The sequence below is a fragment of the Salvelinus alpinus genome, chromosome 19, assembly GCF_045679555.1.
Source record: "Salvelinus alpinus chromosome 19, SLU_Salpinus.1, whole genome shotgun sequence".
NCBI lineage: Eukaryota > Metazoa > Chordata > Actinopteri > Salmoniformes > Salmonidae > Salvelinus > Salvelinus alpinus.
The window spans coordinates 9,449,752-9,521,840 of record NC_092104.1 but is presented as its reverse complement, the minus strand read 5'-3'; the positions used below and the strand labels follow the sequence as shown (position 1 = coordinate 9,521,840).

The window sequence follows — 72,089 nt, the reverse complement described above, 5'->3', positions numbered from 1 at the left end:
GGGAGAGAGCGAGGGGGAGAGAGCGAGAGACGTCGAGAGAGAGAGGGAGGGGGAGAGAGTGGGAGAGAGACAGCGAGAGAGAGAGAGAGAGAGGGAGGGGGAGAGAGCGGGAGAGAGAGAGGTGGAGAGCGAGAGAGGGAGGGGGAGAGAGAGAGAGCGAGAGAGGGAGAGAGAGAGAGAGCGGGAGAGAGGGGGAGAGAGCGGGAGAGAGACAGCGAGAGAGAGAGAGAGAGAGAGGGGCGGGGGGGGGGAGTGGGAGAGAGAGGTTAATTTATGGGTTCAAATATTAACACATTACTTTTGCACTTGAACAAGTCTTTTATACCTCCAAGATTTACCAATATTTAACAACTCATATCTAATATTGCAAATTTGAGTTGAAGTTCTTGCTCAAGGGCCTGCATTACTGCATTAAAACAACTGCCAAACGGTCTGGAGCTGGACTTTAGCCACAGTCAATCCGTTATTGTACAACAAACACAGACACACCCTAACGCAAACACCGGCGAACAAACACACATGCACACACAGACACACACAGACACACACAGACACAGACACGCACACACACACGTTCGGGCAACAATACTCTTCACCTTGACACATTTACCAGTGGAACAGATAGTTACTAGCGCCCCATCAGAGCCAGAGGGACTAATGCATAGTTGGCTAAAACTGGAAACCTACTGTACAGTATTATTCATGAGATTGCAGGGATGGAGCACTATACCCATGGCTGCTGTGGACTCAAACACACAAGCACAATAATGACACACAAACAGCTTGAGGCAGCGGAAAAGTGAATGCGGAGATGGTAGATTTACATTCAGTCAGTCATATCCAGAGCAATTCACAGGAGCAATTAAGTGCCTTGCTCAAGGGCACTGACAGATGTGTCACCTAGTGGGCACGAGGATTTGAACCAGCAACCTTTTGATTAGTGCTCTTAACCACTCGGCTGCCCTCTGAAGACACACAATATCCACTTCTCAATCTGACCAAACAGTGTTGTGTTGAGGAAGTGGTTTTACGGGAAAGGACTTCTACTTTAATTCTAACCTGATTGAATACACCTTGAAGAGAAATAGACAAGCAGAAAAACAACCCTGAAAACAACTCAATGAAATAAGAAATGGAGTCAACGGTATTCTTTGATACAGAGAGGTGGAAAAGAAGAACACAACAAGTGAAATCAGGAACTTGTGCAATGAGAAAGAGAACATAGAACGGGAACTTGAGGAGGACAGTGACCGTGAAGGCACAGACATTTCTGTCACTTATTCTGCTAAAAGGGGAAATGAACCCCTACATAGCTGTGTCATAACCCTTAACTTCAAAAATCAAAACAAAAATTCTAATTGCATTGGTCACATACACATGGTTAGCAGATGTTAATGCGAGTGTTGCAAAATGCTTGTGCTTCTAGTTCCGACCGTGCAGTAATATCAAACAAGTAATATAACAATTCCACAACAACTACCTTATACACACAAGTGTAAAGGAATGAATAAGAATATGTACATTAAAATATATGGATGAGAGATGGCTGAACGGCATGGCAAGATGCAGTAGATGGTATAGAGTACAGTATATACATATGAGATGAGTAGTGTATGTAAACAATATATAAAGTGGCATTGTTTAAAGTGACAAGTGATACATTTATTACATCCAATTTTTTATTATTAAAGTGGCTAGAGATTGAGTCAGTATAATGGCAGCAGCCACTCAATGTTAGTGATGGCTGTTTAACAGTTTGATGGCCTTGAGATAGAAGCTGTTTTTCAGTCTCTCGGTCCCAGGTTTGATGCACCTGTACTGACCTCGCCTTCTGGATGATAGCGGGGTGAACAGGCAGTGGCTTGGGTGGTTGTTGTCCTTGATCATCTTTTTGGCCTTCCTGTGACATCGGGTGGTGTAGGTGTCCTGGAGGGCAGGTAGTTTGCCCCCGGTGATGCGTTGTGCAGACCTCACTACCCTCTGGAGAGCCTTACGGTAGTGGGCGGAGCAGTTGCCGTACCAGGCGGTGATACAGCCTGACAGGATGCTCTCGATTGTGCATCTTTAAAAGTTTGTGAGTGTTTTTAGTGACAAGCCGAATTTCTTGTGGGGCCCCAGTGTGAGGATCAGCGAGGTGGAGATGTTGTTTCCTACCCTCACCACCTGGGGGCGGCCCGTCAGGAAGTCCAGGACCCAGTTGCAGCGGGGTCGAGACCCAGGGTCCACGACGGGGCTGGTTTTATTTTTGTAGTCCGTGATTGACTGTAGACCCAGCCACATACCTCTCGTGTCTGAGCCGTTGAATTGCAACTCTACTTTGTTTCTATACTGACGCTTAGCTTGTTTGATTGCCTTGCGGAGGGAATAGCTACACTGTTTGTATTCGGTCATGTTTCCGGCCGCCTTGCCCTGGTTAAAAGCAGTCGTTCACGCTTTCAGTTTTGCGCGAATTCTGCCATCAATCCATAGTTTCTGGTTGGGGAAGGTTTTAATAGTTGCTGTGGGTAAAACATACATAACTGTCATACCAGTGACACATCAGATAATAATCAATAATGACAACTGATGTCAGTTTATGGACAATAGTCATAAAAACAGTCATGACACAAACTTATCTGGCTGAGCTAACAGGCTAACAGTAGGACAGCTGGCTGACAGTGGGACAGCTGGCTAACAGTGGGACAGCTGGCCAACAGGGGGACAGCTGGCCAACAGGGGGACAGCTGGCCAACAGGAGGACAGCTGGCCAACAGGAGGACAGCTGGCCAACAGGAGGACAGCTGGCCAACAGGGGGACAGCTGGCCAACAGTGGGACAGCTGGCCAACAGTGGGACAGCTGGCCAACAGTAGGACAGCTGGCTAACAGTAGGTCAGCTGGCCAACAGTAGGACAGCTGGCCAACAGTAGGACAGCTGGCCAACAGTAGGACAGCTGGCCAACAGTAGGACAGCTGGCCAACAGTAGGACAGCTGGCCAACAGTAGGACAGCTGGCCAACAGGAGGACAGCTGGCTAACAGGAGGACAGCTGGCTAACAGGAGGACAGCTGGCTAACAGGAGGACAGCTGGCTAACAGTAGGACAGCTGGCTAACAGTAGGACAGCTGGCTAACAGTAGGACAGCTGGCTAACAGTAGGACAGCTGGGTAACAGTAGGACAGCAGGCTAACAGTAGGACAGCTGGCCAACAGTAGGACAGCTGGCCAACAGTAGGACAGCTGGCTAACAGTAGGACAGCTGGCTAACAGGAGGACAGCTGGCCAACAGGAGGACAGCTGGCCAACAGGAGGACAGCTGGCCAACAGGGGGACAGCTGGCCAACAGGGGGACAGCTGGCCAACAGTGGGACAGCTGGCCAACAGTGGGACAGCTGGCCAACAGTAGGACAGCTGGCTAACAGTAGGTCAGCTGGCCAACAGTAGGACAGCTGGCCAACAGTAGGACAGCTGGCCAACAGTAGGACAGCTGGCCAACAGTAGGACAGCTGGCCAACAGTAGGACAGCTGGCCAACAGTAGGACAGCTGGCCAACAGGAGGACAGCTGGCTAACAGGAGGACAGCTGGCTAACAGGAGGACAGCTGGCTAACAGGAGGACAGCTGGCTAACAGTAGGACAGCTGGCTAACAGTAGGACAGCTGGCTAACAGTAGGACAGCTGGCTAACAGTAGGACAGCTGGGTAACAGTAGGACAGCAGGCTAACAGTAGGACAGCTGGCCAACAGTAGGACAGCTGGCCAACAGTAGGACAGCTGGCTAACAGTAGGACAGCTGGCTAACAGTAGGACAGCTGGCTAACAGTAGGACAGCTGGCCAACAGTAGGACAGCTGGCTAACAGTGGGACAGCTGGCTAACAGTGGGACAGCTGGCCAACAGTGGGACAGCTGGCTAACAGTAGGACAGCTGGCTAACAGTAGGACAGCTGGCTAACAGTAGGACAGCTGGCTAACAGTGGGCTAGCAGTTATTGGTTGAGCTACATGACTGACAAGTCAGAACTGACATCAGCTGACATGACTGTTTATGACATAGGCTAGTCTATAGTTATGGAATTATCATAACGGTGCAATAAACGGATTCCCATATTCCAAAAACGTATATATTAAAAAAATGTGGGGCACAATAGTCAGCCAGTCAGTCAGCCAAAGTCACAAGTGACTGGTGAGGAGTTGGGAGGATGTTGAGATGTCTCAGGAAGTTGAGAGGGATTATGATACAAGTTGCAAACCAGGAGGGCTTAAAATTAACACCTGCCACCTGCAGGTTAAATGTATATTTCACCAGACACGTTGGTGGGTGGTCGGGGCTCCACAGTAATAAAATTAGTCAAGTATGATCAAATTTATAGTAAAATAAATGGTGCAGTAGCTGATTCCAAAGTATTTCTGCCGTTTTGTTTCACAGTAAATGAACAGCTGGTGAATTAACTATGAATCCTATACAGCCTATTCCACCTCACGCTGCAACACTGCCAGGCTGGGAGCTGTGCGCATGTGAAGAGCTGAGTTAAAAATTCATTTTCAGAAGCGCTGCTTACAGACATAAAAGTTGGTCTAATTCACTTGAAACGAAAGTCTACTGAAGTGAGACTTTGTTCTTGTGATTCTTGGCTATTTACATTGTTTTGTTCACAAGCTATGTTATTTTTCACTGTTTTGAGTTTCAACTGTTAGAGAAGACAAGGCTGCTACTGGTCAGACTCTCAATCTCACAGGCACAAACACGTCTGAGTCGCGGTACAAAGGTAACTTCTGAGTGGCTGGTAGATTTTTAAATCTACCTGCCACAGTGGCTGGAGGACCAAAACGTACATTTTAGGCCCTGCGAAACCAGGGCAGTATTTCCCACACAACATCTAATACACATCCTCATCATTACCTCCTCAGCCATCTTGAAACTTCTCTCAAATAGATAATGACTGTTTACCAGTGTCATCACTGACAAAGGACCAGGGAGTCTGTGACTTAGCATGGAAACACACACACAGCACAGAATACAAAGACAGACATAGGCCTAGATACAGGTTCTACCACACGCACTTACTCCATCTCTCACAAAACCACACACACACACACACACACGCACCCACACACATTTCTGTAGTCATCTGCCTGGGAGGCTTGGGTCAGTATGAACGCTAGGTTAGGCTACTCCTGTAGTGTTATGTTGATAGGAGACTTGCCTGCCTACATCCCTTCTAGGTTGGGGGTCAGTTCAACTGTTCCAACCTGCTTTTCCAGCCCCAGCAGCCTACCGACAGGTCCTGGTCACAACCTAGTAGTCTGACTCTGAAATCCTCTCAAAGACTTCATTACAGTTCTGGAAGAATATCTAGGGTAAGCCTAGCTACAACGCTATTCTGTTCCACTTGAAGCATCATAAAATCACAACTGAGTTAGTGCAAGAGACGACAAATAATTTTTCTGCGGCTTCTCGACACCGACTGACATCATTAGATTACAATCTAAAGTGTTGACACTCACACACACTGAGGATGTGAGTGGATTGTGACTGCACTGTCAGCACTCCTCTGGTGACAAGACAGGAAGTGTTATAAAGACAGAGACAGAGAGCGAGAGTCTACTGTTTACTGATGATCGGGTGCTTCTGTCACCAACCAAGGAGGGCCTACAGCAGGACCTAGATCTTCCGCACAGATTCTGTCAGACCTGGGCCCTGACAGTAAATCTCAGTAAGACCAAAATAATAAGGTCCAGTTGCCAGGACCACGAATTCTATCTAGACACCGTTGCCCTAGAGCACACAAAAAACAATACCTACCTCGGCCTAAACATCAGCGCCACAGGTAACTTCCACAAAGCTGTGAACGATCTGAGAGACAAGGCAAGAAGGGCATTCTATACCATCAAAAGGATCATAAAAAAACTCAACATACCAATTAGGATCTGGCTAAAAATACTTGAATCAGTCATAGAGCCCATTGCCCTTTATGGTTGTGAGGTCTGGGGTCCGCTCACCAACCAAGAATTCACAAAATGGGACAAACACCAAATTGAGACTCTGCATGCAGAATTCTGCAAAAATATCCTCCGTGTACAACGTAAAACACCAAATAATGCATGCAGAGCAGAATTAGGCCGACACCCGCTAATTATCAAAACGCAGAAAAGAGCTGTTAAATTCTACAACCACCTAAAAGGAAGCGATTCCCAAACCTTCCATAACAAAGGCATCACCTACAGAGAGATGAACCTGGAGAAGAGTCCCCTAAGCAAGCTGGTCCTGGGGCTCTGTTCACAAATACAAACAGACCCCACTGAGCCCCGGGACAGCAACACAATTAGACCCAACCAAATCATGAGAAAAAAAAAAGATCATTACTTGACACATTGGAAAGAATTAACAAAAAAAACAGAGCAAACTAGAATGCTATTTGTCCCTAAACAGAGAGTACACAGTGGCAGAATACCTGACCACTGTGACTGACCCAAAATTAGGGAAAGCTTTGACTATGTACAGACTCAGTGAGCATAGCCTTGCTATTGAGAGAGGCCTCCGTAGGCAACCTTGGCTCTCAAGAGAAGACAGGCTATGTGCACACTGCCCACAGAATGAGGTGGAAACTGAGCTGCACTTCCTCACCTCCTGACAAATGTATGACCATATTGTAGACACATATTTCCCTCAGATTACACAGATCCACAAAGAATTAGAAAACAAATCCAATTTTGATAAACTCCCATATTCCCATATCTACTGGGTGAAATACCACAGTGTGCCATCACAGCAGCAAGATTTGTGACCTGTTGCCACAAGAAAGTGAAGAACAAACACCATTGTAAATACAACGCATATTTAGGTTTATTTATTTTCCCTTTGGTACTTTACCCATTTGCACATCCACACAACACTGTATATAGCCATAATATGACATTTGAAATGTCTCTATTCTTTTTAAACTATTGTGAATGTAATGTTTACTGTTAATTTGTTATTGTTTATTTCACTTTTGTTTATTATCCATTTCACTTGCTTGGGCAATGTAAACATCTGTTTTCCATACAAATAAAGCCCATAGTGAGTGAGTGAGTGAGTGAGTGATTCATTTCAAAATACCTTTGTTGGCCCAATAGTTAAGGGCTTGACATTAACTTTTTATTTGCCACTTCGCCTTTGGACAAGGACTGTTATTTTACTTTGTAAGATGCAAGGAACCAATTTACAAAATAAAATGCATGACTATCTTTTTCACCATAGAGATTTAGACTAAAATGTCTCGAAATACAACACCGCCCCTTTAAGGCTCTCCTGGAGGATGGTTGGCCACCCAACACTACAATTACAACCAAATACTTTTTATGTCTTTGTAAAATAATTAAGGGCATCCCATCATCCCTGGGACTGTGTACGTTTCAAAACAGACTATGGGGCGGCAGATCCGAAATTCATACAACCATTACAAACATAAACATTTTTTTTTCAAAAAGTAAAGCAATGAGGCTGATGCAAAAGATGAGCTTAAACTGTTGATAACATTTGATTTCTTCATATTATAAGTTCAACAATGTGCACATGCCTGTAGGCTACTGCGAATGTTACAAAATAAAATGAGCAGGAAAACACTGTTGTGAAAAGCGCACCACACACGGGAGTGGTTTCATGTTAGAGATGAAAATACCTTAGAAATGAAGTAAGGGGAGATCTAAAGATGCAACAACTAGGGTTACAGTAACTAAGGTTACAGTAACTAGGGTTACAGTAACTAGGGTTACTATAATGACCAGAATTATGCCTTTGGCTGCTGGACAATAAAAGAACGTTGATTTGAAAACCAATAGAACATGAGAAAAATGCTGGTTTCAAGTCTTTATAAAAGTCTTTATAAAATAATTACCTCAACATTTATATGGCTGTGTTTTGGCTAAGCTACTTTGAAACAAGGGAAGAAATGCTTAAAAAAATGTTATAAAACATCTAGGTTTTAAACATTTATGTCTATGGTTAGGCCTAAATAGTTTTTAAAAAATGCTGACCGCCTCTGCTTAGATTCAAGGTGGGTGATGTGCGGTGTGCAACAGGCACTGTCCTTCACTCTCCGGTCAGGTGGCCAATTGAGAGGGAGACAGACAGACATGGTGAGACAGACATGGGGAGACAGAGAGAGGGAGACAGACAGACATGGGGAGACAGAGAGAGGGAGACAGAGAGACAGACAGACATAGGGAGACAGACAGACATGGGGAGACAGACAGACATGGGGAGACAGAGAGAGGGAGACAGACAGACATGGGGAGACAGAGAGAGGGAGACAAAGAGAGAGGGAGACAGAGAGACAGACAGAGAGAGGGAGACAGACAGACATGGGGAGACAGAGAGAGGGAGACAGACAGACATGGGGAGACAGAGAGAGGGAGACAGACAGACATGGGGAGACAGAGAGAGGGAGACAGACAGACATGGGGAGACAGAGAGAGGGAGACAGACAGACATGGGGAGACAGAGAGAGGGAGACAAAGAGAGAGGGAGACAGAGAGAGGGAGACAGACAGACATGGGGAGACAGAGAGAGGGAGACAGACAGACATGGGGAGACAGAGAGAGGGAGACAGACAGACATGGGGAGACAGAGAGAGGGAGACAAAGAGAGAGGGAGACAGAGAGACAGACAGACATAGGGAGACAGACAGACAGACAGACATGGGGAGACAGACAGAGGGAGACAGACAGACATGGGGAGACAGAGGGAGAGAGACAAAGAGAGAGAGGGAGACAAAGAGAGAGAGACAGACAGACATGGGGAGACAGACAGACATGGGGAGACAGACAGACATGGGGAGACAGAGAGAGGGACAGACAGAGGGAGACAGAGAGAGGGAGACAGACAGACATGGGGAGACAGAGGGAGAGAGACAAAGAGAGAGAGGGAGACAAAGAGAGAGAGACAGACAGACATGGGGAGACAGACAGACATGGGGAGACAGACAGACATGGGGAGACAGAGGGAGGGAGACCGAGGGACATGGGGAGACAGAGAGGGAAGTTAAATTCCTGCTGTATGCAGACTATCTAATTCTGTTGTCACACACAAAAGTGGGTCTACAACATAATCTAAATATCCTACATCAGTACTGTCAGACATGGTCCCTGACAGTAAACTTCAACAAGATAAAAAAACATTTTCCAAAAACAGATCAAAATCCCAAGACTTAAAAAACAATTTCACAGTTAGGAACAAAAGACAGAACACACTAAAGTCTATTTATATCTGGGCTTAAAATAAGTTCCACCGGTAATTAATGTTTGGCTGTCAATGAACTAAAAGAGAAAGCAAGATGGGCTTTTTACGCTATAATTATTTTTTTTTAAATCAAATTAACATTGCAAATAGAACCTGGCTCAAAATATTCCAATCTATAATTGAACAAATTAATTGCCCTATATGGAAGTGAAGTGTGGGGTCCGCAAACTAATAAAGATATATATTTTTTAAATGGGACAAACATCCAACTGAAATACTGCATGCAGAATTCTACAAAAGCATTATTGGAGTACAGAGAAAAGCTCCAAATAACACATGCAGGGCAGAATTAGGCCAATAACCATGACTAATATATAGGCCAATAACCATGACTAATATATAGGCCAATAACCATGACTAATATATAGGCCAATAACCATGACTAATATATAGGCCAATAACCATATGACTAATATATAGGCCAATAACCATATGACTAATATATAGGCCAATAACCATGACTAATATATAGGCCAATAACCATATGACTAATATATAGGCCAATAACCATATGACTAATATATAGGCCAATAACCATATGACTAATATATAGGCCAATAACCATATGACTAATATATAGGCCAATAACCATATGACTAATATATAGGCCAATAACCATATGACTAATATATAGGCCAATAACCATATGACTAATATATAGGCCAATAACCATATGACTAATATATAGGCCAATAACCATATGACTAATATATAGGCCAATAACCATGACTAATATATAGGCCAATAACCATGACTAATATATAGACCAATAACCATATGACTAATATATAGGCCAATAACCATGACTAATATATAGGCCAATAACCATGACTAATATATAGGCCAATAACCATGACTAATATATAGGCCAATAACCATGACTAATATATAGGCCAATAACCATGACTAATATATAGGCCAATAACCATATGACTAATATATAGGCCAATAACCATGACTAATATATAGGCCAATAACCATATGACTAATATATAGGCCAATAACCATGACTAATATATAGGCCAATAACCGTGACTAATATGAGAGGGACCTAGCGGGGGCCCTCTCTCTCAGCCGGCTGGCTCCGCTAGGGCCCTCTCTCTCAGCCGGCTGGCTCCGCTAGGGCCCTCTCTCTCAGCCGGCTGCCTCCGCTAGGGCCCTCTCTCTCAGCCGGCTGGCTCCGCTAGGGCCCTCTCTCTCAGCCGGCTGGCTCCGCTAGGGCCCTCTCTCTCAGCCGGCTAGCTCCGCTAGGGCCCTCTCTCTCAGCCGGCTAGCTCCGCTAGGGCCCTCTCTCTCAGCCGGCTGGCTCCGCTAGGGCCCTCTCTCTCAGCCGGCTGGCTCCGCTAGGGCACTCTCTCCAACGCTCTTAGCTAACAGCCAGCGCTCTTAGCTGACAGCCAGCGCTCTTAGCTGACAGCCAACGCTCTTAGCTAACAGCCAGCGCTCTTAGCTAACAGCCAGCGCTCTTAGCTAACAGCCAGCGCTCTTAGCTAACAGCCAGCGCTCTTAGCTAACAGCCAGCGCTCTTAGCTAACAGCCAGCGCTCTTAGCTAACAGCCAGCGCTCTTAGCTAACAGCCAGCGCTCTTAGCTAACAGCCAGCGCTCTTAGCTAACAGCCAACGCTCTTAGCTAACAGCCAACGCTCTTAGCTAACAGCCAACGCTCTTAGCTAACAGCCAACGCTCTTAGCTAACAGCCAGCGCTCTTAGCTAACAGCCAGCGCTCTTAGTTAACAGCCAGCGCTCTTAGCTAACAGCCAACGCTCTTAGCTAACAGCCAACGCTCTTAGCTAACAGCCAACGCTCTTAGCTAACAGCCAACGCTCTTAGCTAACAGCCAACGCTCTTAGCTAACAGCCAACGCTCTTAGCTAACAGCCAGCGCAGAAAGGAGGAGTGAATAGAAACCCACTGACCTGTGACTAGTCTTATCAGTATGAGAGTTGGGAAACCTCAGACAGTTATAAAGGTGTGTGTACGTCAAAGTGTCCAACACTCAGTAGCCAGCTGGACATCACCTGCTGTTCCTGAATCTAACCCTAGTAAGTTGAGGGGGAGGGGTTCCCTGCACAGGTGGGGCGTGTTGGGGACAAGGGTCAGAGGGCCATGAGTAAACATGAGACAATGGGGCAACCATTTAAGATATGAGAAGAATCTATTTCACTTGCTTTGGCAATGTAAACATATGTTTCCCATGCCAATAAAGCCCCTTGAATTGAATTGAGAGAGAAGGAAGGGGTGGAGGGCAGACATCGAAGAAGAGGGAAGGGAGGTGGGGGGCAGACTGAGTGAAGGAGAGGGCAGACTGAGGAAAGGGCGAGGGGCAGAATGAGGGAAGGGGGGGCAGACAGTGAAGAATTACACCAACAAAATAACAAAAAAATGGATAAGCATGCTTTGTAATGTTTCTTTAACAATAAATGTATTACCAGTAAGTAATGTGGTGTATTGTTTAATTACATTTTTGAGACCCGAGTCTTTTAACCAAAATATCACAGATGAGACAAAAATGTTCACCTGTCCCTTTAAGGGCGGGAGGTTACCTTGGTAACGTGACTCAGACGTGTTTGTGCCTGTGAGATTGAGAGTCTGACCAGTAGCAGCCTTTTCTTCTCTAACAGTTGAAACTCAAACAGTGAAAAATAACATAGCTTGTGAACAAAACAATGTAAATAGCCAAGAAACACAAGAACAAAGTCTCACTTCAGTAGACTTTAGTTTCAAGTGAATTAGACCAACTTTTATGCCTGTAAGCAGCGCTTCTGAAAATGAATCTTTAACTCAGCTCTTCACGTGCGCACAGCTCCCAGCCTGGCAGTGTTGCAGCGTGAGGTGGAATAGGCTGTATAGGATTCATAGTTAATTCACCAGCTGTTCATTTACTGTGAAACAAAACGGCAGAAATACTTTGAAATAAGCTACTGCAGCATTTATTTTACTATAAATGTGATCATACTTGACAATTTTTTATCACAAATGCTAGTGAAATGCTCAACACTGTGGAGCCCTGACCACCCACCAACGTGGCTGGTGAAATAGACATCTTAACTACCAATGCCAACATCTACCCGCAGGTGGCAGGTGTTCATTTGACAGAGTTTCCCAACTGTCGCCTGCCTAGGCTATATCCCTGTGCTCAAAATCAAAAAAAGGTAGGCATAAAGTTATTGTTTTCAAATATGTATCATTGGCACTGGAAGCTCAAATAAATATGTATCATTGGCACTGGAAGCTAAAATAAACACTAAATAGGCACTTTTGAACTACACATGTCACAATTCCAGACATAACAACGCACAACAGTCTATTTTCTGGGAATTTATCTTCACTTTACCAGCATTGCTTCGCATAGACGCATTTTTTTTAACTTGCTTTCTAATTTGAAGAGCATGACGCCGTTGACGATGTTCACGTGTGCCCAAGAACACGTGTGCCCAAGAACGCCTAATTGACTACCAACCTGTAACACTCACATTTGTAGCCATGAAGTGCTTTGAAAGGCTGGTCATGGCTCACATCAACACCATTGTCCCAGAAACCCTAGACCCACTCCAACTTGCATACCGCCCCAACAGATCCACAGATGACGCAATCTGTGGATCTCAACTCAACACTACCCTTTCAACACTACCCATTCAACACTACCCATTCCCACCTGGACAAATGGAACACCTACGTGAAAATGCTGTTCATTGACTTAAGCTCAGCGTTCAAGACCATAGTGCCCTCAAAGGTCATCACTAAGCTCAGGACCCTGGGACTAAACACCTCCCTCTGCAATTGGATCATGGACTTCCTGACGGGCCGCACCCAGGTGGTAAGGGTAGGTAACAACACGTCTGCCACGCTGATCCTCAACATGGGGGCCCCCTCAGGGGTGCGTGCTCAGTCCCCTCCCGTACTCCCTGTTCACCCATGACTGCGTGGCCAAGCACGACTCCAACACCATCATGACACAACAGTGATCACCGACAACGATGAGACGGCCAATAGGGAGGTGGTCAGAGAACTGTCAGTGTGGTGCCAGGATAACAACCTCTCCGTCAATGTGAATAATTACAAAGGAGATGATTGTGGACTACAGAAAAAGGAGGATCGAGCACGCCCCCATTCTCATCAACAGGGCTGAAGTGAAGCAGGTTGAGAGCTTCAAGTTCCTTGTCTTCCACATCCCCAACAAACTAACATGGTCCAAATACACCAAGACAGTCGTGAAGAGGGCACGACAACGCCAATTCCCCCTGAATAGACTGAAAAGATTTGGCAACAGAGAGCATCCTGATCAGTTGCATCACTGCCTGGTATGACAAATGCTCGGCCTCCGACCGCAAGGCACTTCCGAGGGTAGTAGCTTCCTGCCATCCAGGACCTCTATACCAGGTGGTGTCAGAGGAAGGCCCCAAAAAATTGCCTAATACAACTGCCACCCCAGTCATAGACTGTTCTCCCTGCTACCGCACGGCAAGCAAAACCGGAGCGCCAAGTCTAGGTCCAAAAGGCTTCTCAACAGCTTCTACCCCCAAGCAGCTAAACAAATGGCTAACCGGACTATTTACATTGCCTCAAACAAAAGAGATCTCGGAGACCTAAGATTAAGAATTGTTGACTTGCATTAAGCAAGAAAGGGTTACAAAAGTATCTCTAAAAGCCTTAATGTTCATCAGTCCTCAGTAAGACAAATTGTCTGTAAATGGAGAAAGTTCAGCACTGTTGCTACGTCCTGCAAAGATGACTGCAAGAGCACAGCGCAGAATTCTCAATGAGGTTAAGAAGAATCCTAGAGTGTCAGCTAAAGACTTACAGAAATCTCTGGAACATGCTAACATCTCTGTTGACGAGCCTAGGATACGTAAAATACTAAACAAGAACGGTGTTCATGGGAGGACACCACAGAAGAACCCACTGCTGTCAATTTTCTTTTACAAAAGAGCACCTGGATGTTCCACAGCGCTACTGGCAAAATATTATGTGGACAGATGAAACTACATTTGAGTTGTTTGGAAGGAACACAACACTATGTGTGGAGAACAAAAGACACAGCACACCAACATCAAAACCTCATCCCAACTGTAAAGTATGGTGGAGGGAGCATCATGGTTTGGGGCTGCTTTGCTGCCTCAGGGCCTGGACAGCTTGCTATCATTGATGGAAAAATGAATTCCCAAGTTTATCAAGACATTTTTCAGGAGAATGTTAGGTTATCTGTCCGCCAATTGAAGCTCAACAGAAGTTGGGTGATGCAACAGGACAACGACACAAAACACAGAAGTAAATCAACAACAGAATGGCTTCAACAGAAGAAAATACGCCCGGTCAGAGTCCTGACCTCTATCCGATTGAGATGCGAGCAGTTCACAGACATTCCAAGAATATTGCTGAACTAAAACAATTTTGCGAAGACGAACGGTCCAAAATTCCTCCTGACCGTTGTGCAGGTCTGATCCACAACTACAGAAAACGTTTGGTTGAGGTTATTGCTGCCAAAGGAGGGTCAACCAGTTATTAAATCCAAGGGTTCACACACTTTTCCCACCCTGCACTGTGAATGTTTACACGGTGTGTTCAATAAAGACATTAAAACGTATTGTTGTTTGTGTGTTATTAGTTTAAGCACACTATGTTTGTCTATTGTTGTGACCTAGATAAAGATCAGATCAAATATTATGACCAATTTATGCAGAAATCCAGGTAATTCCAAAGGGTTCACATATTTTTTCCTGCCACTGTGTGTATTTTTTAAAATGTATTTTACTTCAACATATTTTAGTAAATACTTTAACACTTTTTTCTTGATACTGCATTGTTGGGCTTTTAAATCAGCATTTCACTGTCAGGTCTACAACTCTTGTTTTCAGCGCATGTGACAAATAACATGTGATTTGATTTGACACTCGCGGCATGTGTTCTCTCTCATTCACTACCATGCATTCTAATTCCAGCCTGCACACACGTGTAAAAGAAAAACCTGCTTTTCGTTAGATATGAGCTTAAAGGTTATAGGCAAAGCCTTGCAACAGACACTATGTCTCAGGGTTAGGCTAACCTGGCAGAGGCAGAACATAACTAGTGTCATAAAATGTCATGGACAATGAAAAACATTGGGCTGGGTCAACGTGAAGGAATGTCGTTGAACTGTCTGACGCACGCACGCACGAGCACACATACTGCGATGTCCCTAACAACTGACAAAAGCACAGTACGTGGTGAGACAGGCCTATCTGCCAGCACAGATACAGGCTACAAGGTCCATGTGCACAATGACAAACTACAGACACCTGACAACTGAAAAACCCACCAGAACATTGGGAGAGGGTTGGCATGAGATATTCAATCTGAAACAGTGTTTTAAACATTCAAACAACCACCGACAGTAGCTGTACAGTACCTTCAGGCTCTATGGCTTCCAAACTTGTCATTATTTTTATTTTTTTAAATGCATTATGTGGTTTTATTTTTGGGGGGATATTTGAGATGGTTTAATGAAGCACACTGAAGGCCAAGAAGATCTTCAAGGACCACAGCCACCAGAGCCACAGCCTGTTCACCCCGCTACCATCTAGAAGGTGGAGACAGTACAGGTGCATCAAAGCTGGGACCGAGACACTGAAAAACAGCTTCAATCTCAAGGCCATCAGATTGTTAAACTGCCATCACTAACAGACTAGCTCATGCCAACATACAGACTCAAATCTCTGGCCACTAGTAGCCAGACCACTCCCAGTACCCTGCCCTGAACGTACTCACTGTCACTAGCCAGCTACCACCTGTTTACTCATCCCTGTACCTAAGAGGCTGCTGCCCTATGTACATAGACACGGAATCACTGCTCACTTTAATCATGTTTACATACTGTTTTACCCATTTCATATGTATATACTGTATTCTAGTCAATGCCATCCTATTCATCTATTGGTGTGTGTGTATGTATATATATATATATACACACTGCTCCAAAAAAATAAAGGGTACACTTAAACAACACAATGTAACTCCAAGTCAATCACCCTTCTGTGAAATCAAACTGTCCACTTAGGAAGCAACACTGATTGACAATACATTTCACATGCTGTTGTGCAAATGGACTAGACAACAGATGGAAATTATAGGCAATTAGCAAGACACCCCCAATAAAGGAGTGGTTCTGCAGGTGGTGACCACAGACCACTTCTCAGTTCCTATGCTTCCTGGCTGATGTTTTGGTCACTTTTGAATGCTGGCGGTGCTTTCACTCTAGTGGTAGCATGAGACGGAGTCTACAACCCACACAAGTGGCTCAGGTAGTGCAGCTCATCCAGGATGGCACATCAATGCGAGCTGTGGCAAGAAGGTTTGCTGTGTCTGTCAGCGTAGTGTCCAGAGCATGTGTGTCTGCTCATGTGTCTGCTCAAACGGTCAGAAACAGACTCCATGAGGGTGGTATGAGGGCCCGACGTCCACAGGTGGGGGTTGTGCTTACAGCCCAACCACCGTGCAGGACGTTTGGCATTTGCCAGAGAACACCAAGATTGGCAAATTCGCCACTGGCGCCATGTGCTCTTCACAGATGAAAACTGCAACATCCTCCAGCATGACCGGTTTGGCGGTGGGTCAGTCATGGTGTGGGGTGGCATTTCTTTGGGGGGCCGCACAGCCCTCCATGTGCTCGCCAGAGGTAGCCTGACTGCCATTAGGTACCGAGATGAGATCCTCAGACCCCTTGTGAGACCATATGCTGGTGCGGTTGGCCCTGGGTTCCTCCTAATGCAAGACAATGCTAGACATCATGTGGCTGGAGTGTGTCAGCAGTTCCTGCAAGAGGAAGGCATTGATGCTATGGACTGGCCCGCCCGTTCCCCAGACCTGAATCCAATTGAGCACATCTGGGACATCATGTCTCGCTCCATCCACCAACGCCACGTTGCACCACAGACTGTCCAGGAGTTGGCGGATGCTTTAGTCCAGGTCTGGGAGGAGATCCCTCAGGAGACCATCCGCCACCTCATCAGGAGCATGCTCAGGCGTTGTAGGGAGGTCATACAGGCACGTGGAGGCCACACACACTACTGAGCCTCATTCTGACTTGTTTTAAGGACATTACATCAAAGTTGGATCAGCCTGTAGTGTGGTTTTCCACTTTAATTTTGAGTGTGACTCCAAATCCAGACCTCCATGGGTTGATAAATTTGATTTCCATTGATCATTTTTGTGTGATTTTGTTGTCAGCACATTCAACTATGTAAAGAAAAAAGTATTTAATAAGAATAGTTCATTCATTCAGATCTAGGATGTGTTATTTTAGTGTTCCCTTTATTTTTTTGAGCAGTGTATATATGCGACCAATAACATTTGATTTGATGAGCTCAGGTCATTTCCAAGGTCATTGTTGTAAATGTGTTCCATATCAGTCAACTTACTAAAGAGTTAATAAACAATAGTCAATCAGTTTGTCTGCCTGTCTGTCTACTCACTATCTCTCAGTGATTCAGTAAGGTGTGACAGAAGGGCTTCACATAGTGGTTTTAAAAGGTCAGCTGGCATTATCTTTCTCTCTGATGAGGAAACATTGAGACACCATGGAGGATCGTCAGGGTGACTCACAGCAGGAACACACACACACACACCATAGACTGTCCTCTCTGATACAGCACGGCAAGCGGTACCAACAGGACCCTGAACAGCTTCTACCCCCAAGCCATAAGTCTGCTGAACAAGGCTGCTAAATAGTTCATCAAATGGCTACCTGGACTACCTGTATTTATTATGTTTTTTACACCAACTCTCTTGCACTGACTCTATACACACACACACACACACACACACACGTGTCTCTACCCACACAAACTTACACCCCAACACACACAAGAGCAAAATGCTTTTTTTTCTTTCTCAAACAGCAAATGCATAGGCAACGGAAGGCAGGCTTCATATATATACATACAGTTGGGAATAAAAACTATTTGATACACTGCCGATTTTGCAGGTTTTCCTACTTACAAAGCATGTAGAGGTCTGTAATTTTTATCATAGGTACACTTCAACTACGAGAGACGGAATCTAAAACAAAAATCCAGAAAATCACATTGTACATTAGAGTGTCTAGTTTGAGAAACAGACACCTCACAAGTCCTCAACTGGCAGCTCCATTAAATAGTACTCGCAAAACACCAGTCTCAACGTCAACAGTTGAGGAGGCGACTCCGGGATGCTGGCCTTCTACGTAGAAATCCTCTGTCCAGTGTCTGTGTTCTTTTGCCCATCTTAATATTTTATTTTTATTGGCCAGTCTGAGATATGGCTTTTTCTTTCCAACTCTGCCTAGAAGGCCAGTATCCCAGAGTTTCTTGGCAATTTCTCACATGGAATAGCCTTCATTTCTCAGAACAAGAATAGACTGACAAGTTTCAGAAGAAAGGGATTTGTTTCTGGCCATTTTGAGCCTGTAATCGAACCCACAAATGCTGATGCTCCAGATACTCAACTAGTCTAAAGAAGGCTAGTTTTATTGCTTCTGTAATCAGAACAACAGTTTTCAGGTGTTTTAACATAATTGCAAAAGGGTTTTCTAATGATCTAATTAGCTTTTTAAAATGATAAACTTGGATTAGCTAACACAACATGCCATTGGAACACAGAAGTGATGGTTGCTGATTAATGGGCCTCTGTACGCTTATGTAGATATTTCATTTTTATTTTTTTTTATTTTTTTATCAGCCGTTTCCAGCTACAATAGTCATTTACAACATTAACAATGTCTAAACTGTATTTCTGATCAATTTGATGTTATTTTAATTGGACAAAAAAAATTAGCTTTTCTTTAAAAAACAAGGACATTTTTAAGTGACACCAAACTCTTGAACTGTAGTGTATGTTAGCTAGCTGGCTAAGGCTATCCAACGCTGCAACTCTTCCAAGTCAATGTAAGCTTCCGGTTATATTTTTTGCCACCGGGGCCTGCCGGTGTAACTGCTAGCTAGCTGTACACTGTACTGCGTGATTGTACACATGGTTTGGATTGTGGGTTTACTAGAGCGTTAGTTTGTTGACTAACGTTAACAGGTTGGCAACAGCGTAGCCTGTGTAGAGGTTAGTGCTTATGGGTATGAAGGTTTGGTTTGGAGAGGTCCTTTGTGCCTGGTCACAGTAAGCTGTTGTGTTGTGCACTGAGGTCCACAAGCGAAGACAAAAGGTGAGAGATGGAGAGCGGTTAGATGCGAGAAGGAATTTTACAACGAGCAAAGTGATTTATCTGTATGTGGCTGCTATTAAAGAGAACTGTGTGTGCGGGTGCTGAAGCAAAACACTTCTTATACAGAAGCAAACGAAACAGGGAGAGCTAACTGCAAAAAAAATGATTTTGCAACTGTTAGGACTAATGATTCCACCCCAGAACAGCTAGACGCAGGCAAGAGAGTACATGGCAGTATTGCATGTGTCACTATCTGTCACCATGATTATTCCCACTTGTCTCTCAACCTGTGTACCTACGTTATAAACTTTCATTCATATGCTACGTTGTAGCAACATCATGTTGGGTATTGGGACACTTTGAGTATCATGTAGTAGCCTAAACCTATCAATGTTACATTGAGCTGGGTGAATGGAATGTGATTGACAGTCATCCAATATGCTGTAATATAAATAAGGCCGTGCTCATGAAACAAATAATGGTCCTCCCTCATCTTGAACGGCCACTGATATACCAGCTCACATATAGCTCTGGTTTCCACCACAACTCTGTGTGGGATATTATCTTACAATGGAATAGCTTGGTCTCTGCTCTCCATGACAACACATTAGACCCTATTCACCTTTAGACTGGACCAGAGACAAGGTGTGGGGCATCGTACAGACAGAACACTCAGGACAACAGCAAATGGCAGACAGTGTTGGGTGCCATGGCAACCGATGCCAAACGGCAGGGAGTGGAACTCTGGAACTCGTCATGCCATGCGGGAGTCATGTGTTTCGCCAACTCACCATGGATACGAAACGGACAGATGCAGAGCCAGACAACACAGTGGAGGGATCATGTTGTAAATGTGTCAACCCTTGTCATGTATATCCACTATCCCTCTACGGTGTACTGGGTAAGCCAATAGAGATTAGGTGGAACAATGTTTCCCAGCCAAATCTCACTCGTCGTCCCACAGCCCTGCCTGCCTGCCTGCCAGCCACCTCTGAAGACCTTCCAGAGAATGAGCTTATGTGCTGCTATACTGACACTTATAATGACATTAACTACAACTTTACTCAGTCCTATTGTGATAGGCTGGCTCGGCTACATTACCAGACTGTAGTAGGATGCAGACTGCCTTGATTATGTCTGTATGGGCCTACATTGTTCAAGGTTGAGTGAGAGGTCTGAATGAGAATTACAAGGCTACTGAGGTTCTAATTCTGAATCAATGAAAACAGAGAACTAGACACATAATGTCATCCCAGTCACATGACTGATAACGAAGAGGAGGAGATGCTCCTCTTCATATATAGAGAAACACATACAGTGTGACTGTTTGTTTGTCTGTCTGGCAGCGAATGAGAGCTGATGAAGCCATCTACAGTCTGTCTGCATGTCTGTCTAGATGTCTGACCTTGAGACAAAACCCTGGGAGAGAGTGATTAATTAAAACACTTCCCTGCGAGAGAGAGAGAGTGTGTGTGTGTGTGTGTGTGTGTGTGTGTGTGTGTGTGTGTGTGTGTCTAAAGAAGCTAGGTGAATGAGAAGTTTGTACACTACAGTGTGTGAGATATGGAATCCAATGGGGTGAACCAGGAACAGGGTAGAGTCGAGCGGCTCATAGAATACAGCCTACTCAAGGCCAGATCGATCTCATATAAAAACGTAAAACAAGCCCACAAAGAATCCATAACATCTCTCTCAAAGTTCACTGAAACTGATGGAGAGAAAACATGCATTTCTGGGCCCAAATATTTGGATGTGTGTGTCTGATAAAAAGTGACAAGTCTCTATTTCTCACTCAGTCACACACACACACACACACACACACACACACACACACACACACACACACACACACACACACACACACACACACACACACACACACACACACACACACACACGTTAAATCCTATTAGGCCCTATCACCTGACCTCCCTCTTCCATTGGAAGAGCCCCCATCAGCCACTGCTGTCCCTGACAAGGTAAACAAACTAGGTAAAAGGTAGTAAACTAGGTAAATAACTTATTTACTGATCAGGTAAACAAACAAATTAATTAATGTAAACCACCTTCCCTCCACGTGAGCCCCAGGCAGAAGTAGTGCACTATAAATGGAATCGGGTGTAATTTGGGATTCAGCCTCCAAACAAACCTTTCTTGAACTCCTCTAACATGGAATCCAGCTTGGTGTCATGGAACACGAAGTGAACCGGGTGGTTGTAGAACTTGGTGATGGTCTTCAGCGTCGTACAGTCATCCGGATCAACGAAAGCCAGGTCCTTGACAAACAAGATATCCACAATGTTGGACCTCTCATCCTCAAACACCGGTATGCGCGTGTAACCGCTCTCCATGATCTCTGACATGGTGTTAAAGTCCAACACGGCGTCGCTGTGGATCATGAAGGAATTACTGATCGGCGTCATGACATCTTCAACGGTTTTGGTCCTGAGCTCAAGCGCACCCTGGATCATGTTGAGTTCCTCTTTGACCAGGTCATTGTACGGTTCCGTTACTCTCAGCATCTCCACCAGCTTCTCCCTGTTGTACACGGTACCGATCTCCTGGCCCAAGATGCAGTCCAGGAGTTTACTGATGGGCCATGACAGGGGGAAAGTCACCAACATGAAGAACTTGGTCACCATGATGGTGTTGGCTCCTACAGCCAGTCCGTGGCGAGAGCACAGCGCCTGGGGAACGATCTCCCCGAATATGACAATACCTATAGTGGAGGCGACCACTGCTCCCAGACCTGACCCTATCAAGTCATCCAGGAGGATGGTGAGCGTTGTGTTGACTAGCACATTACCCAGGAGTAAGGAACATAAAAGATAGTTCCCTTTTCTCCGGATGGGCTCGATCTTGCTGGCGTACCTCTTCTCCTTTTCGGTACCGCAGTTCTGGACTATCCGGAGCTCCATAGGATCCAGGGCCATGAGTCCCAGGTTGAGCCCGCTGAACATACCTGACAGTACCAACAGAGTGCAGATGAGAATACACTGGAACCACATAGGAAGCATGGATTTCTTTTCCTCAACCACTCGCAGCCTCCCGTCATCCTCACCCAACAGGTACCACTTGCCATCTTGACTGTCCCGGACGCAGAGCCCATACTCCTTCCTGAGCTCGCGCTTCCGTAGCGGCTTGATTTTCAAACTCACCACCCCGGAGGTTCCGAGGTGGCTCACGTTCATGCCACCCCGAATAACGATATCTTTGGTATATTCGGCGCAAGTCCTGTTAAAATTAGCATTATTGCTAGTAACATCAACATGTTCATGTTCCATGAACTTGATCTGTGACGAGGTGTCAGGAAGAATCTGCAGCCCGTAGAACCTCATGAAGATGTTGCTCTCCTCTGTTACTTGGATCACCCCGTCGTCGGTGGTAGTGGCCGGCTTGTCGCTCCTCTCCAGCCGCATGCCGAAGACCTGGGTGGGGCTACCGGTCTCCGGGATCCCCGTCTCGGCTTCTGTGCTCGCCGTACACCATAGTAAAACGATTAAAGTTAGCGTATACCCCTGCCAACCACTCCAGTCTGTCGCCATGTTTGTTTCACTCTCAGCCAACTCGGAGATGACGTCACCTACGCACTTTGCACAGCCCGCCCGTCATTAACATAATGCTGCGGAGCGTCCAATCCGCATCCGAGACGTCACGTAATAAAATTGAGCGAGCCCCTCTTGTTTTCTTAAGGTGGACTGCTAGTATTGTTTTTAAGGTGGACGTACACACGGGTATCAATAGCGTTTGTGGCATGTATAAATGTTATTTTAGTTATTGAGATGGAACAGTGGGTATTGTTGTTAAAAGCGGCAATCTACATTTGAAACAATAACCAAGCGTTTTTTCCCCGCCACTGGTTCGGTAGAAAGTTCACGTTTGGGGCCGCAGAAATAAATGTAGCCACTCTCAAATTCATAGTCATAACGTTATATGGATACAAGAACTGATCTTCCATGTTATCAAAATGATAGATATTCGGCTATACAGTGTTTGTTTACATTTACTTTGATTACAAACATTGAAGTTAATCAATGTTGTATTTTGGGTTCTGGTACGACCGTTGAACTAAGCTCATGAGTCATTTCTAAGTTATATTCTTTTAAGAATCATTGGGTACATATAATTAACTTTATAAGTCCAAAAATGGATGTAGCAACAGCAGATTTCTCCTTTAAAGTCTGAATTGTGTTGCACCTGCTCCTATTTGCAGTCAACAGCACCTTGTTGGTAGTAAACATCCTCATCACATACATGGCTCTCTGATTGTAGAGAGACGAGATGATTCTGATATTGAACGTGGTTTATTGGTATTTCTAACCGACGACATGATGATCTACCGCTCTACCACTAACCTGCAAGATATTTCTGAACATTTGGACATATCTTTTCGATTGATTTATTAATGTATTTTAGTATTTGTTATTTAAATACGTTAAGTACTTTTATTTGAGTATTTTAATCATTATTTGTAAAAAAAATAATAATAATAATAATAATAATAATAAATAGTTTAGAAAATTGTATTTGAAAGTATTTTCAAACACTTATTTGAAATACCTGGGTTAAGTGTATGGGAGTTTAGTTGAGTCAATGTATTTGAATATTTTCAGATAAACGCTATCTGAATTAAGGTTGCAAAGGGAATGTTTATTACTGGTATCTTTCAAAGTTTACCTGTAAACTAACAGAATTTTTGGTATCTTTTAAGACATCTAGTGGCCATTTTGGGTATTTAAGATTATCACAAATCAAATTGTATTTGTCACACTCACCGAATACAATGCTTATTTACAAGCCCTTAACCAACAATACTGTAAGAAATATATATATTTACTAAATAAACTAAAGAATGTTCACAAAAAAGTAACACAAAATAAGAATAACGAGGCTATATGCAGGGGGTATGTGCAGGGGTTTGATTTGATGAATTGTGCAGCGGTCTTATGGCTTGGGGGTAGAAGCTGGTAAGGAGCCTTTTGGACCTAGACTTGGCGCTCCGGTACTGCTTGCCGTGCGGTAGCAGAGAGAACAGTCTATGACTTGGGTGGCTGGAATCTTTGACCATTTCTTGGGCCTTCCTCTGACACCGCCTAGTATAGAGGTCCTGGATGGCAGGAAGCTTGGCCCCAGCGTTGTATTGGGCCATACTCACTACCCTCTGTAGCGCCTTACGGTCGGATGGCGAACAGTTGCCATACCAGATGGTGATGCAACCGGTCAGGATGATCTCGATGGTGCAGCTGTAGAACTTTTTGAGGATCTGAGGACCCATGCCAAATCTTTTCAGTCTCCTGAGGGGGAATAGGCGTTGTCGTGCACTCTTCACAACTGTCTTGGTGTGTTTGGACCATGATAGTTTGTTGGTGATGTGGACACCAAGGAAATTTAATCTCTCGACCCGTTCCACTACAGCCGCATCGATGTGAATGGGGGCGTGTTCGGCCCTCCTTTTCCTGTAGTCCAGGCGTCTGTAATTATCTCTGGCCTTATCACATTTAAAATATATGAAATAATCAAATAAGATGATTTAGAAAAAAAAATTGAATGACAAATCTGTAAAACAACATCCTAAATATAAACCATTAACTGGTGTTTCATATTTGTGTTTCAGCATGAAATAGGCTTCAAAAATTGTTAGACACTTTTATTTGTTTTACTATGTCAGTATGTATTTGTTATCAATGTTTTGGCGTCAAACTGGTGGCAGTTGTGAAAAAAGTCAATAGTTGGATAAGTTGCAGAGGTAATTAAATTTTTTTCTCCATTGTTCCATGTCTACTAGAAAATCATGGATAATATGGACAGATATGAAAAATGAATACCATTTTTTTTAACCATACCTTTTAAGAGTTATTGAAGTATAAATTACCAAAGTTACAATAGATTGCCCTAGATTTTCTGTTAATTACCAATATTACTGAAGATTCCTGTAACTTTGATAAATTACCAGTAGTTTTGCAACCCTAATCTGAATACTTATATTGAAATGTATTGAAAAACAATTGAAATACCTTAAATAGTATTTGAACCCAGGTCTGCTGCAGTGTCAATGCCCATCTCGACTGTTATGTGAGTAACTGGCAGCAGGGCACTGTGTACTAGTATGCGTGGTGCGCGTGGCATCTGAGGTTTGTATGTCCATTGCCCCTGTTACCCTGCCCATGACCTGCGCTGACACACTTTTTCCTGGAAAAGCACTGTAGCTGAGTCTTGTGCCAGCTGTCATATTACAGGAGTCAGGAGAAAATACATGCTAGAATAGATCCTGGTCCTGTGGGTCTCATAATGTCCTGGTCCTGTGGGTCTCATAATAGATCCTGGTCCTGTGGGTCTCATAATAGATCCTGGTCCTGTGGGTCTCATAATAGATCCTGGTCCTGTGGGTCTCATAATAGATCCTGGTCCTGTGGGTCTCATAATGTCCTGGTCCTGTGGGTCTCATAATAGATCCTGGTCCTGTGGGTCTCATAATAGATCCTGGTCGTGTGGGTCTCATAATAGATCCTGGTCCTGTGGGTCTCATAATGTCCTGGTCCTGGGGTCTCATAATAGATCCTGGTCCTGGGGTCTCATAATAGATCCTGGTCCTGTGGGTCTCGTAATAGATCCTGGTCCTGTGGGTCTCATAATAGATCCTGGTCCTGTGGGTCTCATAATAGATCCTGGTCCTGTGGGTCTCATAATGTCCTGGTCCTGTGGGTCTCATAATAGATCCTGGTCCTGTGGGTCTCATAATAGATCCTGGTCGTGTGGGTCTCATAATAGATCCTGGTCCTGTGGGTCTCATAATGTCCTGGTCCTGGGGTCTCATAATAGATCCTGGTCCTGGGGTCTCATAATAGATCCTGGTCCTGTGGGTCTCGTAATAGATCCTGGTCCTGTGGGTCTCGTAATAGATCCTGGTCCCTGTGGGTCTCATAATAGATCCTGGTCCCTGTGGGTCTCATAATAGATCCTGGTCCTGTGGGTCTCATAATAGATCTTGGTCCTGTGGGTCTCATAATAGATCCTGGTCCTGTGGGTCTCATAATAGATCCTGGTACTGTGGGTCTCATAACAGATCCTGGTCCTGTGGGACTCATAATAGATCCTGGTCCTGTGGGTCTCATAATAGATCCTGGTCCTGTGGGTCTCATAATAGATCCTGATCCTGTGGGTCTCATAATAGATCCTGGTCCTGGTCCTGCAGGTCTCATAATAGATCATGATCCTGGTCCTGTGGGTCTCACAATAGATCCTGGTCCTGTGGGTCTCATAATAGATCCTGGTCCTGGTCCCGTGGGTCTCACAATAGATCCTGGTACTGTGGGTCTCATAATAGATCCTGGTCGTGTGGGTCTCATAATAGATCCTGGTCCTGTGGGTCTCATAATGTCCTGGTCCTGTGGGTCTCATAATAGATCCTGGTCCTGTGGGTCTCATAATAGATCCTGGTCCTGTGGGTCTCATAATAGATCCTGGTACTGTGGGTCTCATAATAGATCCTGGTCCTGTGGGTCTCATAATGTCCTGGTCCTGTGGGTCTCATAATAGATCCTGGTCCTGTGGGTCTCATAATAGATCCTGGTCCTGTGGGTCTCATAATAGATCCTGGTCCTGTGGGTCTCATAATAGATCCTGGTCCTGTGGGTCTCATAATGTCCTGGTCCTGTGGGTCTCATAATAGATCCTGGTCCTGTGGGTCTCATAATAGATCCTGGTCGTGTGGGTCTCATAATAGATCCTGGTCCTGTGGGTCTCATAATGTCCTGGTCCTGGGGTCTCATAATAGATCCTGGTCCTGGGGTCTCATAATAGATCCTGGTCCTGTGGGTCTCGTAATAGATCCTGGTCCTGTGGGTCTCATAATAGATCCTGGTCCTGTGGGTCTCATAATAGATCCTGGTCCTGTGGGTCTCATAATGTCCTGGTCCTGTGGGTCTCATAATAGATCCTGGTCCTGTGGGTCTCATAATAGATCCTGGTCGTGTGGGTCTCATAATAGATCCTGGTCCTGTGGGTCTCATAATGTCCTGGTCCTGGGGTCTCATAATAGATCCTGGTCCTGGGGTCTCATAATAGATCCTGGTCCTGTGGGTCTCGTAATAGATCCTGGTCCTGTGGGTCTCGTAATAGATCCTGGTCCCTGTGGGTCTCATAATAGATCCTGGTCCCTGTGGGTCTCATAATAGATCCTGGTCCTGTGGGTCTCATAATAGATCTTGGTCCTGTGGGTCTCATAATAGATCCTGGTCCTGTGGGTCTCATAATAGATCCTGGTACTGTGGGTCTCATAACAGATCCTGGTCCTGTGGGACTCATAATAGATCCTGGTCCTGTGGGTCTCATAATAGATCCTGGTCCTGTGGGTCTCATAATAGATCCTGATCCTGTGGGTCTCATAATAGATCCTGGTCCTGGTCCTGCAGGTCTCATAATAGATCATGATCCTGGTCCTGTGGGTCTCACAATAGATCCTGGTCCTGTGGGTCTCATAATAGATCCTGGTCCTGGTCCCGTGGGTCTCACAATAGATCCTGGTCCTGTGGGTCTCATAATAGATCCTGGTCCTGTGGGTCTCATAATAGATCCTCATCCTGGTCCTGTGGGTCTCATAATAGATCCTGGTCCTGTGGGTCTCATAATAGATCCTGGTCCTGTGGGTCTCATAATAGATCCTGGTCCTGGGGGTCTCATAATAGATCCTGGTCCTGGTCCTGTGGGTCTCATAATAGATCCTGGTCCTGCGGGTCTCATAATAGATCATGATCCTGGTCCTGTGGGTCTCACAATAGATCCTGGTCCTGTGGGTCTCATAATAGATCCTGGTCCTGGTCCTGTGGGTCTCACAATATATCCTGGTCCTGTGGGTCTCACAATAGATCCTGATCCTGGTCCTGTGGGTCTCATAATAGATCCTGGTCCTGTGGGTCTCATAATAGATGCTGGACCCTTGAGTCTCATAATAGATCCTGGTCCTGTGGGTCTCACAATAGATCCTGGTCCTGTGGGTCTCACAATAGATCCTGATCCTGGTCCTGTGGGTCTCATAATAGATCCTGGTCCTGAGGGTCTCATAATAGATCCTGATCCTGGTCCTGCGAGTCTCATAATAGTGTGGTGTGAGATGAAAATAAGTGGAGTGAAATGTAAATAATGAATTGCGTTTTAGTTGAGTTCTTCATTTAACATGTTCCAACTCCCCTATTTAAATAATGTGGGCTGATGTGGCTCATGTTTCAGTGCTAGTACACCCTCTTGTTTTCAAACCACAGGTCTGTCAGCCAGAGTTGGGGTCAATTCCTGTACTTAAATTTGAATGGAATTTCTCCATAGGAGTGTGAATGGACTAAATCCTGAATGGACTAGTTCAGACTTTTTTGGGTACTCACACCATTACCAAGTGAAAAGACACAGACAGAGTGAAAACTTAGTTGTTACAGGAGAGGTGGATGTGAATAATGACCATCTTCTCTGTGTCGTCTCTGTCAGCGATTGTGTGCAGATATGTAGCGGAGTCAGGCGCAGGACACAGGTGTTGAGTAAAACAACGGAGTTTACTCAAAATACACGCAAAATTCCACATAGGAATAATAACAAACACACATGCACCTACAACAACCACTAACGACACAAACAATCACGGACAATCACAAACAATCACAAACAATCAGGTAGGCCTGATTAACAAGTTCTCATTTACAACTGCGACCTGGCCAAGATAAAACAAAGCAGTGTGATAAAACGTTACACATGGGATAAACAAACAACATACAGTCAATAACACAATAGAAATATCTCTATACAGTGTGTGCAAATGTAGAAAGGCAATAAATTGGCCATAGTGGCAAAATAATTACTATTTAGCTTCAACACTGGAGAGATAGATGTGCAGATGATGATGTGCAAGTAGAGATACTGGGGTGCAAAAGAACAACAAAAAAAACAACATGGGGATGAGGTAGTTGGGTGGGCTATTTACAGATGGGCTGTGTACAGCTGCAGTGATCGGTAAGCTGCTCTGACAGCTGATGCTTATAGTTAGTGAGGGAGATCTCACTAACTATAAGTCTCCAGCTTCAGTGACTTTTGCAATTTGTTCCAGTCATTGGCAGCGGAGAACTGGAAGGAAAGGCGGCCAAAATAGTTATTGGCTTTGGGGATGACCAGAGAAATATACCTGCTGGAGCGCGTACTATGGGTGGGTGTAGCTATGGTGACCAGTGAGCTGAGATAAGGCGGGGCTTTACCTAGCAAAGACTTATAGATGAACTGGAGCCAGTGGGTTTGGTGACGGATATGTAGCGAGGGCCAACCAACGAGAGCATACAGGTCACAATGGTGGGTAGTATATGGGGCTATGGTGACAAAACGGATGGCACTGTGATAGACTATATCCAATTTGCTGAGTAGAATGTTGGAGGCTATTTTGTAAATGACATTGCTGAAGTCAAGGATCGGTAGGATAGTCAGTTTTACGAGGGTATGTTTGGCAGCATGAGTGAAGGAGGCTTTGTTGCGAAATAGGAAGCCGATTCTAGATTTAATTTTGGATTAGAGATGCTTAATGCGAGTCTGGAAGGAACGTTTACAGTCCAACCAGACACCTAGGTATTTGTAGTTGTCCACATATTCTAAGTGAGAACCGTCCAGAGTAGTGATGCTGGACGGGCGGGCGGGCGTGGGCAGCGATTGGTTGAAGAGCATGCATTTAGTTTTACTAGCATTTAAGAGCAGTTGGAGGCCACGGAAGGAGTGTTGTATGGCACTGAATCTCGTCTGGAGGTTTGTAACACAGTGTCCAAAGAAGGGCCAGATGTATACAGAATGGTGTCGTCTGGGTAGACGTGGATCAGAGAATCACCAGCAGCAAGAGTTTTTTTCTATTGTGTTATTGACTCTATGCTTGTTTATTCCATGTGTAACTCTGTGTTGTTTGTGTCGCACAGCTTTGCTTTATCTTGGCCAGGTTGTAAATGAGAACTTGTTCTCAACTAGCTTACCTGGTTAATTAAATAAAGGTGACATTTTTTTGTTGTTGATATATACAGAGAAAAGAGTCGGCCCGAGAATTGAACCCTGTGGCACCCCATAGAGACTGTCAGAGGTCCGGACAACAGGCCCTCCGATTTGACACACTGAACTGAGAAGTAGTTGGTGAACCAGGCGAGGCAGTCATTTGAGAAACCAAGGCTATCGAGTCTGCCGATAAGAATGCGGGGATTGACAGTTGAAAGCCTTGGCCAGGTCGATGCAGACGGCTGCACAGTTCCAGAAATCTCTGGAACATGCTAACATCTCTGTTGACGAGTCTACGATACGTAAAACAATAAACAAGAATGGTGTTCATGGGAGGACACCACGGAAGAAGCCACTTCTGTCCAAAAAAAACATTGCTGTATGTCTGAAGTTTGCAAAAGTGCACCTGGATGTTCCATGGACGGATGAAACTACAGTTGAGTTGTTTGGAAGGAACACACAACACTATGTGTGGAGAACAAAAGACACAGCACACCAACATCAAAACCTCATTCAAACTGTAAAGTATGGTGAATGGAGCATCATGGTTTGGGGCTGAGTAGCTGCCTCAGGGCCTGGACAGCTTGCTATAATCGACAGAAAAATGAATTCCCAAGTTTATCAAGACATTTTGCAGGAGAATGTTAGGCTATCTGTCCGCCAATTGGAACTCAACAGAAGTTGGGTGATGCAACAGGACAACGACCCAAAACACAGAAGTAAATCAACAACAGAATGGCTTCAACAGAAGAAAATACGCCCAGTCAGAGTCCTGACCTCAACCCGATTTAGATGCTGTGGCATGACCTCAAGAGAGCAGTTCACACCAGACATCCCAAGAATGTTGCTGAACTGAAACAATTTTGTAAGGACGAATGGTCCAAAATTCCTCCTGACCGTTGTGCAGGTCTGATCCGCAACTACAGAAAACATTTGGTTGACGTTATTGCTGCCAAAGGAGGGTCAACCAGTTATTAAATCCAAGGGTTCACATACTTTTTTCACCCTGCAATGTGAATGTTTACACGGTGTGTTCAATAAAGACATGAAAACGTATAATTGTTTGTGTGTTATTAGTTTAATCAGACTGTATTTGTCTATTGTGACTTAGATGAAGATCAGATAACATTTTATGACCGATTTATGCAGAAACACCGGTTGTAGTCCGTGCATGTGACCAATAAATTTGATTTGATTTAACGGATTATGTGACTTCTGTTTATGATTTCAGTTTTTCCTATAAGAAAGACAGTATACAGAAGAAGTAGGTAATACATTCATTCTGAAATAAATGGGTATTTAAAGATAAAATGGCATGTGAAAATACCCATAGCCTATTGGGCCTAGATAATAAACCACGATAAACCACAGAACAAAGGAAACAGGATACACTGGTCAAATGATTGGAATTGTTAGACTTAGGTTTGTAGGTGCCTGGTGTCAGTCTGCACACCTCTTGGACAGTCTTCACATTTCGCTGCTTTAAGATGATCTAAAAAGGGACCTACTTCACCTTTTCAAAGTGCTAGAACATAACAGAACAAGAAAAGAAACAACGAACATTATAAGGACACAGTACGAGACCCAGATGCAGACACAGGAGGCAGATGCTTCGAGTCTTAGTTGTTTATTTATATCCAAAAGGCAAGAGAATGGTCGTGGACAGGAAAAAGGTCAAAACCAGATTCTGAGTCCAAGAGGTACAGAGTGGCAGACAGTGCCTTGACCCACATTTGATGTCCTGGCCAAATGTACACCCCAGACATTTAATCTTATCCTTCCTGACATATTACCCCTCATCACTTCCCTGTGACCACTTACTATTGGTTGGTGAAACGCTACAGGAAGTAACCTCTAACAATGTTATTGTTTTGATCTTCATACCCACCAATCATTGCCTGAATATGATTAACAGCAGTGTTGAATTTTCCCTCATTTATGTAGTGATGAGTACCCAACTACTGCATTTAAGCACTCATTGATTATTGAAGAATATAACTTATAAATGCCTCGTGAACTCAGATCAACTGTCACAACCATCAGAACACAAAGTGAAACTGTAAACAAAAACTGTATCGTCTCGAAACAGGGATTAAAACAATACGCTTTAATATCATGGATGGTCAGTCCTTGCCTCCATAGCTCTGTCTATGAATTTGAGAGTGGTTACATTTCTCCAGCCCCTTCCCTCAGCTTTTTACTCAAAATAGTTTCGGGTGGGCGCTTCATTATTGTTTGAACTACAGATTGCTCCTTTAACTCAACTCTAACTAATAGAAAGCTCTGGGTGTTCCTATCGTATCATCAGTACATCTGTTAGACTTTCCAGGTGTTGTAATGATGACTGATTCTCTGCTGCATCTGTGATTGACTAATCCCGGGCATCCCTGCCAAACCCTGTACTCATTAAGATGTAGTGTAGTGGCTCCACACTTCAGTGAACCCATTACTGTAACCCATTCTGTTTATAAAATACTTAAACATTATTTAACAGTTTGTTGGAATTATTCATACATGTATAGGTCCTCCTGTTGTCCCTGCTGAGATCATCAATGTTGTTGTATTATGTAAAAGACGTTGGGTTTATTCTCTCCCATTAGTTCATATCATCTTCAGTGCTGCAGAAACAACGCAAAACAAACTCACTGATGTAGAGAGCAAAGCAGTGATGCGAGTCATGTAACAGGCCATACATTTATAGGTGTCATGGAAATGGGAATTATGAAGACTATACCTACAGTCATCGTAATGTAGGCTACATGTTGTCATGACGTTGCCCTCTTTGGGTACAGCGAGCACCATCCTACTCTCCCCCTCTATACTCCTTACGCTCTGTCAGAGAGGTCGTGAATTCCTAGAGGAGAATCTTCCTCATGGCCAGACAGTATAGAGAGAGAGTGAGTTTCATAGAGAGAACAAAGGAATTTCTTCCACCTCACGAACTTGAGGTCCGAACAATATTCATGTTCTGGAGAATGTATAAAAGATCGGTGAAGTAACGAGCTACGAACTGGTCCGTTTGGTACAATTTTGTGAAACTCATGAGAGACAGTACAGCCTCATTACCATAATCCTGTTTATTCAACAGTCTCAGTTATGAGGCTTACATTTAATTGTTGTATGAGTGAGTAAAGATGAAACTATTTGTGAAATTATGTAATGTGATTTTAGACTGTTTAATGAAGGAAACTCCAATTCCCTTTGGAGTTTAACTAAATCAGAGGACTGCCCCCTGAGCACAGGCAGGACCCGGCGTCATGGGACAGCCCTTTTCTATGTTCCGAAGAAAAAAAAACACCTGGGTTTTCCCACTTCAGACCAGCTTACCTCGATAACGAGAGGGCTAAGGTTTGAGACCAGATCAGCTTACCTCGATAACTATGAGAGGGCTAAGGTTTGAGACCAGACCAGCTTACCTCGATAACTACGAGAGGGCTAAGGTTTGAGTCCAGACCAGTACCTCATAACAGAGGGCTAAGGGTTGAGTAGAGACCATGCACTTCTCTTGCTGAATTCTTAACCATACCACGTGATTAAACTCTTAGACTATCGATACCGACAGAATAAGAACAAATCTTTAATACTAATTACTAGTCTGCAGCTAATTATGTACCCGTGAATGCGAGGACCGACAACTGCCGAAACATCTATTCTATAACGACATTAACGAATGTTACTCTGAACTATTCATTCTAACCACGGCAGAGAGCGAGAGAGAGCGGACAAACTCTCCAACAGAAACAAACTTTTCAACAGAGATCCCGACGACACACTGAGCGTAAATATATATTGATTGCAATTATTCCTGAATGAGTGAGCATTCATGAGGAAGTACAGTTCCCGCTCAGCCCAGTCAAAACTGTTCGCTGCTCTGGCACCCCAATGGTGGAACAAACTCCCTCACGACGCCAGGTCAGCGGAGTCAATCGGAGACACCTGAAACCCCACCTCTTTAAGGAATACCTAGGATAGGATAAAGTAATCATTCTAACCCCCCCCCCCCTTAAAAGAGTTAGATGCACTATTGTAAAGTGGTTGTTCCACTGGATATCATAAGGTGAATGCACCAATTTGTAAGTCGCTCTGGATAAGAGCGTCTGCTAAATGACTTAAATGAAATGAAATGAATGTGCAAAGGATTGGCATTTCAATTGTTATAACTATCAACTTTGTGGTGTCTTATCTCAGTCGACCCCCACTTCCCTTTTGTTCACCAAGCCGCGGTGCCGGTTTAGCCCACTAGGGCACATTCCCCTATCATTTCCTTGTCACCATATCTACTGTTTGTGTATGCATTTCTGTGATTACTTAGTTAGTAAATAAAGGATTTAAGACAATTGATGTATGGATGACTCATAGTGAAGACTGGGTTCGTGCAGATAACCAACCGTTTACGACGTTTGGAATGAGACTAACGTGAGGTAAATAATAATTCATTAATTCTTAGACTAATTGATCAGATATTAAAATATCTGAAAGTTATATTAGGAAAACTATAACTTTGTAGTCTGAATATTTTCCTTGGTGCCCCGACTTCCTAGTTAAATACAGTTACATGATTAATCAGTTATATCGCGTAATAATAATTACAGAGAGTTATTTCATAAATAAGTCTTCAGTTTTAATGATGCCAAAGACACGACAATGTCTAGGTGACTAGTTACCGCAATCCAGTTGGTGTAACTACTAACTATTGACTATGGTGAAGACTGGTGTCTTGTTTCAAAATGGTTGCTAAACAGATTATCTCTCAATGTAAAAAGTGTAGAGGATTAATGTGTGTGTAAGACTTTCTGTTCAGCTACATTGTATTGATGAACATTATTGACATGCAGTGGCTTGAGTTACCAGAATAGAGCAGTAGAGGGAGTCCTCTACTGAAGTGATCTACAAAAATCAAATCCATTGACATAAATGAGAGAGTGAGAGAGAGAGAGAGATTTATATAAATAATATACTGATAACGTCAAAGTAAATGAATAGGTTGTTTATTACATTCTGCATATTTTCTCAAGACTACAGTGACTAACATAATTTCCTCTATGTTAATTATTGTACAACCTCACCAATATTGTACCACTAATGAAAAATGAAAATTCTTTTTTCTTTTTTTTTTACAGACATTAATCTTTTTATCATCCTTCTCAATTAAAAATATAATAAATCATCATTAATTAATAATTAATATATTTTGCTTTTAACACATTGTTTAAAAACCTTCCCCTTGTCACAATTTAATCATGTCTTGAATACAATATTTCTACACGCACAGTTCCATTAAAAGACATAAGACGACATGTTCAGGGTGTTCAGGGTGAACATGTTCAGGGTGTTCAGGGTGAACACGATCAGGGTGTTCAGGGTGAACATGATTAGGGTGATCAGGGTGAACACGATTAGGGTGTTCAGGGTGAACATGATTAGGGTGATCAGGGTGAACACGATCAGGGTGTTCAGGATGAACATGTTCAGGGTGTTCAGGGTGAACATGATCAGGGTGTTCAGGGTGAACATGATTAGGGTGTTCAGGGTGAACACGATCAGGGTGAACACGATCAGGGTGAACTTGGTAGTGCCACTTTATCAATTCCATCTTCAGTCATGTCATCTCTCCCCGTTTGTGAACATTGTAGAGATTCTAGGTGTCATCATCATCTAATAATAATTATACATAGTATTTATATAGCGCGTTTCTGAAACCCAAAGTCGCTTTACAATAAAGAAAAACAAAAGCAACAGCAAAACAAACCCAAACATCAAACAATTAATGGGAGAGAGTGGGAGAGAGGCCATAACAGCAAGAGACTAAATGAACAAGAAATTAATATGAAAAAATCTGTCTCATCTTGCCCCCAAAAAGTATATCTCTAACCTATTCAAAGTAAGTTTAAACATGATTCTAATTATTTTTAACATGCTATTATCTGGGACAGTGAGACAGATTAGACTATTACGGAGAGTAATCATTTTTAATCTGGAGGGTTATTTTACAGTAATGTTGCCTAGAACAGTGATGTTACCTAGGACAGTTAGACAGATATGCGTGTTACAAAGCTAACAAGGGATTATTTTACAGTAATTGAGTTTCCTATCATTGAGGATAAGTTCATGGGACAGTCATTCTAGCGGGAGGCCAACCTGTCTAAACATCTGAGATACCGTATGTAGCTGGAACACGGATTATACATCTCCTGAGCGTTCAGGGAATAAATCTTACAACGTGATTTTAATTTACACAGCAGGCAGCCTAGTGGTTAGAGCATTGAACTAGTAACCATAAAGGTTGCAAGATCGAATCCCTGAGCTGACAAGGTAAAAATCTGTCGTTTTGAACGAGGCAATTAACACACTGTTGCTAGGAAGTCATTGAAAATAAGAATATGTTCTTAACCGACTTACCTAGTTAAATAAACTTCTTATGGCTGGGGGCAGTATTGAGTAGCTTGGATAAATAAGGTGCCCAGAGTAAACTGCCTGCTACTCAGTCGGAGAAGCTAAGATATGCATAGTATTTGTATATTTGAATAGAAAACACTCTAAAGTTTCTAAAACTGTTTGAATGATGTCTCTGAGTATAACAGAACTCATATGGCAGGCAAAAACCTGAGAAAAAATCCAACCAGGAAGTGGGAAATCTGAGGTTTGTAATTTTTCAACTCATCGCCTATCGAATATACAGTGGGATATTGGTCATATTGCACTTCCTAAGGCTTCCACTAGATGTCAACAGTCTTTAGAGCCTTGTTTGATGCTTCTACTGTGAAGGCGGGGGGAATGAGGGCTCTTTGAGTCAGGGGTCTGGCAGAGTGCCATGAGTTGACCATGCGCGTTCACGTGAGAGTTAGCTTGCGTTCCATTGCATTTCTGAAGACAAAGGAATTCTCCGGTTGAAACATTATTGAAGATTTATGATAAAAACATCCTGAAGATTGATTCTATACATCATTTGACATGTTTCTACGGACTGTAACGGAACTTTTGGACTTTGTCTGCTCGCGCCTCATGAATTTGGATTACTGGGTTAAACGCGCGAACAAAAAGGAGGTATTTGGACATAAATGATGTACTTTATCGAACAAATCAAACATTTATTGTGGAACTGGGATTCCTGGGAGTGCATTCTGATGAAGATCATCAAAGGTAAGTGAATATTTATAACGCTATTTCTGTCTTCTGTTGACTCTAATATGGCGGATATCTGTATGGCTGGTTTTGTTGTCTGAGCGCTGTACTCAGATTATTGCATGGTTGGCTTTTTCCGTAAAGTTTTTTTGAAATCTGACACAGCGGTTGCATTAAGGAGAAGTATATCTCTAATTCTGTGCATAACACTTGTATCTTATATTAAAGTTTATGATGACTATTTCTGTAAATTGATGTGGCTCTCTGCAAAATCACTGGATGTTTTGGAAGCAAAACATTACTGAACGTAACACGCCAATGTAAACTTTTAGGAGATTTTTGGATATAAATGTGCACTTTATCGAACAAAACATACATATATTGTGTAACATGAAGTCCTATGAGTGTCATCTGATGAAGATCATCAAAGGTTAGTGATTCATTTTATCTCTATTTCTGCTTTTTGTGACTCCTCTCTTTGGCTGGAAAAATGGCTGTGTTTTTCTGAGACTAGGTGCTGACCTAACATAATCGTTTGGTGTGCTTTTGTCGTGAAGCCTTTTTGAAATCGGACACCGTGGTGGGATTAACAACAAGTTTATCTTTAAAATAGTGTAAAATACTTCTATGTTTGAGGAATTTTAATTATGAGATTTCTGTTGTTTTGAATTTGGCGCCCTGCACTTTCACTGGCTGTTGTCAAGTCGAGCCCGTTAACGAGATCTCAGCCGTAAGAAGTTTTAAATAAAGGAAACATAAAAAATAAAAAAATCTGAACATTGATTTTCATAAATGAAGTCGTCGCCCATATTAGCACTCAGGTGGCAAATTCTGGTACTACCTACACTTTTATACTAAAAGCTATCTTCAAGCCTTCCAACGCTTGCGCTTTTGTGATGGTCTTCCATGCCTCTGGAATCACAGCTGGCTTGGCATCGTACTCCCCAGCCAGCCTGTCGTTGTATGTCGCCAGGACATATTTCCAGTAGTCAGAAGCCTCATCAGTTGAGTCTGGTTGGATGTTCCATTTTGGGTAATAGGTACGATAGTCTTTGTAAGGATGAGGCTCCAAGTCAGTGTCTCCATTTATGAAGGATTTTTCACCATTTACATCAGTTGTGCAAAGTGTTTCAACAAGTTCTTGAGTCTGAAAACTTCTGTAGCTGCCCAGTGCTTGTGGTCGATGTGCATTTGCATAATGCTGTCTGTGGTCTTTACCTCCAGCATCACACGGCATTTTGCAGAAGGGGCACTGCTCCGTACAACCCGACACACGCATGAAGAGCTCGTCCTGAGGTTTGATGGGAAGGGTGTAAAGGGATTCAATGATGTCAATGGATTTCGAGAATTCATCTTGCATTTGCTGCTTCAAGTCACTCAGTGACTCGTGGAGACTCGTGGTGAAAGGATCGCAGGTAGTACTTATCTGAAAGAGGACCCCTTCAACAGCGTCTATGGATATGCAGATGTCTTTGACAAGATGTTTGCACAGGTTTTTCATAAACTCTGTGACACTTTTAGTGTCATTGGGCAGAGGTTGGCTAGCTTTTTCAATGGCCTCCGTTATCTTTTGAATGATCTCCTTCAGCCTATTGGTTTTCAACATGACAAACGACTTCTCAGCTGAAAAGCATTCTTTAATGTGCTGGCATATAAAATCTTTAACATAGATTTCGTACGTCTGAAAGTATTTGACAAAGGCCTGGAAGTCATCTTTTTCCAGCAGATCCTTGAGGATAGAGTACTGGAAGGATGACCGTGAGCTGTACTCTGCTGCATGGCTGTTTTTCACCATTTCATCTACAATGTCAGTCCCAAGGAACCTATTGATGTATTGTAAGATCGCTGGTCGGAGACCGTGCTGAACAAAATCCTGTGCTTTGCGTTGGCAATGGTCTCTCTCTCTGTATGAGTCTATGAAATCAGACAAGTACTGATTCCTGGACTCCTCCAGACGCTTTTTTGGATCATTGTGAAGAAGGAAATTCCTGTGCATTTGAAGGAATTCCCTTGAGGCAATACCACATATGTGCAGTTTCAGGTCAACCTCAAATTTTACATTTGTTTTAAGGTCCTTGTAGTTTTCTCTCAGAGATTCGTTTATCTTCTCAAGAACTTCTTTTGTAAGAGTGTCATGGTAATCTGTTTGGGATTTTGCAGAATCTAGGATTAACCTTGTACAGGTATCAATAACGCTCTCTGAAAATCTCTGCACATTTTGTTTAACTTTTTTTATTGCAAACATCCGTTTGAGTTTTGTCATGGTACAAATGTGTCTGGACTTAGCCTTGAAAGGCTCCTTGCCGTAAGCTGTGAGATTCTTTGCATTTTGCAACTCCTCATTCACATTGCGATTTGAGAAATCTCCTCTCAACTGCTTGAAAACAAAAGAAGGAATGTCCTGCTCTTCCAACCCTGAAATCTTCACTACTTCTCGGCTCCACATCTTCCCAAACTCATCTTCCAGCTGCTCGTCTGAGAGTGGGGTTTTGCTGTCACTGGAGTTTTGAAGGAGCTGCAATACCTTCTGTTCAATCCTGACTTTCTGTTTTCTATGAATATCATCGGCCTCGATTGTGCTGATCTTAAGCTTTACGGCCATGTGAAGTTTATATTTCTCTTTGTTTAAGATATCTCTGTGAACATCCCGGATATGATGAAAGAAATCTATTTTGTTCTTTTCTATCAGGGATACATTTCTGTCTTTCCTTTTGTAGTATGCGTCTAGTTTCTCTGTTATCTCATTCTCTAGAGTTGCCACCATTTTCAATGCCTCAGATTTTAAAGATTCCTCCAATTTCTGCAATTTCTGCAAGTCTTGGATTTCTGCCTGGTTTTCAAAGCTGTTTACCTCAAGGTTTGAGATTTGTAGGTTTGCCTTCGTCTGCCATGTGTAGATTTTATTTCGGCTTTCCCACTCCCATTGAGTCATTTCTTTCCAGAGGTTGTCATATGCTTGAGCAACAAGAGTATTTCTGAAGCTGAAAATGAAGTTCTCATATTTCACAGCTTTCCACAAACTCTTCATCCATTCAATGAATTCTGGGATCTGTGAAGGTTCCTCATATCTGCATGTTTTAAGAACTTCTAGAAGGTTCTTCTTGAGGTCCAAAACAGCTTCACTGTAACCTGTATTGACAGGTGCCATTGGTGGTGTGCCGTGCCACAGCCCAGGAATATACCAGTTGTTTTTGTCTGCGTCATAATCCAATACATCAGTGAATCTATTCACAGAGGGCCGCTTCTCCATCTCAGCTGCAATCTGTGTCATGTCATTGAGTCGGTCCAGAATATGTTTTCTGTCCGTCACATTCTTGTTGTGTGCAGACACTCCTGCCACATTTTGGTGCACAAAATGACAAACTGGCATTTTCCCAACTTCTTTCATCCTTAAGAAGGCATGAACAGCTATCTGCAGAACGTCATTCATCTCTGTTGAGTTCTCCATGGCAACGTTGATGATTGTGATATCACTAAGACCGATCACTAGAGTTGCCAACTCATTGTCGTGTTCACAGCTTTCATCCAGCTGTGCTAGAGATGGTGACTTGAGACCCTCTGTGTCGATTAGAAGGATGAAGTCACAACGCAGGTCTTTCCTCATGTCCTCTCCAACCCTGAGGAAAAGCATGAATGCTCCCCTTGTGCATCTGCCACTGCTGACGGGGAATTGCACACCAAACATGGTGTTGAGCAGTGTTGATTTCCCTGTACTCTGTACCCCCAATACAGTTAGTACAAGCAGCTTACTTTTCTCTCCTACCTTTCTGTGAAGCTCCATCAGGACATCAGTCACCCACTTCTCTGGGATGTTGGAGGCATCTCCATCTAAAAGCTCAAATGGATAGCCATCCAACAGCAGCTCAGCTGCCAGGGCAGGTAGAGGGCAATGTTCTGATGATGCTTGGGGATTTCCAAGCCTGGATGCCTCATAGATTTGTCCCATTTCTCTCATGAAATGTTCGATTCCCAGAGACGAGTCCAAAATACATTGATCTAGCTCTTCCAAACATTTATTATCTTGCTTCACCAAAGACTGTTCTTTGAATCTGTGGCGCAGAGATGACAAGTCTTTCCGTGACCGCATATCCAGCTTGAGCTGTAACCATTTCAGAAATAGGGCCTTTTCCTCTTTATCGGTTGTCGCCAGGAATCCTAGAAAGCTTGCCATAGCTGTGGTAGTCTTGTACTTGTTCTGCTCTCTTCTAATCTTCAGTTTATCCTCCTGGAGTTTGGCTCTGTACTCTTCCAGTCTGTTTTCCCCTGAGTCTTTCAACCTGCACTCCTCTTTCTCTATCTTAGCTAATTGTTTCCAGTGTTCGCCTTGCAATGGCAGCTGGTTCCTCTTGTAATCCACTATGCTCTGGTCTCCAATGCCTTTCAGAATCTCCTCAGCTGCTGATTTTGAGGCCTCAGTCTTACATTCATCAACAAATGGCCCCAGCTCGATAGCTTCATTTGACATACTTTCTATGCTTATTTTTGAAGTAGATTCCTTCAAAATATCTTTCATGGCTTTGGTGATCTGACGTGAGAATCTTGCACGGTTGACATTTGGTCTCTGCATCAGTAATTTGTTTGACTTTAGTTTGAATGCATCCATTATCTCTTTTACTGATGTCCTGCCATTACGGCTCACCTCTTCTTTGGAATTGACCACAAAGAACAGCTTGGATCCCATGTCCCCAAGAGAGAGCAACAACTTCCGTTCATCTTCATCAACGCTGTCTAGGAAGATGAAGATGGCTGTTGAAACTTGGGTTAGAAATCTAAATTGTGCTTGTGAAGCACAAATATCTCCTCTTAAATTAGCAACGGTTAGTGGTTCCGGAAAGTTATCCCCATTTCTGTTTCCACATGGAAGATACCAGCAAACCTCTACCAAGCCACCTGAGATCGTCCTTGGAGCTGCCCCTCCATCCATGTCTTTGTGAGCGAAGATGTTGTGATTCTGTTGATCATTGCTGAGGACATGATTCAAAAGCCGCGATTTTGACATACTACAGGCTTGAAGCCTCACAAAGGAGATTAAAGGCATTTGCAAAAGCACAATATTACCTTCCTCAAACCCTTTTGACTCTGATAGAGCATGTGGACGCCACTCTTTAAGGATAGCCCTCAAGGCCCACAACATGAGGGTGCTCTGACTGCCAGTGCCCGGGGGTAGCAGGAGTGGCACAGCAAACTGGCACATGGACATCTTGAGTGCCATTTCCTGCTGCAGGAAACTGTCAGCACAGAGAAAGAGTGCAGTGATGAGATCTAGAAGATTTACCTCATTATCCTCTGTATTCTGATCACTATCAAGCTCAATGCTACTTTCATCCTCAGGTAAACATGTGCAACTCCTACATTTTGCATTGACAATCAATAGCTTCTTCAGAAAGTACCGTGGTACTGCTTTGAGTGAGTCAACAGCGTCATCAGATATACTGTCCTTGTTGATCTCAAGCAAAGATCGAAGAGTCAGTTTATTAGGATATTGTTTTTCCAGACCAAGTTTGTGGAGTAACGTCTTCAGAGGACCTAAAATAAGAACAGGGAAACTCAGTGAAGTTGTCATTGATGTATATAAACACTAGATGACTGACAGAGGGCACTGTTTTGAAGCCCTGCGCCACCATATTTGTACTCCTCCCCCATTGTTTAAAACATTTTGGAAGATATAGAAGATACAGAAGATATAGATGTTAATATCTACATTTGTTTTTGCCAAGTACTGTATATTCAGTAGTGATTTACTTTAACTACATATCCGTGATGCATTTACGACACATCTATAAGCGTCTCATGAACGTGTTATAACAGGTCCCAACCGCATTATTACAGGTTAATGAAATACATCCATAGCATATCTATAGCGCATTCATGTCATGCTATGCAAGCGCTGATTTAGGTATCTTAATCGAGGCATCATTACAATGACAGCGGTGTCGTCATTATGGCTGTTTTTTCAGAAGCAGAAGGTAAGTCACGGGCCTATACCAGCAGGTGGGGGAAATGGGGCTGGTACAGGATATATATCAGCACAATTTCAATATTTGGTTTGGCCTTTTGGCATATTCACTAACACTGGTATGGCCATAATAAGCCATAATGATGACACTACGCTGTCATTGATGACACTACGCTGTCAATGATGACACTACGATGTCATTGATGACACTACTCTGTCATTGATGACACTACGCTGTCATTGATGACACTACGATGTCATTGATGACACTATGCTGTCATTGATGACACTACGATGTCATTGATGACACTACGATGTCATTGATGACACTACGATGTCATTGATGACACTACGATGTCATTGATGACACTACGCTGTCAATGATGACACTACGATGTCATTGATGACACTACGATGTCATTGATGACACTACTCTGTCATTGATGACACTACGCTGTCATTGATGACACTACGCTGTCATTGATGACACTACGCTGTCATTGATGACACTACGATGTCATTGATGACACTACGATGTCAATGATGACACTACGATGTCATTGATGACACTACGATGTCATTGATGACACTACGATGTCAATGATGACACTACGCTGTCATTGATGACACTACGATGTCATTGATGACACTACGATGTCATTGATGACACTACGATGTCATTGATGACACTACGATGTCAATGATGACACTACGATGTCATTGATGACACTACGCTGTCATTGATGACACTACTCTGTCATTGATGACACTACGCTGTCATTGATGACACTACTCTGTCATTGATGACACTACGATGTCATTGATGACACTACGCTGTCATTGATGACACTACGCTGTCAATGATGACACTACGATGTCATTGATGACACTACTCTGTCATTGATGACACTACGCTGTCATTGATGACACTACGATGTCATTGATGACACTACGATGTCAATGATGAATCTACGATGTCAATGATGACACTACGATGTCATTGATGACACTACGATGTCAATGATGACACTACGCTGTCATTGATGACACTACGATGTCATTGATGACACTACGATGTCATTGATGACACTACGATGTCATTGATGACACTACGATGTCAATGATGACACTATGATGTCATTGATGACACTACGCTGTCATTGATGACACTACTCTGTCATTGATGACACTACTCTGTCATTGATGACACTACGCTGTCATTGACGACACTGCGATGTCATTGACGACACTGCGATGTCATTGACGACACTACGATGTCATTGATGACACTACGATGTCATTGATGACACTACGCTGTCATTGATGACACTACGCTGTCATTGATGACACTACGATGTCATTGATGACACTACGATGTCATTGATGACACTACGCTGTCATTTATGACACTACGCTGTCATTGATGACACTACGATGTCATTGATGACACTACGCTGTCATTGATGACACTACGCTGTCATTGATGACACTACTCTGTCAATGATGACACTACGCTGTCATTGATGACACTACGATGTCATTGATGACACTACGATGTCATTGATGACACTACGATGTCATTGATGACACTACGATGTCATTGATGACACTACGCTGTCAATGATGACACTACGCTGTCATTGATGACACTACGCTGTCATTGATGACACTACTCTGTCATTGATGACACTACGCTGTCATTGATGACACTACTCTGTCATTGATGACACTACGATGTCATTGATGACACTACGCTGTCATTGATGACACTACGCTGTCAATGATGACACTACGATGTCATTGATGACACTACTCTGTCATTGATGACACTACGCTGTCATTGATGACACTACGATGTCATTGATGACACTACGATGTCAATGATGAATCTACGATGTCAATGATGACACTACGATGTCATTGATGACACTACGATGTCAATGATGACACTACGCTGTCATTGATGACACTACGATGTCATTGATGACACTACGATGTCATTGATGACACTACGATGTCATTGATGACACTACGATGTCAATGATGACACTATGATGTCATTGATGACACTACGCTGTCATTGATGACACTACTCTGTCATTGCTGACACTACTCTGTCATTGACGACACTACGCTGTCATTGACGACACTGCGATGTCATTGACGACACTGCGATGTCATTGACGACACTGCGATGTCATTGACGACACTACGATGTCATTGATGACACTACGATGTCATTGATGACACTACGCTGTCATTGATGACACTACGATGTCATTGATGACACTACGATGTCATTGATGACACTACGATGTCATTGATGACACTACGATGTCATTTATGACACTACGCTGTCATTGATGACACTACGATGTCATTGATGACACTACGATGTCATTGATGACACTACGATGTCAATGATGACACTACGATGTCATTGATGACACTACGATGTCATTGATGACACTACGATGTCAATGATGACACTACGCTGTCATTGATGACACTACGATGTCATTGATGACACTACGATGTCATTGATGACACTACGATGTCATTGATGACACTACGATGTCAATGATGACACTACGATGTCATTGATGACACTACGCTGTCATTGATGACACTACTCTGTCATTGATGACACTACGCTGTCATTGATGACACTACTCTGTCATTGATGACACTACGATGTCATTGATGACACTACGCTGTCATTGATGACACTACGCTGTCAATGATGACACTACGATGTCATTGATGACACTACTCTGTCATTGATGACACTACGCTGTCATTGATGACACTACGATGTCATTGATGACACTACGATGTCAATGATGAATCTACGATGTCAATGATGACACTACGATGTCATTGATGACACTACGATGTCAATGATGACACTACGCTGTCATTGATGACACTACGATGTCATTGATGACACTACGATGTCATTGATGACACTACGATGTCATTGATGACACTACGATGTCAATGATGACACTATGATGTCATTGATGACACTACGCTGTCATTGATGACACTACTCTGTCATTGATGACACTACTCTGTCATTGATGACACTACGCTGTCATTGACGACACTGCGATGTCATTGACGACACTGCGATGTCATTGACGACACTACGATGTCATTGATGACACTACGATGTCATTGATGACACTACGCTGTCATTGATGACACTACGATGTCATTGATGACACTACGATGTCATTGATGACACTACGATGTCATTGATGACACTACGCTGTCATTTATGACACTACGCTGTCATTGATGACACTACGATGTCATTGATGACACTACGCTGTCATTGATGACACTACGCTGTCATTGATGACACTACTCTGTCAATGATGACACTACGCTGTCATTGATGACACTACGATGTCATTGATGACACTACGATGTCATTGATGACACTACGATTTCATTGATGACACTACGCTGTCAATGATGACACTACGCTGTCATTGATGACACTACGCTGTCATTGATGACACTACTCTGTCATTGATGACACTACGCTGTCATTGATGACACTACTCTGTCATTGATGACACTACGATGTCATTGATGACACTACGCTGTCATTGATGACACTACGCTGTCAATGATGACACTACGATGTCATTGATGACACTACTCTGTCATTGATGACACTACGCTGTCATTGATGACACTACGATGTCAATGATGACACTACGATGTCAATGATGAATCTACGATGTCAATGATGACACTACGATGTCATTGATGACACTACGATGTCAATGATGACACTACGCTGTCATTGATGACACTACGATGTCATTGATGACACTACGATGTCATTGATGACACTACGATGTCATTGATGACACTACGATGTCAATGATGACACTATGATGTCATTGATGACACTACGCTGTCATTGATGACACTACGATGTCATTGATGACACTACGCTGTCAATGATGACACTACGATGTCATTGATGACACTACGATGTCATTGATGACACTACGATGTCATTGATGACACTACGATGTCATTGATGACACTACGCTGTCATTGATGACACTACGCTGTCATTGATGACACTACGATGTCATTGATGACACTACGCTGTCAATGATGACACTACGCTGTCATTGATGACACTACGATGTCATTGATGACACTACGATGTCATTGATGACACTACGATGTCATTTATGACACTACGATGTCATTGATGACACTACGATGTCATTGATGACACTACGCTGTCATTGATGACACTACGTTGTCATTGATGACACTACGCTGTCAATGATGACACTACGCTGTCATTGATGACACTACGCTGTCATTGATGACACTACGATGTCATTGATGACACTACGCTGTCATTGATGACACTACGATGTCAATGATGACAATACGCTGTCATTGATGACACTACGATGTCAATGATGACACTACGATGTCATTGATGACACTACGATGTCAATGATGACACTACGCTGTCATTGATGACACTACGATGTCATTGATGACACTACGCTGTCAATGATGACACTACGCTGTCATTGATGACACTACGATGTCATTGATGACACTACGATGTCATTGATGACACTACGATGTCATTGATGACACTACGATGTCATTGATGACACTACGCTGTCATTGATGACACTACGCTGTCATTGATGACACTACGATGTCATTGATGACACTACGCTGTCAATGATGACACTACGCTGTCATTGATGACACTACGATGTCATTGATGACACTACGATGTCATTGATGACACTACGATGTCATTTATGACACTACGATGTCATTGATGACACTACGATGTCATTGATGACACTACGCTGTCATTGATGACACTACGTTGTCATTGATGACACTACGCTGTCAATGATGACACTACGCTGTCATTGATGACACTACGCTGTCATTGATGACACTACGATGTCATTGATGACACTACGATGTCATTGATGACACTACGATGTCATTGATGACACTACGATGTCATTGATGACACTACGCTGTCATTGCAATAATGCATTTACAGTGTTAAGATACCTAAATCAGCGCTTGCATAGCATGACATGAATGCGCTATAGATATGCTATGGATATATTTCATTAACCTGTAATAATGCGGTTGGGACCTGTTATAACACGTTCATGAGACGCTTATAGATGCCCTACCAAGCAAAAAGGCAGTAACTACTCATTGCGTGGAACTGAAGAAAAAAAAGTATTTTATTTACCTTGGTTACACAGTAACTTTATGCAGTTACTGCTACATGACCCCCGTTTTCTCCAAAACACAATGCAGTAGAGGCAGCATACTTGTCCACTTAATTTAAGCATGTATTTAATGTAGCAAAAATGACATTGCTCATTTGGTCGAAAATGAGTTAGTTACTGCCTTTTTTTGCCTGGTAGGGCAGTATAGATGTGTAAATGTTCTCCGTGCTTCTACACCTGCATTGCTTGCTGTTTGGGGTTTTAGGCTGGGTTTCTGTACAGCACTTCGAGATATTAGCTGATGTACGAAGGGCTATATAAAATAAACTTGATTGATTGATTGATTGATAATAAATGTGTTAAGGATATGTAGTCAATGTAAATAGCAGCCTGCTTCATGCATTACAGCACAAAAACACAGCTTCATAACACCTCTCTTTCATTACATATTGGCCACCATTAATTTCATATTTGACTGATATAAAATAAGAGTGTAACTGACAAGTACGTATGTGTGGATTAGGTTGATTTCCCATCCATTGTAGGCTCTGCTTGTGTGGCAGCAGTAGGGTGCATTTGCCTAGCTAGCTAGAATCGTTTGAATGTTTTTTAATTTATACTTTTTAAAATTGAACCTTTATTTAACTAGGTAAGTCAGTTAAAACCCTGGCCAAAACCCTAACGACGCTGAGCCAATTGTGCACCGCCCTATGGGACTCCCAATCCCAGACGGTTGTGATACAGCCTGGAATCGACACCGCTAACACTGGTATGCAGTGCCTTAGACCACTGCGCCACTCGGGAGCATATGTTTATACATCATTGCACCATACAGCATTGCATTAGCCTGACAAAAGACTTGAGAAACTGCTGTACATTTGTTAGGGATGAAGATTACATGAATCAAGTGACGGCTGACAGTCACATTTACCTGGGTTGAGTTTGGAAGCCTCTGGGCAGTGATTCACTGTCAACAAACAATAATAATGTAATGAGCATTACAATGAAACATCTATGGAACCTGCATTATTGTTCTTATTCACTTCAAGCAGTTGTAGGATGAACTTACTTTTTATTCCCTCTGGATGGGAAGCCATGGTCAATGGGCATCCATCTCCTTCTCTCTTCTCTCTATGGTGTCACTGACTTCCCTCTAAGGAAGCAAAAACAAAAATGTTCTCCCTATGATGTAGGCATGCTTCAAGCCACAGAAACTAGAATTGAAAGGGGCAAAATGTACAAGCACCCAAATAGGATAGTCAAAGATTTTGACAACATGAAAATACATTTCTCAGACAATGTATGTCCCCTCTAACTATTCAGAAGGACACTTCTGAATAATAAGCACTTTACCCTGTGAGGATCTGACATTGTGGGGCAGAGTTACTAGGGGGACAAGTGTAAATGCAGTCAATGTTAACATTTTTTAGGTAATGATAGATTTCGGCCATATTCACTAAATATATGAGTATACTTAAATACATGTACTTGTAAAATGGCAAAGTCAAATCAATTTATTGAAGATTTGTTGTTCATTATGACATACAAATACACAGAATAAACATGTATGATTAAATGTGTATCACCCCATCAATGTTTGATTTAGCACGGATTGTCACGGCCGTCGTAAGAAGTAGACCAAGGTGCAGCGTGGTGAGCGTACATATTCCTTTTTTATTAGGATGACGCCGACAAAAACAATAAACAATACAAAACAACCGTGAAGCTTAAGGGCTATGTGACACAAACAAAGTTAAATTTCTCACACCTTGAAAAGAGGGAAACGGGCTACCTAAATATGGTTCCCAATCGGAGACATCGATAGACAGCTGTCCCTGATTGAGAACCATACCCGGCCAAAACATAGAAATACAAAATCATAGAAAACAAAAACATAGAATGCCCACCCCAAATCACACCCTGACCAAACCAAATAGAGACATAAAAAGGCTCTCTAAGGTCAGGGCGTGACACGGATGACAGACAGACAGCCTGTTACGAGCAATATTTCTTCAAGCACCATATGATATCATAGACATTCAAAACAATTTGCAATCAAAAAGTGCTTGAAGAAAGTGCAATATTACAACAACAAAGAAGTTACTGAAAACAATTAACACCGTTTTTTCCCCCCTCAGACGTCATTGTACGCAAGATAGATGAGCACAATACTATCTACTGATAATTTAAAAAATCATACTGCATGACATTCCTGAGCTCAACAACAAAAACAATAGAGACCGTGGTGGGGCAGCCATGGTGCTGTTTCCCACTACCGCGGATCTCAGCTTTAAAAGTTGTTTATAAATGTGTGAAAAACTAGCTTACTAACATTTACAAATGTGGGAGTAATAACTAATAAATTATGAATAAACTATTTACTAACCTATTATAAATTATTTTTTACAAGGTGTTATTATATATAAAGTGGTGGCAATTTGCATATATTTAAAAAAACGTATTTGTTTTTCTGAGAAGTATTCAAAATATGTTCAAAAAAAAAAACTTCTGTATTTGAATATCAAAGGGAAAAAAATGCCTTTAGTTTATCCTTCACATGAAACTACCTCAACTATGTAAAAAAAATAAAAATAGAATAAACTGCAAAATACCACTATTTTCCGCCCAGGTCCGATGTGCAATAATATGACATCAAAGCATACACTGGTAAATGACTGACAACACAGCTCTTAGCTCCCTCTGTAGATGCCTACTGGAGAACTTTTATTTGTATTGCTTTTAAATCTCTTTAATGATTTTTAAAAAAAAAATCTTATTAACACTGTTCTAGCTAGCTATTTGTGTAGGTAGCTATCAAGTAAACACATTGATTCAGCAGAAAGATTAACAATTGACCCACAGATGTTCACAAAGGTAAAATCTCTATCCTCTATCCTGATAGGGGATAATGTTCAACGTCAAACAGAGTAACACCGAGAAACCTATTAAAATGTTGTATAACTTACACTGAGACTCAGCGATATGACGTCGCTATGAGCAGCATCGCAGATATTCAGATGAGTGTAATGCAGGACCACGGATGTATCTGCGCGGGACTGCGCACAGGGTGGTACACGCTGCTACCACGTGGTAGCTGTAGGACCAAAACAGTGGAGAAGTTTAACCTTGGGCTTCAACGCTCTTAACTGTTACAGAAATCGGCCCGATGTTGCTGTTTACATCTTGCATTGCCAACTCTACCTTTAAATATTATTTTTTTCTTTAACACATCCTGCCCACATTTTGTTTATTGCAAACCATGTGACTTCTTATCCTTAGGCCAGGTTTATACCCCCAAAAATGTCTTAAAACCACATCCTGCCCATACACTCTTAGAAAAAACGGTGCTATCTAGAACCTTAACGGGTTCTTGGGCTGTCCCCATTGAAGAACCCTTTTTGGTTGCAGGTAGAACCCTTTTGGGTATCATGTAGAACCCTTTCTATAGAGGGTTCTACATGGTACCAAAAAGGGCTCTCCTATGGGGGCAGCTGAAGAACCCTTTTGAAACATTTTTGTTAAGTGTAGGCCTGTTATGCATACACTGACTATACCAAACATTAGGAACACCTTCCTCATATTAAGTTTCACCCCCCTTTTACCCTCAGAACAACCTCAATTCATCAGGGCATGGAGTCTACAAGCTGCCGAAAGCATTCCACAGGGATGCTGGCCCATGTTGACTCCAATGCTTCCCACAGTTGTGTTTAAGTTGGCTGGATGTTCTTTGGATGGTGGACCATTCTTGATACACGCGGGAAACTGTTGAGCGTGAAAAACACAGCAGCGTTGCAGTTCTTGACTCAAACCGGTGTGCCTGGCACCTACTACCATAGCCGCCCAAAGGCGGTGTGCCCATTCACCCTCTGAATTTGTTCTTAACGGACTTGCTTAGTTAAATAAAGGTTCAATAAAAAATTGATTGGACATGATTTGGAAAGGCAAACTCCTGTCTATATAAGGTCAAATAGTTGACAGTAAATGTCAGAGAAAAAAACCAAGCTTTGAGGTCGAAGAATTGTCTGTAGAACTCTGAGACAGGATTGTGTCGAGGCACATAACTGGGGAAGGACACCAAAAACTGTCTGCAGCATTGAAGGTCCCCAAGGAAACAGTGACCTCTATCACTCTTAAATGGAAGAAGTTTGGAACCACCAAGACTCTTCCTAGAGCTGCCCGCCCGGCCAAACTTAGCAATCGGGGGAGAAGGGCCTCTGGCAGGGAGGTGACTAAGAACCCGGTGGTCACTCTGACAGAGCTCCAGAGTTCCTCTGTGGAGATGGGAGAATCTTCCAGAAGGACAACCATCTCTGCAGCACTCCACCAATCAGGCCTTTATCGTAGAGTGGCCAGACGGAAGCCACTCCTCAGTAAAAGGCAAATGACAGCCCGTTTGGAGTTTGCCAAAAGACAGCTAAAGACTCTCAGACCAAGAGCAACAAGATTCTCTGATCTGATGAAACCAAGATTGATCTGAATGCCATGTTTCACGTCTGGAGGAAACGTGGCACCATTCCTACGGTGAAGCATGGTGGTGGCAGCATGATACTGTGGGGATGTTTTTCAGCAGCAGGGACTGGGAGACTAGTCAGGATCGAGGGAAAGATGAATGGAGCAAAGTACAGAGAGATCCTTGATGAAAGCTTGCTCCAGAGTGCTCAGGACCTCAGACTGGGGCGAAGGTTCACCTTCCAACAGGACAACGACCCTAAGCACACAGCCAAGACAACGCAGGAGTGGCTTCGGGACAAGTGTTTGAATGTCCTTGAGCCCGATCTTGAACCTGATCGAACATCTCTGGAGAGACCTGAAAATAGCTGTGCAGCGACGCTCCCCATCCAACCTGACAGAGCTTGAGAGAATCTGCAGAGAAGAATGGGAGAAACTCCCCAAATACAGGTGTGCCAAGCTTGTAGCGTCATACACAAGAAGACTCAGTGCTGTAAATGCTGCCAAAGGTGCTTCAACAAAGTACTGAGTAATAGGTCTGAATACTTATGTAAATGTGATATTTCAGATTTTCATTTTGAATAACTTTTTTTTTTAAATAAAGTTTTTGCTTTGTCATTATGGGTTTTTGTGTGTGGATTGATGAGGGGGGGGAATAATTTCATCCATTTTAGAATAAGGCTGTAAAGTAACAAAATGTGGAAAAAGTCAAGTGGTCTGAAAACTTTCCGAATGCACTACGTCTCTCTATTATGAGTGGGAATACTTGGGAACAGATTTCCTAAATAAAAATCACTTGCAAATTATTTCCTGGTGTATTTTTTGCTCAGAAAACATGGTGGCCAAATAAAACCACCCGTGGGCCAAATTCAGCCCAGGGGCCGCCGGTTGGGGAACCCTGGTGTAGGCTCTAGAGCAGGGATTGGCAACTTTGATGGGGTTGGGGGCCACAAAAAAACGGAACTCATCATGAGGGGCCGAGGTGGCGATACCCACATCCATACCGGCGCGCAAAACATTTTAGCGTCCCTCCTCGTGACAGCTGTCAGGCCCTGACCGTAGAGATATTTTTATTCTCTATGTTTGGTTGGTCAGGGTGTGACTCGGGTGGGAAACTCTATGTTCTTTATTTCTATGTTTTGGCCGGGTATGGTTCTCAATCAGGGACAGCTGTCTATCGTTGTCTCTGATTGGGAATCATACTTAGGCAGCCTGTTTTGCCACCTTAGTTTTGTGGGATGTTGTTTTTGTACAGCTCTTGTAGCCTACAGAACGGTACGTTCGTTTTGGTTTCACTTTGTTATTTTGTTGCTGGTTCTCATTTAAATAAATATGATGACCACAAATTACGCTGCGCCTTGGTCTCCTTCAAACAACGCAGGTTACAACAGCGAAGAGGGGATTTAAAAAATAAATAGTTAATTTCCTCCAATTCTGCACATTTTGCCATGGGGCGTAGAGAAAATGTTCCAGTTTTTAAGCAAGATTGCTGCAATTCTACACATTTTGGCATCGGGCAGAGAGAAGATATAGAAATTGTATAACTAATTTCATGCAATTCTACACATTTTGCCATAGGGTGGAGGCAAATGTTTGCAGTTTTTAATATGGTAACTGATGATCAATGGGCCTCCCCCTCAGTGGGTAATTCAACCAGCTTCATGAGGAATGCTTTTCCAACAGTCTTGAAGGAGTTCCACATATGCTTAGCACTTGTTGGCTGCTTTTCCTTCACTCTGCGGTCCAACTCATCCCAAGCCATCTCAATTGGGTTGAGGTCGGATGATTATGGAGGCCAGGTCATCTGATGCTGCACTCCATCACTCTCCTTCCTCGTCAAATAGCCCTTACACAGCCTGGAGGTGTGTTTTGGGTCATTGTCCTGTTGAAAAACAGATGATAGTCCCACTAAACACAAACCAGATAGGATGGCGTATCCCTGCAGAATGCTGTGGTAGCCATGCTGGTTAAGTGTGCCTTGAATTCTAAATAAATCACTGACAGTGTCACCAGCAAATCACCATCACACCTCCTCCTCCTTGCTTCACGGTGGGAACCACACATGCTGAGATCATCTGTTCACCTTCTCTGCATCTCACAAAGACACAGAGGTTGGAACCAAAAATCTCAAAATTGGACTCATCAGACCAAAGGACAGATTTCCACTGGTCTAATGTCCATTGCTCGTGTTTCTTGGCCCAAGCAAGTTTCTTCTTCTTATTGGTGTCCTTTAGTAGTGGTTTCTTTGCAGCAATTGGACCATGAAGGCCAAATTCACACAGTCTCCTCTGAACAGTTGATGTTGAGATGTGAATGTTACTTGAACTCTGTGAAGCATTTATTTGGGCTGCAATTTCTAAGGCTGGTAACTCTAATGAACTTATCCTCTGCAGCAGAGGTAACTCTGGGTCTTCTTTTCCTGTGGCGGTCCTCATGAGAGCCAGTTTCATCATAGCGATTCATTGTTGTTGTGACCTTCATGTCTTAAAGTAATGATGGACTGTCGTTTCTCATTGCTTATTTGAGCTGTCCTTGCCATAATATGGACTTGATAATTTACCAAATAGGGTTATCTTCTGTATACCACCCCTACCTTGTAACAACACAACTGATTGGCTCAAATGCATTAAGACGGTAAGAAATTCCACAAATTAACTTTTAACAAGGCACACCTATTAATTTAAATGCATTCCTGGTGACTACCTCATGAAGCTGGTTGAGAGAATGCCAACAGTGTGCAAAGCTGTCATCAAGGAAAAGGGTGGCTACTTTGAAGAATCTCAAATATAAAATATATTTTGATTTGTTTGACACTTTTTTGGTTACAACATGATTCCATAAGTGTTCTTAGTTTTGATGTCTTCACTATTATTCTACAATGTAGATAATAGTCAAAATAAACAAACTTTTGACTGGTAATGTGTATAAATATATATATATGTGTGTGTATTTATTTTGTATTATTGGTCCGTAGGCCTACAAAAGGGGGGCCGCAGCCAATGAGCCAACAGTTGTCCATCTCTGCTCTAGAGCTTACTCTACTTACCTCTTTAAAGTAGGATACATATGCAAATAAAAGATGACTGGTCATTGGTCAGAATAATCAGATCAGATTGTGGTGTCATGATCTGGGACAAAAACTCCATCCCACCTGAACAGGCTGAAATTCCATGATTTTTTTCAATCAGTTCATACACAAAAAAATTCACAATTTCAGAGTGTTAATATAAAATATAATTTAATATCAGGTAGCCTAGTGGTTAGAGCGTTGGACTACTAACCAGAAGGTTGCAAATCCCTGAGCTGACAAGGCAAACATCTGTTGTTCTGCCCCTGAACAAGGCAGTTAACCCACTGTTCCTATGCCGTCATTGAAAATAAGAATTTGTTCTTAACTGACTTGCCTAGTTAAATAAAGTTTAAATTAAAAAATTAAAAAATTATCACGAACCCACGTCTTTAAGATATTTCCTAATTTCTCTCCCTCATGAAGGAGGGAGTATAATGAAAGTTGACAGATCTAACAAGTAATGATACACCTTTCAAATAGTTCTAGGGTTTTCACTGACATACATTTTGGTTTATGAATTATTAAGTGATTAAATCTCGTTATTCTGTTTCCAAATTGGTAACAGAATTACCAAAAACTCGATAACAGAATTACTGCAAATGAATTGGCTACAATGGGAAATCATAGTAGTCACAAATCACAGTTGGGTCACCTGCTACTGTCCTCCCTTCCACTGGCATACTGTTATGTTCAGATCATAGTGTCTCCTGCTACTGTCCTCCCTTCCACTGGCATACTGTAATGTTCAGATCATAACTGTTTTTCTGGTGGTCAAAATGAGAGTTTGAAAACAGTCTGGAGAACCTCTCCCCCCCTCTCTCTCTCTCTCTCTCTCTCTCTCTCTCTCTCTCTCTCTCTCTCTCTCTCTCGCCCTCTCTCTCTCTCTCTCTCTCTCTCTCTCTCTCTCTCTCTCTCTCTCTCTCTCTATATATATATATATATATCTCTCTCTATCTATCTATCTCTCTCTCTCTCTCTCTCTCTCTCTCTCTCTCTCTCTGCCTCTCTCTCTCTCTCTCTCTCTGCCTCTCTCTCTCTGCCTCTCTCTCTCCAGTTAATGTCACCTCTCCTGGCTCTTACTGCCACCTACCCATGACCCCCCTCTCTTTCCATTTACTGTAACTAGCATCTGCACCCCGTGAGCACCGACGTTGAAAAGTAGTTGAAATTTGGTCAGTCCACCCTGGCCTTGATTGCGATGTCCACAGACATCATTTTTTGGGCCGGTCCGGACCGGCATTGATTTCAATGTCCACAGATGTAGATTTTTTGGTCAGGTCCAGATCAATCATAGACGTCTATGATTCACGAGTTTGGACAGCACAGTACAGTGAAGCACAGTAGAGTTTGGACAGCACAGTACAGTGAAGCACAGTAGAGTTTGGACAGCACAGTACAGTGAAGCACAGTAGAGTTTGGACAGCACAGTACAGTGAAGCACAGTAGAGTTTGGACAGCACAGTACAGTGAAGCACAATAGAGTTTGGCCAGCACAGTGCAGTGAAGCACGTCCGTGGGGCGTCCGTGGGGCGACGCACAATTGGCATAGCGTCGTCCGGGTTAGGGAGGGTTTGGCCGGTAGGGATATCCTTGTCTCAGTATGTAAAATGTAATAAAATGTATGCACTCTACTGTAAGTCGCTCTGGATAAGAGCGTCTGCTAAATGACTAAAATGTAAAAAATGTAAAAGCACAGTAGAGTTTGGCCAGCACAGTGCAGTGAAGCACAGTAGAGTTTGGACAGCACAGTACAGAAAAGGAAAGGGCGATACCTAGTCAGTTGTACAACTGAATGCATTCAACTGAAATGTGTCTTCTGCATTTAACCCAACCCCTCTGAATGAGAACATTACATTAAAGAATAGTAGTGTAGAGTAGAGTAGAGTAGTAATTTATTTTGTGATAATGGCCTCCATCTCATCTTATCCTCTCATCTGAATCATTTAAATTCTGTGACAAACGTTTTCTAAAGATTAAAGAGGGTTTATTTGAACTATGAGTAGAGTAGTTTAGAGTAGAGCAGAGGAGTATGCAAACATAGTTTGTGATAGTTTGTGCAAACATAGTTCCTTAATCATTATGATTAATTTGCGTGTACACCTTTAAGAGCTTCAAGCAAATCCGCTCGGAGAGAAAGTGTAACTCTGGTAAAATAGGTCATTTGTTTTGAAAGGTTTGAGCTGGAGACTAGGGGTTTTCTGCATTGTAAATGTGCAACCGCAGACACAAAGCAATGCTCCGTTTTGTTTATCGGGCAGAGCGTGTGGTACAGCTAAACCTAATCAAACTTGCCTGTGCTAACGGTTCTCACAGGTGAAGTAAAATTATACAAATGTCTTTGCTCGTGATGCTCACCCCTCAAATTGAAACAACGATATGTAACCATGTGCTTGCTATTCAATGTATTATCTGAGCGGCACAGCTGCTCCCGGTCAAAATGCAATTTGCATTCCACAGGGCATGTTTATACGTGAGTGTTACAAAATATTATCAAGATTAGGAAAGGTTTCACCGCACACCTGAGAGATCCTCAAGGCACACCAGTTGAAAACCACTAGAGTAGAGTTTGGGAGAGTACAGTATAATGTACTGTATTGTTCTGTACTCTACTGTACTCATACTGTATATACAAAGGATGATATTGCATATTTCTACCATTGTATACGTTTTCAGGATACATCACCATGAAGAGAATGACATTCATATCCATAATTATGCAATTCTCTGTAGTACAGATCAGGGAGCCATGATGTAATTCTGTTACCGGGTGTAAATCCACTTCACTTGCTGTAGTTCAATTCGTTTTTGGAAAACGTGGACGTATAATTTTTTTTTCATCTGCAGTTCTTCCAGTAAATGTGTTTTTAGTTAAATGTTTTGTCTACATTTTTCAAAGTAGTCTGAGTAGTCAAAGAGTTGCACCGTTTGTTTACACTTTAAAATCAATGTGTTTTGTTTGGCATACATTTTAAAGTGAAAAAATGGAGAGTCTCAGTGTAATTCCGTTACGGTGAAATCGTCATTATGACCGGCCATACATAAACGTTTTAATATCATATGTAATGAACCACATGTAGACAAAGTTAACATAAACACTGAGATCATTTTCACTGAATATATCATCAAAGCGATTTTTATTTCAGGTTTATATTTTATAATGTGCCTAGTAGTAGTATTTCTATATCTTAAAAGAAAACAATGAGAAAATGATTTGATTTGTAGCGAATTCCAAATTAATCGAGTGCAGTAGCTAGATCGATAATGTAACTTAGGGATATATAGTCTGTACTGTTGCTCATAAACACTAAAAGCTTGATTGTATTTATTCCACAGTATCCGATGACTTTGGTCATGTTCATGATCATACCTTGATGAATTTTGAATAGAATCCTCCGTGAAACTGCTATTGAGATCTTAGCATAGGCATTTGATTTTGTATGTATTACAATACTGACAATTTTATTCAATTGTTGATATTAAAGGGACAATCTGCAGTTGAAACAATAACACAAATAGTGTCCCCCGACACTGTTTCTATAAAAAGCTAAGGGATAGGGCTGGAGAAATGTAATCACTCTTAAATTTATAGACAGATGTATGGATGCGAGGACTGACCATCCATGATATAAAAATTATAGTTTTAACCATGTTTTCAGGCTATAGATTGGTTGAATACATTTACTTTGTTTACAAACATTGGAGTAAAACAAGCTTAAATGTTGTGTTCTGATGTGGTTAGACAGTTGAACTAAGCTCATGAGGCATTTATAAGTTATACTCTTCAAGAATCAATGGGTACATGTCATATATTTCATTTAAGTCCAAAAATGGATGTAGCAACTAATTGCCCCTTTAAGACATGCAAATATACAGAAATTATGAAAAGGCTGATGTTTTCAGCTGCAGTTGTGTTATGTAGTTCCACTAAGGACCATTCTCAGAAGACATAGACCTTGTGGGAAAACTGTGAGAGACCCCACTGAACCAAGATTCTCAGAACAATTTGACTTTCTGGGCCAGAGATATTAAAACTGTAATGTCATTTTTAAGGGGTAAAATGCAGGGGTGCTACTTTAGTTTTAGAAGTGGGGGGGGGGTAACCTGGCGGGGGGTCTGGGGCTCCTCCCCAATAATTTTTTAGGCCATCTGAACATAATTTCCTGCATTTTTACACAATCCAATATGCGACAACCCACAGGACAGCAGAACCCCAGAGCCAGGACTGAGCAGCCCAGCAGCTAGGGGTTGCCTAAATAACGTGGGCATGTTTTCAATACAGACTCCTTTAGCCGTACTGTATTCCATATAAGGCATCCAGGCCTTATGAAAGTTGCCCAGTATACTCTTACCCCAGTGATACATAACGACATTGTGGGAGGATAACCAACCTTCCAATTAATGGCAATGCATTTCTTAGTCGCTATAAATGCTTGGATACACCGTTTCTTCAGACAAGTCTCCAGTATCAACATTTCCAAGCAAACAAAAACAGGGAGAAGGTAGAATCTGTAAACATGCTGAGATAAAAGAACATACTCTTTGTCAGAATTCAGCCCCTTTTGTGTTTTATACCTCCAGCAGAGGAATGACATTTCTGAGAACATGATATTCAGTTTCACTGGCATATAGGATGTTCTATGGATGGTCTTCAACTGCAGTCATTTATGTCTGAGATGATATGAACATAACTGGGCATTCAAACATATCTGTATCCATTCATTATCATCAATAGCTTCTACCAGGTCTTCCTCATATTTTTGTTTGACATGTTTTGTGTCATTGGGAAAAGCCTATATCAACCCTTGATACAGTTTGGAAATCAACTTTGGATGTTTGTCAGACTGCCTTAAAATAGCATCTGGCTTGTCCAGTGTTTGCTGCACAGAGGGAATAAAGTGTTGTATCTGCAAAAATTCAATTCATCTCTGTCACAGACTGGTCTTCCCTGGCTGCCTGACCCTGCTGAGACCCCTGTCACAATCTGATCCTCCTAAAATGAGGCATGACAAAGAATGACCTTGGTGTATATTTATACATTATTATCTTTCCAAGGAAATGTACTTCCTAAATAGGCCTATGTGTCACGTTCCTGACCTGTTTTCTGTTGTTTTGTATGTGTGTGATGGTCAGGGCGTGAGTTTTGGGTGGGCATTCTATGTTGTGTGTTTCTATGTTGGTTTAGGGTTGCCTGGTATGGCTCTTAATTAGAGGCAGGTGTTTTGCGTTCCTCTAATTAAGAGTCATATTTAGGTAGGTTGTTTCACTGTGTTCGTTGTGGGTGGTTGTTACCTGTCTCTGTGTTTGTGTTCTGCACCAGATAGGTCTGTATCGGTTTTCACGGTTTGTTGTTTTGTTTGTTGTTTGTAGTGTTCACTTGTCGTCAAATTAAACATGTTGAACACTAACCGCGCTGCACTTTGGTCCTCTCCTTCACCCCTGGAAGAAAGCCGTTACAGAACCACCCACCAAACCCGGACCAAGCAGCGTGGCAACAGGCAACGGCGGCAGCAGCAGCAGCAGCGGGAGCTAGCAAGGCAGAGTGGCTGCAAGCCCGAGAGGCTCCCCCAAAATTTTCTTGGGGGGGGGCACACGGGGAGTATGGCTGGGTCAAGTGGGAGATTTGAGCCAGTTCCCCGTGCTTACCAGAAGGAGCAGTGGGCTAAATTGAGGTACGAGTCGGAGAATGTGGAGGAGTTATTGGACAGATTGGAGGAAAGTGAAAGGATGGGAGATTATGAGACATTTGATGAGTTGTTGGTGATATTGGGGGAGAGCGAAGAGAGAGAGATGTTGGTTTGGCGTAGCATACACGGTACTCGCCCTGAGGTGTGTGATTACCATGGAGAGCGGGAGTACGGGCAGACACCGTGTTATGCGGAAGAACGCACGGTGTCTCCTGTACGTGTGCATAGCCCGGTGCGGGTTATTCCACCTCCCCGCACTGGGCGGGCTAGATTGAGCATCGAGCCGAGTGCCATGAAGCCGGCCCAACGTATCTGGTCTCCAGTACGTCTCCTCGGGCCGGCGTACATGGCACCAGCCTTACAGTTGGTGTCCCCGGTTCGCCTGCATAGCCCAGTGCGGGCTATTCCACCTCGCCACACTGGCAGGGCTACGGGGACCATTCAACCTGGTAAGGTTGGGGAGGCTCGGTGCTCAAGAGCACGTGTCCTCCTTCACGGTCCGGTATATCCGGCGCCACCTTCCCACCCCAGCTCAGTACCACCAGTGCCTACACCACGCACCAGGCTTCCAGTGCATCTCCAGAGCCCTGTTCCTCCTCCACGCACTCTCCCTATGGTGCGTGTCTCCAGCCCAGTGCCTCCAGTTCCGGCACCACGCACCAAGCCTCCTGTGCGTCTCCAGAGCCCTGTACGCACTGTTCCTTCTCCCCGCACTCGCCCTGAGGTGCGTGCCCTCAGCCCGGTACCTCCAGTTCCGGTACCACGCACCAGGCCTAGAGTGCGCCACGAGAGTCCAGTGTGCCCTGTTGTTGTTCCCCGCACTAGCCTGAAGGTGCGTGTCCTTAGCCCGGTACCTCCAGTTCCGGTACCACGCACCAGGCCTACAGTGCGTCTCAGCCGGCCAGAGTCTGCCGTCTGCCCAGCGGCGCCTGAACTGCCCGTCTGCCCAGCGGCGCCTGAACTGCCCGTCTGCCCAGCGGCGTCTGAACTGCCCGTCTGCCCAGCGGCGTCTGAACTGCCCGTCTGCCCTACGCCGTCTGAACTGTCCGTCTGCCATGAGCCTGCAAAGCCGCCCGTCTGCCATGAGCCTACAGAGCCGTCCGCCAGACAGGAGCCGCTAGAGCCGTCCGCCAGACAGGAGCCGCTAGAGCCTTCCGCCAGACCGGATCAGCCAGAGCCTTCCGCCAGACCGGATCAGCCAGAGCCTTCCGCCAGACCGGATCAGCCAGAGCCTTCCGCCAGACCGGATCAGCCAGAGCCTTCCGCCAGACCGGATCAGCCAGAGCCTTCCGCCAGACCGGATCAGCCAGAGCCTTCCGCCAGACCGGATCAGCCAGAGCCTTCCGCCAGACCGGATCAGCCAGAGCCTTCCGCCAGACCGGACCTGCCAGAGTCCCTCAGCCCGGACCTGCCAGAGTCCCTCAGCCCGGACCTGCCAGAGTCCCTCAGCCCGGACCTGCCAGAGTCCCTCAGCCCGGACCTGCCAGAGTCCCTCAGCCAGGACCTGCCAGAGTCCCTCAGCCAGGACCTGCCAGAGTCCCTCAGCCAGGACCTGCCAGAGTCCCTCAGCCAGGACCTGCCAGAGTTCCTCAGCCAGGACCTGCCAGAGTTCCTCAGCCAGGACCTGCCGCCCCTTATCCCGGTGCCGCCCCTTATCCCGGTGCCGCCCCTTATCCCGGTGCCGCCCCTTATCCCGGTGCCGCCCCTTATCCCGGTGCTGCCCCTTCATTTAGGTGGTTTTAGTTGGAGGGTGGTCATTGGGAGGGGGATACAGAAGCGGGGAGTGACTATGGTGGTGTGGGGACAGCGTCCAGAGCCTGAGCCACCACCGTGGTCAGATGCCCACCCAGACCCTCCCCTGGACTTTGTGCTGGTGCGCCCGGCGTTCGCACCTTGAGGGGGGGGTTCTGTCACGTTCCTGACCTGTTTTCTGTTGTTTTGTATGTGTGTGATGGTCAGGGCGTGAGTTTTGGGTGGGCATTCTATGTTGTGTGTTTCTATGTTGGTTTAGGGTTGCCTGGTATGGCTCTTAATTAGAGGCAGGTGTTTTGCGTTCCTCTAATTAAGAGTCATATTTAGGTAGGTTGTTTCACTGTGTTCGTTGTGGGTGGTTGTTACCTGTCTCTGTGTTTGTGTTCTGCACCAGATAGGTCTGTATCGGTTTTCACGGTTTGTTGTTTTGTTTGTTTGTAGTGTTCACTTGTCGTCAAATTAAACATGTTGAACACTAACCGCGCTGCACTTTGGTCCTCTCCTTCACCCCTGGAAGAAAGCCGTTACACTATGATTAAGCTGTACTTTACTACATTGCCTAAATATTGATCACCCATATTTCTTCTGAAAATCTTTCCACTCCTAAAAGGTAGACTATAAAAATAGCTCAAGAGAAAGTGTAAGTCTCTCCTACTCTGCTCTCTTCAAACTACATCTAGTATATTGGCTGAAATAGCCCAGTAATACAATATAAAGGCAATGTGAGACTCTCTAGTAATTTAACCTATTTCTTAAGTTATTTTTGCGCATTTGATATTGCCTATAGGGCGTAAAATTGCTTGGACCATGGCTGGCAAGTGAGCTGCGTCACATACGCCTAAAATAACATTACGGGACTGCAGTTGGGTTGAAGAAATCGGTCCCGCACAGACCTCTACTGTGCACCATGACAGTAAAGCCTGTAATGTTAGAGCTGTTCATTACTGTGTCAGTGTGAAAAGTAAGGAATTAGCTAGGGAAACTGACAGATCAATAACGTTACATTGACATACTGACTATTACAACTCACATTGCACTGAAAAAAATGTCAGAATATCTTTCTTCAATCGTTTGGCCGATAGTTTCATTGTTTGATTCAGTTCTAGTGTGATTGAGGCAAACCGAATAGCTAACATTAGCTAACTTTTGGCCAGCTCTCTAACGGTACATCAACTGGCAAAAGCTGGTCCTGGTAAAATATATCATGGATGGTCAGTCCTTGCATCCATAGCTCTGTCTATGAATTTGAGAGTGGTTACATTTCTCCAGCGTTTATCCGTCAGCTTTTTACTGAAACGGGCGAGAGAACGCTTTGTTATTGTTTTAACTTCGGATTTCCCCTTTTAAAGCATAATAACTGTATGAAAAGTCACTAATGCATCCATTCCTCAGTCTTAATGTTTATGTTTTGACAATCCATTTAACATTTCAGGATATTTCTAATTGTACTTTTGCCCATTTTCTCCAGAATTCACCTTTGACCCCTTGAAAATGGCCTTAAATGTATTTTTTTTTTACCCCTTCATTATTTGATTACAGCCTGTAACGAGCAATGTGTTTTCAAGCACTTTTTCCAGGTTGGCTGGCCTACTTAAAATAAGACCTCACATGGTTTACAAGAAACAAAATGTGCCTACGGGCAGGATGTGGTTAAAGCGGTGTTACAGTATACTGTTTTTTTGTGAAAGTCTAGACATCACATGCTATTTGTCTATGCCATATAAACAGTTCTCACGAAACTGGCACTTCACAACAACAACAAAAAATATTCTTAGATCACTAAAATTAGGATCTGAATTAATCTATTTCATTATTATTGTTATGTTATAATGATCAGATATTATGCATTTACCACATTTGTACCATATACCACCATTTCCACAACTAACAAAGCAAAAATGATTGGTACAGCAAAAGTCCGAAAAAGCAATAAACAAATCATGAGAAATTTGTTTCGATAATGAGAGGCCCTTAGTTCAATCTGCAGGTACAAGGACACAACCATTATGGGGAGGCAGGGTAGCCTAGTGGTTAGAGCATTGGGCTAGTATCTGAAAGGTTGCAAGTTCATATCCCCGAGCTGACAAGGTACAAATCTGTCGTTCTGAACAAGGCAGTCACTGTTCCTAGGCTGTCATTGAAAATAAGAATTTGTTGTTAACTGATTTGCCTAGTTAAATAAATGTATAACATTATGAGTCAGCAAACAATTTATCACATCACTAAAGCCCATTCATGCCTCCATGTTGGTAAGGTAATAGTTCTTTAAGTTTTTCCCCCCAATTTCAGCTTGTTAGTCATTTCGATAATGAGAAGGCCAAGTGTTTTAAAGTGGGTGTTTGAGAATAAGGTTCTCATTCTGGGGCGGCAGGTAGCCTAGTGGGGTGGCATGTAGCCTAGTGGTTAGAGCATTGGACTAGTAACCAAAAGGTTGTAAGTTCAAATCCCTGAGCGGACAAGGTAAAACATTTGTTGTTTTGCCCCTGAACAAGGCAGTTAACCCACTGTTCCTAGGCTGTCATTGAAAATAAGAATTTGTTTATTTAAATAAAGGTAAAACATAAAGAATCATATGAAATGCTCTGAGACCAGGTTGCAGCATTGACACCATAGACAAGTGCCTAGTGAAGTTTACACACAACATGGACAGTCCATCATTATAATTTGTAACATATCATACAAAATGGGTGATGGACAACCACAAATTAATACGAAACGTAACATATCATACTCATTTTTGTTTCCCGGATTTTTGTTTACTATGTTACGTCTAGTTTATGAGACCATGCTGCGATACTGATAGGATCGAAAGAATGGTTGTGCTACTCTCGGATCAGTTCCCCATTCAAATCTTATCTTAACGTTAGTATTATTCCACAATACTGACAAAGGATCAGAGATATAGAGAGAGATAGAGAGATATTGAGCCCCTTACCTGTATGGCTGCATATATTAAGGTGGCTTATTCTAAGGTTTTACTCGAAATAATGCACAAAATCACACATTTGGCAAATAATTGCGTTAAACATCATGAAATTAAATGTGTAACGTAATTATTACAATTAGAAATGATCAAAATATAACTTAATTGATTGAACATGAAATTGATTTCAATATGATTGAAATATATACTGTAGGCCTATGCAGCGTATACTGTAATTAGCGTTTAATGTGGTGCAACTTTAGGTTCTTTTAAAGAGGACTATATGTGGTAAACACCCTTAGAACCTTCGTTGGAGCATCGTTAAATCTATATTTCCCAAAACCACGGTTACGATCACAGTCCTCTTTAAAAAAAAAAAAAATGTTTTTAAATAACTCAGTTATCTTTGTATTCACACTGCCCTTGCCTTTGAATGAGGACTCAACTCTTTTGCCAGTTCACTTCACCTATTTTGTGGACCGAGTCCTCTTTGTATTGACATTGCTATGTTTAGAAAGAAACCAAGATCTTTTTCCAACATTCACCCTGGGTTTTTACAAAGTGCAGGACAAGTCATTCAATCATTCAATGTGTTATCAGACAGCTAGATATACCTATTTATAGTTTGGAAGCTAATAGATTGTATTTAGTTAAAATATTAGACATAATAATTGTAATCAAAATATACTTTTAATATGTACATTTGATTGGTAACAGAATAAATAGCAATAAAATAACTGCAGAATAAATATTTAATATAGTTAAAATATGAGACATAATAATTGTAATCAGAAGACACTATTAACATGTACATTTGGTTAAAAACAGAATAAACAGCAATAGAATAACTGCAGAATAAATAATGCTGTAATTGAAAATTGTACACACAAGGTAGGTACTGCCCTTTTAAGAGCTAGAATATATTTTGTACCCTATGTTGCGATTCTCACCACACACTATTCAAACCCCACAATCAATAAACAGCCGATGAAGCTCTCTTAGCCTATAGATCACATATTGAAAACAAATAATCTGAACTAAAAACTCCAAACATTTTGGCATTTCTGTGCGACTTTGACAATCGCTAATCAATATCCAAAAACGGCACACATTTTATTTTCTGTGAACCTGCACATCATCTCTCTTATGTGGCAACAATGTGATGGTTTATAGCAGGGGAAACGGTGTTGCAGTAGTCTAGTGTGTGGTGCGGTAATAATGACAAGTGAACCTGGGGAGTTTTGCCTTTTCATTATCCTAAAAAAGATAATCGGACCACGGAATTGAAACGAACCGAACTCAGACCACCCCTCGATATGGTCTCACTTCGGGGGCTTTTTCGAGGGGTTTGAGTTCTTTTGGAGTGTTCACAATGCACACAAAAAAATATGCGAACCGCACTGAGTTCACCAAAATTGTCTGAAAGGAACCAAGTGTGAAAACACCCTTAGATGCTTTTGGGAAACCGGGCCCTGCTATTTCGGTGCATACGGTAAGAAAGGAGAAAAGTTCTCTAATGTGCCATCCCACTCCAGCCTGGCAGGTGGCGGTAATGCGCCTTAACGGTGTGGCCAAATAGGTTTAACACTAGTTACCATAGCCACAAAGTCAATATTGGCTATAACACAAAAATGCATGAAACAAACATTTGCTTTTTGGTCATAATTTAAGGATAAGGTTAAGCATAAGGTTAGCAGTGTGTTAGGGTTAAAATCACATTTTAGGAAGAGAAATTGAAGAAATAGACTAGGCTTATGACTTTTGGGCTGTGGTAAACCGCCAAACAGACATGAGTAGAAGGTTCGCGAACAGACATAAACAATCAAGTTGATAACAAGATCAGCAGCACTGAAAGGCGAAAAATGCAGAGGTTATCCATTAAAAAACTATGTATTTATCAATTCATACGCGACCAGAGCTATAGAATACAGCAGAGGACGACGACATGTGTACAAGGGACCAGACATCTGTCTAATGAGGTAATGTCATGTTTGCCACGCCGCTAGCTATGTTTTGAAACATTGTGTAACAGCTAACGTTAGCTAGCAAGATTATAGCCGCCAAATAGATGGCCGAAAATGGGAGATTTACTTTTGGCAGAATGTTGAATCAAATCTAATTGAAACCTACCGTTTGTCTAGTTGGTTCGTCCTTATGCTGTTGGAAATTTCACATTTAAGACAAAATATCGACAGGAAAGTAAACTTTGTTACCGACTTTAAAGGTGCCACACAGGATTTGGGGGTGGGAGGGGATTTAGTATTGTAATTTCAGAAAATGTCCTAATATTTTCAGTAATAGTGGAGTAATAATAAGTGTTTCACAGTATTAAATTACTTACCCGCCAGTGTTGTGATATTCGCCTAATCATTTCCTAAGATTCTACACTGTTCGCTCAATTTAAGTTTATATGAGAAAACAATCACTGAATAGTGAAGGGAATCATTGTAACATATATAAATAGCTGCGAAATGTCTTTTCATTAACAAAAAAATATAATATTTACAGCAGTTTGAAGTTGGTGGAACAAAACCGAAAGTAAGATTTGTTTTGAATGACTTGTGCTTTTACTTTCGGTTTTGTTCCACCAACTTCAAACTGCTGTAAATATTATATGTTTTTGTTAATGAGAAGACATTTCGCAGCTATTTATATATGTTACAATGATTCCCTTCACTATTCAGTGATTGTTTTCTCATGTAAACTTAAGTAATACTGAGAAACACTATTATTCCACTATTGCTGCAGATGTATGGACATTTTCTGAAATTACAATGTCCCCCCAAAAATACAACACCTTTAAATATATGGGTGTTGTTTATCAGCTGAAACATGCATACATGATGCAATAACAGATATTGCCTCTTATTTTCAGCAGCTGGGAAACTCTCGCTGTCTGAGAACTCGGTCTGCACCAAATGACACATCTAAGCATGTGATCTCGTGGAGTGCATTGTGTTCATCAAAGGTAAACGTACTTACTAGTTGGCAGAGTAAGATTCAACATTTTGTAACAGACAAGGGACATTCCTTTTTTATAATTTTTTAAAATGTAAATGTGCGTGGCATTGATTATGCTTTGAAGGCCTCGCCACATTTCGTGACTTGCGAGAAGCCGGCCAGGTGTATATCACCTTGGGTAGTGGTCATCAACTCTGGTTCTGGAGAGCAACAGGGTGAGTGGGCTTTTTGTTCCCGCCAGCGCTAATAACACATGATTAAACTAACTACTAATCATCAAGCCAGTGGTTGAACAGATGTTGGTGATGCTGGGCAGGAACAAAAGCCTGCACATGCTGTGCAAGATCCAGTACCAGGGTTGGTGACTGCCAGCTGTCTGGTGGTCTAGGGAACTATGATAGCATACTGATAAAAAAAACAAAAAATGAATTGCCACAGAATTTTACTATACAATGCAATGATATCCCTATCTGTGTATTTCTGTCACAGTGGCTTGATAGCAGACCTGGAGGAGGAGAACAGAGGAGAGTCCTACATGTCACTTCACCAGTACATACAGAGGAAAACGCTGTTCAGATAAGGTAAAGGTACTATGGGAGACAAGAGGACTGCTTGCAAAGTATAGTATCACCATCGATGACACATCTCATTTAATCTCTTGAGAAGCTCCTCGTGGCAACAGGAAGGATGTTGTAACTGCAGTATTAATCTCTACTATAATATGTAGGCCTACAGTAGGCTATATTTTATTTCATTCACTTTGTGGATGGGCTAACTCACTTTGTGGATGGGCTAACTCACTTTGTGGATGGGCTAACTCACTTTGTGGATGGGCTAACTCACTTTTTCAATGGACATTCGGTTCTCATGTCAAATACAGTTCATATCAAATTCAGCCTCTGTGGTTGTTGACCCTCATTCTGACCCAGTGTGTTTATCCCTCTCCCGTGAGATCAGCGAGGCAGCCTATGAGAAGCTGGCAGATGAGACTCTGGATTCGTTGGCTGACTACTTTGAGGATCTGATGGATGGACCACTAGCAGGGCCAGAGTTTGATGTTCTCTTCTCTGTAAGTACACATCACGTTGTCTTCTCTGTAAGTACACATCACGTTGTCTTCTCTGTAAGTACACATCACGTTGTCTTCTCTGTAAGTACACATCACGTTGTCTTCTCTGTAAGTACACATCACGTTGTCTTCTCTGTAAGTACACATCACGTTGTCTTCTCTGTGAGTACACATCACGTTGTCTTCTCTGTGAGTACACATCACGTTGTCTTCTCTGTGAGTACACATCACGTTGTCTTCTCTGTGAGTACACATCACGTTGTCTTCTTTGTGAGTACACATCACGTTGTCTTCTCTGTGAGTACACATCACGTTGTCTTCTCTGTGAGTACACATCACGATTATCTTCTCTATGAGTACACATCACGTTGTCTTCTCTGTAAGTACACATCACATCACGTTGTCTTCTCTCTAAGTATTAGGCTTCTGATTGTATACTAATTGTAAGATCATCTACTAAATGACAAATGGTCAGAGTATGACGTTGTCTTCTCTGTAAGTCCAGGGAAATACTGTACATACTGTACCAGTTTCTCTCTGTTTCTGTACTCCTCTCTTTTGTCCACTAGGGGTAGCTGTTGACTCACATGTCATTCCATTGGAAGTTTGACAATCCTATTTGCAGTTCTTCATCAGAAAATAATATTTGTGAATTATGAATAGTCCTGTCTGTGTGTCTAGTTGTGAATAATGACTAGTTCTGTCTGTGTGTCTAGTTGTGAATGATGACTAGTTCTGTCTGTGTGTCTAGTTGTGAATGATGAGTAGTCCTGTCTGTGTGTCTAGTTGTAAATAATGACTAGTTCTGTCTGTGTGTCTAGTTGTGAATAATGACTAGTTCTGTCTGTGTGTCTAGTTGTGAATGATGAGTAGTCCTGTCTGTGTGTCTAGTTGTAAATAATGACTAGTCCTGTCTGTGTGTCTAGTTGTGAATGATGACTAGTTCTGTCTGTGTGTCTAGTTGTGAATGATGAGTAGTCCTGTCTGTGTGTCTAGTTGTAAATAATGACTAGTTCTGTCTGTGTGTCTAGTTGTGAATAATGACTAGTTCTGTCTGTGTGTCTAGTTGTGAATAATGACTAGTTCTGTCTGTGTGTCTAGTTGTGAATAATGACTAGTCCTGTCTGTGTGTCTAGTTGTGAATAATGACTAGTCCTGTATGTGTGTCTAGTTGTGAATAATGAGTAGTCCTGTATGTGTGTCTAGTTGTGAATGAAGAGTAGTTCTGGTCTGTGTGTCTAGTTGTGAATAATGACTAGTCCTGTCTGTGTGTCTAGTTGTGAATAATGACTAGTTCTGTCTGTGTGTCTAGTTGTGAATGAAGAGTAGTTCTGGTCTGTGTGTCTAGTTGTGAATAATGACTAGTCCTGTCTGTGTGTCTAGTTGTGAATAATGACTAGTCCTGTCTGTGTGTCTAGTTGT

At 42.8% G+C, this 72,089-nt stretch overlaps 3 protein-coding genes across 7 annotated transcripts in view; 1 reads left to right on the top strand and 2 right to left on the bottom strand.

Moving 5' to 3' along the window:
* Nucleotides 1-22,992, bottom strand: part of LOC139544988 (metal transporter CNNM4-like) — a 74,610-nt gene extending 51,618 nt beyond the window's left edge. For all 3 annotated transcript variants that reach the window (XM_071352264.1, XM_071352265.1, XM_071352267.1), the window contains exon 1: nucleotides 21,569-22,992. In XM_071352264.1, coding sequence (XP_071208365.1) covers nucleotides 21,569-22,964 — 1,396 coding nt within the window. In that variant the 5' untranslated portion in view covers nucleotides 22,965-22,992. The remainder of the gene's footprint in view (nucleotides 1-21,568) is intronic.
* A 12,401-nt stretch (nucleotides 22,993-35,393) lies between these two features.
* On the bottom strand, nucleotides 35,394-51,931 carry LOC139544980 (up-regulator of cell proliferation-like). Its single transcript, XM_071352243.1, has 4 exons — nucleotides 51,726-51,931; nucleotides 49,829-49,912; nucleotides 49,691-49,726; nucleotides 35,394-43,068 (listed from the first exon to the last, which is right to left on the bottom strand). The coding sequence occupies exons 2-4, from the start codon at nucleotides 49,854-49,856 to the stop codon at nucleotides 38,384-38,386; spliced, it is 4,749 nt and encodes a 1,582-aa protein (XP_071208344.1). The 5' UTR covers nucleotides 49,857-49,912; nucleotides 51,726-51,931; the 3' UTR covers nucleotides 35,394-38,383.
* A 16,454-nt stretch (nucleotides 51,932-68,385) lies between these two features.
* The window catches only part of LOC139544979 (frataxin, mitochondrial-like), a 14,535-nt gene continuing 10,831 nt past the window's right edge, over nucleotides 68,386-72,089 (top strand). Inside the window, exons 1-4 of one of the 3 annotated variants that reach the window (XM_071352241.1) lie at nucleotides 68,386-68,616; nucleotides 69,516-69,605; nucleotides 70,088-70,179; nucleotides 70,547-70,667. In XM_071352241.1, the coding sequence (XP_071208342.1) occupies nucleotides 68,500-68,616; nucleotides 69,516-69,605; nucleotides 70,088-70,179; nucleotides 70,547-70,667 (420 nt within the window). In that variant the 5' untranslated portion in view covers nucleotides 68,386-68,499. Of the gene's footprint in view, nucleotides 68,617-69,512; nucleotides 69,606-70,087; nucleotides 70,180-70,546; nucleotides 70,668-72,089 lie in introns of all 3 variants that reach the window. The other 2 variants (XM_071352242.1, XM_071352240.1) reach the window with 2 other exon arrangements.

What these genes read in the sequence shown, in the direction of transcription:
- LOC139544980 (XM_071352243.1), bottom strand. Translation starts at nt 49,856, where the DNA reads ATGGCTTCCCATCCAGAGGGAATAAAAA. An exon ending in CCATCCAGAGGGAATAAAAA is followed by an intron (nt 49,727 to 49,828) that starts GTAAGTTCATCC and finishes GTTTGTTGACAG; the next exon opens with TGAATCACTGCCCAGAGGCT. An exon ending in GGCTTCCAAACTCAACCCAG is followed by an intron (nt 43,069 to 49,690) that starts GTAAATGTGACT and finishes TTCTTATTTTAG; the next exon opens with GTCCTCTGAAGACGTTACTC.